Below are 72,089 nucleotides of genomic sequence, written 5' to 3' on the forward strand. Positions count from 1 at the left end.
AGGAAAAAAGAAGAGCAGTTGTTTTTTTGGACAAACGATGAGTGATGCAATGGAGAAAAGACAAAACACAAGAATATATTGGTCTAGAAAACCATCAAAGTCAAGTAGTAATGGTTAGGTTGGCAGGCTCTGAAACTAAAGTACCCGGGTTTAAATGTTCAACACTCATACAAACTGGCTGTGACCTGGTACAAGTCACATAAATTCTATGTGTTGTTTTTCTCATCTGTCAAATAAGAAAAATGATAACACTACCTTCTTCACAGGGTTGTAATAAAGATTAAACGAGTTGATATAAAGTGCCTAGAAACATGCATTACACGTAGTAGATGCTCAATAAATGCTTGCTAATTAATATTATTTTGTTGTGGCAGAAGTGAGGTGACATAATTCCTATTTTGGTGGCCTTAATGTCAATAACAGTGAGTAGAGCCTTTGACCCAGGCAATTAGGGCAGAGGGTCTGGCTTGAAAAAAGTTGAGAAGGCTTGAAGAATCAGGTGCACGCTGGTGATTCACTAGGGCACTTGTCCTTAACCCTAGATATGCCATTACAATTTCTTGAAGACTTTTTCTTAATACTGATATTTAGGATCCAACCCATATCAATTGAATCTGATTGCCTGGTGCTGGGACCTAGATATGAATCTTTTTAAAAAAACTTCTGAGATGATCTTTAAGGACAACCACAGTTGAGAATCAGGAAGTGATACAAAGAGAATAATTAAGAAGTCATAAGAACAGAGAAAAAACATTTATAGTTATCCCACTCTGCTTTGCTTCATTAATTTCTCTATCAACTCAGCAACTTCTCCATGAAAAGTCAGGATAGTGGGAGTAAAAGGAAGAAATCATAACGTCTTTGTTCTTTCGGGCTACTGTAACAAAATACCACAGACCGGATAGCTTATAAACAGAAATTTATTATCTCCCAAAGGTCCCACTTCCTAATAGCATCACATGGGACATTAGGTTTCTACATATGAACCTGGTGGTGAGGAGCACAAGTATTCCGTTCACAGCAAATACATCCTTAGTTGTGGTAAACGTGTTGCTGAGATTGAGGAAAATGCAGAACTTAGTTTCTTGCTGGGTGAGAAAACCAGTCCCAGAGTAAAGTGAAGGACTCTGCAAGCAGGAATAGACAAAGGATGTGGAGTTGGGATAATATAAGATCATAAAGCAGCTCCTTCAGGGGTTAGGACAGTTTAGTGTTGATTCGAGGACAGTAGACAGAGGAAATTTTTAGAGCTTGAGATCTTGTTTCTTGGAAATGGTGTGATTTCAGTGAAAATAGTTTTAATATGAACTCTCAAAAAATGTGGACTAAAACATAATAAAGAAATAATGAAGGTTATTCGATGAGTTAAATAAAGTGAAAGATGACAGTACAGCAGAGAGAAAAACGAAAAAGAATTGAAGTCATTGATGCTAGAAGGAAAAGTTGATGCCTACAATGTTGAGTCAGTAGCATTGAGCAAGAAGTATACCTCCTCTGTACATTGACAAAATAATGAATGTCCAAATACTTTGCAAAATTGTTCATTTTCCAAAAATAAATGATTTACAGATTATTTATTTACTGAAGTATATACTATCCATTTCAGAACGAAAGTTCAATTTTCAATTTGAAAAATATTACTGGTTACTTATCCAATGTATCTTTATTAAAGAAGTAATTTAAAAGTTCAAACACATCATCTCTCATTTTATGCAAGAATTGGAAGTACAGTTTTTAAGATCAGAAAACTTCCGACGGACGCTATTAATATAATCTGAGGATTGGGAAGCGATAATTCCTGAATGATGCCAAGAGCAATTCACGCCTTTATCCTTTTTCCTAAACAACAAACATTATTTTCTTTTTGTTCTTCCCTTTCGATCCTTCCGTTTGCCACAAGAGGCGGGGCAGGATGACCAACCAAAAAATAAAACAAAATAAATAAACCTTTCCCCCTCCCTACCAGCAGAGGGCGCTAGTATCTCTCAGACTTGAACAGCCAGGAGCAAAAAACTGAGATTGTTCCTGCTGGCAATCCGTAGTTGACTTGTTGTTGCTGAGCAACGGGAGAGTGGGTGGGATTTGCCCTGCGCGTTCGTGCGCGTGATCTCCCCGCGGAAGCGGAAGTACCGGTGGCGCGCGGGTAGATAGTGGTGAGTCGAAGCAGAGATGGCTGCGCTTGCCTCGCTGCCTCCGCTCCCCCCACAGTTTAAGGGCATACAGCATCATCTGAGGACGGCTCAGGAGCATGACAAGCGGGACCCTGTGGTGGCCTATTACTGTGAGTCTTACCGAGTCGCCGCGGCCCTCCTTACCTGCCGGGGCCCACCCACCGCTCTCCGGTTCCTGGAGCAGGCCCCGCCCCCTGGCTTTAGATCTGAGCTCCAACCTCTGCCCTGCCCTTCGTAAGGGTCCCGACCTTCTTCTCTCTGCCCCATCGCAGGTCCCGAAACAGCAAAGCTCCAAAAGCACCACGTTGTCCACCATCCCCCTCCGCCTCTCGTGTCTTGGGCGTAAATATTCCTAAGCTGACTATATAGTCTCACGAACACTGGAACACACTGACCTAAGGCGTATTTTGTTTGTTTGCTTGTTTGTTTGTTTTCTGTGTGTACAAGTAAGAGCCTCTTGTTTCCACCAGGGAATCCCGAAAATAACATGGGTAGTTGAGTGAGTTGGACCGTTGAAGGTGAGTGTCCCAAAGACCGCAGTGGCGTGGACAAAAGGACCACAGACGAATGTAAACATAATACGTGCACGTTAAATATGACCAATGCGGGCCAATTCAGAGACTCATCCGTGGTTAAATGGAGAGTATCTGCTGCAAACAAACATTTGGATTTGACCATTCTTACTTCTGCATCCACACAGCTCTCCCACCAGTGAGAATTTTTCGTCTTGATACCTGGGTTGAGACATTTGGCAGCAAAATTGTCACTTTGATTGATTTTGATACTTCTACCGTTGGTGGAAAACACAGATTAAATTTGCTCCTCCTTTTTTCCTTCGCAGGGAAGAGAGGAGTTCTAACAGTATTATGTCAGCTCTATAGTCTGTAATTGACCTTTACTGCAAATAGGTAATCTGGCAACTATCGGTCTTCTGAAAAGGATTTTTTGGGTTACGCTCAGTGTGTCCTCTGTTGTTACAGGGTTAGCTAAAGTGAGTCCGCTGTCATCGCTGCCGCACCCCAGGGGAACCGTTTTCATTTCTCCCGTGCAAAACCCTCTCGAACCTCCGTGTTCTTCACCTTGGAATGTCTACCTTTTTTCCTCCACTTGTCAAATTCCTCACCATCAGAGTTCTAACTCAGATGTCACCTCTTCTGTAGTCAGTAAATTGGATGCTTTCTAAGCTTTACTACATTTTGTTCAACTCTTAACATTATTATTTCTCTGGTACTTGTTATTCAGGTTCCTGAAGCAGGGAGCATTAGTCGTTCAGCGTGTATTTATTGAGCTGCTCCCCACAGCTCCTGCATTCACGGCATTTATATACCGTGGGGTGACGAGATGAAACAATAAGATGAGTGTATTGTGTAGACTATTAGGAGGTTATGGAGAAAAATAAACCAGGGAAAGAGAATAGGGAGTACCAGGAGCAGGGTGGTAGGGAGGGGGAGGGAACTGCACTTTTAAAGTGGTCTGGTAACCACTTCACTGAGTTCATATCTGAGCAAAGAGTTGAAAGGAATGAAAAGTAGGCTTTGCTTCATCTGGGAAAGCGTATTTTCTCCATAGGAAGTAAGTATAACAGCTGTTGAAAGATGATCAAGGAAATCACTGTAACTGGAGTGGTTAGACAAAGGAGAAAAAAGATATGATATGGACCAAGAGATAGTCTCTTAGAACAATGAAACAGGAACTAGGGTTCCTGCCTAAACCTAGTCCCTGTTCATGGGCTCTGTGCTGTGTACCTCCATGACTACCCAGGGACCCTTTATTTCCTGTGTCATCCTCTCCCTCTCGCCATTCCTTTCTCTCTCTCTCTCTCTCTCTCTTTCTTTAAGTATATTTTATTGATTATGCTGTTACAGTTGTCCCAATTTTTCCCCCTGGCCACCCTCTGCCTGGTACCCCCCTTCCCTCCAGCAATCCCCCCAACCTTAGTTCATGTCCATGGGTCATGCTTGTAAGTTCTTTGGTTCCTCTGTTTCCTTACTATTGTTGATATTCCTCTATTTTATTCCTACTGATTATGCTTCTATGCTTCTTTATCCCTGCACCATTCCCTCCTTCTCAGCTTCCCCCTCCTGTTCTTTTCCTGTTCTGGTTGTTTGCTTAATTTGTTTTTGTCTTTTAGGTTTAGTTGTTCATAGTTTTGATCTTTTTTTTCTTAAATAAGTCCCTTGATGGATTCCTTTTGCTTTACCTTGTCTGGGAAGCACTTAATCTACCTTTCCATTCTAAATGATAGCCTTACTGGATAGAGCAATCTTGGTTGTAGGTCCTTGCTTTTCATCACTTTGAATACTTCTTGCCTGCAAAGTTTCTCTTGAGAAATCAGCTGACAGACTTATGGGAACTCCTTTGTAGATAACTCTCTGCTTTTCTCTTGCTGCTTTTAAGATTCTCTCTTCATCTTCAACATGTGGCATTTTAATTGTGATGTGTCTTGGTGTGGTCCTCTTTGGATCCAAATTGTTTGGGACTCTGTGCTTCCTGGACTTCTTTGTCTGTTTCCTTCTCCAAATAAGGAAAACTTTCTTTCATTATTTTTTCAAGTAAGTTTTCAATTTCTTGCTCTTCCTCTTCTCCTTCTGGCACTCCTATGATTCAGATATTGGTATGTTTAAAATTGTCTCAGATGTTCCTAAGCCTGTCCTCGTTTTTTTGCATTCTTGTTTCTTCTTTCTGTTCTGGTTGAATGTTTATTTCTTCCTTTTGTTCCAAATTGTTTACTTGAATCCTGGCCTCCTTCCCTTCACTATTGGTTCCCTGTGGATTTTTCTTTATTTTACTTTGTGCAACCTTCATTTCTTCCTTTATTTTTTAGCTGTACTCTATGAGTTCTCTGAGCATCCTTATCTCCAGTGTTTTGAATGCTGCATCTGATAGGTTGGCTATCTGTTTCGTTTAGTTCTTTTTCTGAGGTTTTGTTCTGTTATTTCATTTGGGCCGTATTTCTTTGCCTCCTCAATTTGGCAGCTTCCCTGTGTTTGTTTCTGTGTATTAGGTAGAGCTGCTTTGACTCTGTTTTAGTAGCATGTCCTAGGTAGAAAAGGCACCTGTAAATTGTGTGGGGCAGAGACTCAGGTAATTGCCAGGGCAGGCCTACCCATTTCACCGCTTTGTGTCTCTGTTTGTGGTCAGGACTCAGAGAGGGGGCAATACTGCTGCCTGGCTTCTGGCGAATTGCCCTGCATTTGCCCTATTTCCAGTCACTTCACCCGCTTCCCATATGCAATTGGCACCTTTCCAGTTGCTGCCTCACTGTTTGCGTAAGTTCTAAGACCATGTGGGCCCTTTAAGCTTTGAAAATCTGACAGTTTCTTCCCGCCCCCACTGGTTTTTACCGGCAGAGGTAATGGGGATTTACCTTCCTGGTACTGAAACTCTGGGCAGTGCGGTCTGGCCTGAGGCTGGGATCATGAGCTCCCAGGACATCCCTCCCATTTTTATTCACCACACGTGAATGTGGGACCCGCCACATCGCCACTACTGTCTCTTGTCCAAACCACACCGCCTCTCCATGATTCCGCCCCTCCTTCCCATCTGGATGAGTGTGGCTTCTTTAAATCCTTGGTCGTCACACTTCCATTTTTGAGATCAGCTTGTAATTCTTTCTGTGGTTGTGCAAGGAGGCAACGCGTGTCTACTTACGCCTCCATCTTGACTGGAAGTCTCCTGCCATTTCCTTCTATACTTGCCCCAGTTTCCTTTCTTTAAAAAGTGAAAGAAACAATGAAGCTCTCGCTATGACATTCCCCTAAACTTGCTGTCCTATCTGTCCAACCTCATAGATTAGCCCGAAATGTCTGTCGTTTTTACATTTTTATCTCATAGAATCTTTTCAGCCCATTAAAGCCTCGTTTTCATACCCATTATTTCAGTGAAACTGCTCTCAGCAGGGTCCTGTAACAAACGTTTTAAATTCAGGTGGCACTTAACAAATACTTCCTTATGAAACGTGCATATTAAAGAATGTATATAATGTGTGTATACAGTCTAAGGAATACTAAAATGACCATTAATGTACCCACCATGTTTGATGTTATTAGACTTTAATTTTTGCCAATCTGGTGGGCATGAAACTGTCTCATTGGAGCGAAATTTGCAATTCATTGAGTCTTAATGAGGCTGAGCATCTTTTCATATGTTAATTAACCATTTGTGATTCCCTATTGAAATACTGTTTATTGCTTTTGACCATTCTTCTATTTCGCCATTTTTCTTAATAATCTAAATACTATTCCTTTGTTGTATGCATGGCGAATATCTTCTCTAAGTTCCTAGGTTGATTTTTCACTCTCTGAAGTCCTTTTGTGTTTAAAATTCTTAGTTTTAAAACATAGCCAGTTTATTGAGCTCTTTGCTATGATTTGTGGTCTCATTTTCTAGTCCTTGATTTCCTTTTGTGTAAGTAATGCCCTGTTTGGGACTTGGGCGTGTTGCTCTTCCTTTGTTATTGCTGTTCTCTGCTGAAATTTTGATTAGACATGTGTTGCACCTTCTCCTTGATTTCTTTGTCTCTTAATGCTCTCATAGTTCGCATCCCTTTGTCCCTCTGAGCTACATTTGGTGTAATTTCTTTAGGTCTTTGTTCATCTCTATGTAGCTGTCCTGTTGTATAACCCACTTAACGAGTGTCTACCTTAATTTTTTACTTCTAGATGCTCAGTTATTTTTGTTTTCAAATTGGCCTAGCTGTTTCTGATAGTCTTTTGTTACTATATTTTTAAACACTCTTATTTCTGCAAATGCTTTAAATATATTTTTATTCGTATGTGCTGTGTGATAATTCCTGTAGCTGCTGTATTTGTAGGTGTGAATCTGCTGCTCACAGCGACTTCTTTGTCACCTGTGCTCTAGAGGAACTAAACCAGTGCTCTCCCACCTTCTGTGTTCAAGTAACTTCACAGGAATCACTTCCCAGTTCTCAGCTTCCACGCTGCTTTCCCGACAGGGTCCTTTGAGTACAGTAGCACCGTTGTATGCTGCTTCCCTTTTCCCGCATCCTGTTCACATTTGCCCATCTCCTAGTTTAAAGAAGAAAGGTATATTCTTACACATCATGAGTATTTTTACAGGTCTGTTGCCTTGGATAAGAAGGTGGAAAACCTGAGTTCAGAAAAACAGGACAATTGAAATTACTAGTATTAGTGAAGCCTCCATGAATTAAGGTGTTCGGTAGAGCTTCCTGACTTTCCCTGCATTGTATGGAAGAAAATCAGTCAGAACAAAGAATAAGCCTTTATTCAAAATGCTGGGCATGAGAAAGGACGTGAAAGGAACATTCAGATTTGGGGGAAAAAGGTGATATGTTTTTATAAGGGGGATGGGGAAGTCACTTGGAGTTTGGCTCCTTTCAGGATTAGTTGGTCAGGAATGAACCTCTGAAGATGGAGGAATTGTTCTTAGAGATTAGCAGCTATTGTTCAGTCATTTTGGATCTTATCTAGAGGGGTGAGGGGTAGTTTGGGACCAAGGTCATATGAAAAGGGGGTGGGGAGGATCAGCTGTGGGGACAAAGACAGGGAAGGACACAAAGGAAATTCTCTGTCCAGTCTCTTACACTCATACACATATCTGTTCAGGGTTAACAAAAGAAAAAAGGAAAAAACCACTCGCCTGTGTTGTAGTGTGCTGAATTCTCAAAATGGTAAGTTTTTAGGAAATGATCTTTTACTTCTCTCTTCATTATTAAAGAATGTCATTTCTGAGCTAAGAGAAGTAAATAGCTAAAGAGAAATGCTGAAGGGGCCAGTGCCTTTTCCCATCCTGGTGACAAGCTTATGTAAGGGTCTGTGGCTTATCGAAATTTTAGAATTAGAATTCAGGTGACAAGAGGCATGTGGGGACACGAGTTAACATATTTATTCCAATTGCAAAATTCAGTCATATTTTTCTCTAGTTTGGTATTAACAATAATTTCTGCCATTTATGTAATAGGGTAGACTTCCTCCTTAAACACAGTTTGCTATATCTTCAACTCTGAGATGTTTTTCTTTTTTTCAGAAATACATTTAAAACAAGTGATTAAATGACTTATTTATTTATTTATTTGCCAGGGGATGTTGAAATGAACTGCATTTCAGTTTTCCTAATCCTGACTTAGTTTCTAGGATAAACAAGAAGCCTTTGGGGGGAAAAAATAAGAAAGACTTCTTGTAGGATCTTTTTTTATATGCTTTACAGGAATTGAGAAAATGAATAACTTTACTGATGGGGTGACAAATTCTTTTCTAGTTTTAAAACAAATTTTGAGGGAGACCTAATTGAATTGTCAGCCTAGAGATTATTAAAAATAATACTTGATGATAGGTGATTATATGGTTTTAAGTCTATAACCCAGAAGGAATTTAGAGAATTCAGTGATTTTGCTATGACAAAACTTTTGCTTTATGGAGAATGAATTTTCTCCCATGTTACATTCATAAAAATAAAAGTGGAAATAGAACCAATACTCTATTATGCTTCATTCTGACAAATCCTACTGATTCTTAGATATACAATTTAACTCATTATAAGATGCTTTACTTTTATAATTAATGATTATTAAAATATATAAAATGTATATTGTTTGATCAATTATGCATTACAATAACTAAAAACTCAATTCTAGAAGAAAAATTTTAACAGCACCTTACCTCACAGTAAATTTTTATTAATGTAAACTTTAACTTTTGTACACTTTTTTTGCAGAGAAGTATGCTAGATTAGGAATTTTGAACATAGAGATATATTCTTTATATTAAAATTTTATAGGGTAAGTAAATGGAAATGTGGGTTAAAGTACAATTATTATTTCTGACTCTTAAAAAAAGGGCTTTCTGTGTTATAATATAGACTGTGATAGATACCAAATATCTATACTTTCAATTGAAAGAATATCATTTTTAGATCTCAATATTTGATGTAATACAGTAACATTTTTTTTTGTACCAGTTTAAATATCTGATGAGTAGTGATAGATGTTAACTTTAAATGTGTGGAGGGATAGTTTTCTGTGATCATTGAGAAAACAAAAATTTTCTAAATTTCTAGAACAAGGAAGTTTTATTATATGAAAAATTTTCAGGATTTTTCTACAGTGCTTACTAATTCATAAAAACTCCACCTTCTCTTTTACCTCTGAGACTGTGTGTGCCGCTCTGCCTGGAATTCCCTGTCTTCCTCTTAGCTATTTACTCTTTTACTGAGTCAGTACAAATTTTACTTTTTGTAGGTTGCTTTTCATGAGCTCATAAGTGTGGTCTAGAAATTGTTCTGTTGTGCTCCTCATCTTGATTGTATTGTGTTTTAAACACCTGTTTACTTTTGAATCTTCTGGATACTCCTGGAGAAGGGATTGACACCTTGTTTTCTTGTACCACCCAGCACATAATTGATATTAATAAATATCTAGTGCATACCATCTCTAAATATTAATATTCCACTAGAATGTAAACTCTTGAGAGCAAGAAGCATGTCTTGTATTGATGATTTTTTAATTTCTAATTCCTAATACATTGTGGATGTTTGTTGATTGAATAAATGAACTGTCCAGTAATTTATTTTTTAACATGCTCTAGCTACAGTAAGGAAATGTAATGGAAACAATTTCAACACTATATTTTATAACTTGTTACCTTGCTATGTTTATAATGGGTTTTACATTAAGTCATGGCATGCTATCATAGGATTTAGCCATTCTGCCTCCTCATTTTCAGTATTATATGGTTTCCAAAAATGATTTATTCTGGCCTTAATGGGAATACTGTAATGTTTTTAAATTTTCATGAATGTTGATTTAATATTTCTTTATTTCTGTGATGTTTGGCCCTTTTTTCTTTTTTTTTTTTTCAGATTTAATGTGTTTTATTGATTAAAATATTACATTTGTGCCAATTTCCCTTCCCTCTGCTCCCCTCCATCCGGTGGCCCCCCTCCCTCCAGTTGTCCCCCCCTTTTAGATTATGTCCATTAGTTGTGCATACAGTTCCTCCCAATCTCTCTCCATCTATTCCATTCCCTCCTACCATGATCCCCAATTCCTATATCATCTCCCTCCCTCTCCCCACTCCCCCTCCCTGTTGACCTCCCCCCAATATGCTTCCCGTACCCACAGTTCCTTTTCCACTCTCGTTGCCTGTTTAGTTTGCCTTTGTTTCATCTCCTTAGCTTCTGTTTTTTAAACCAGTCCCTTTAACATCTCATATAACAGTGGTTTGGATCTAATGAACTCTTTCAGTTTTATTTTGTCCTGGAAACACTTTCTCTGTCCTTCTATTCTGAATGACAATTTCGCTGGATAGAGTATTCGTGGTTGTAGGTTTTGGATTTTCATTACTTTGAATATTTCTTGCCAGTCCCTTCTTGCCTGTAGTGTTTCCCTTGAGAAGTCAGCTGATAGTCTAATTGGGACCCCTTTGTACATAATTCTTTTCTTCTCTCTTGCTGCTTTTAAGATTCTCTCTTTATCCTTAATTTTTGACATTTTGATTATAATGTGTCTTGGAGTGGTTCTCCCTGGGTCCAGTCTCTTGGGAACTCTCCTTGCTTCCTGGACCTGCATGTCTATTCCCTTCCCCAAGTCTGGGAAGTTCTCCTTTATTATATTTTCACTCAATTTTTCAAGTTCTAGTTCATCTTCCTCATTCTCTGGCAAACCAATGATTCTTATGTTGGGCCTTTTATAGCTGTCCCAGAGGTTTCTGATCCTCTCATTGTTGCTTCCTATTTCCTCTCGCTGCATTGGTTGACTGCTTGTTCCTTCTCCATATTCCAGTTTGTTGAAATGAACTCTGGATTCCTCACCATCTGTCTCGTATGTGGTTTTGTTCCTTTCGTTATGAAAGTTTTTCGCTTCTTTCATATCTTTTTCCTGCTCTTTTGTGAATTCTGTAAGCCACCTGATAACAATGGCCCAGAACTGAGCCTCTGACAGGTTTCTTATCTGTTCATCTGTCAGGTTCTCTATCTGCTGTCTGGTGAGCTGTGTCACCAGGATCTCTATATTTGTCTGCCACATTTTGACAGATGCGTTTTGTTTTCCTGGGCTGGCTGTCCGGGGCGGTGCCTGTGTACGCGTCACAAATTAGCGACCAGTGCCTGTCTGCGACCTATTTCGCAGCCCTGTGGTGCTTTCTGTGGGGGCGGGAGTCCAAGATGGATTCACACAGTTATTCAGCTAGGAGACCGGGATCCGTCCTCCCGCCCCCCTGGGCCTCACTGTTCAAGGCGATGCTGCGGCTGCTCCCCAGCGCCGGAGTCGAGCACGCCAGGGGCTTGATTGGAGTCGCGCACGCCAGGGGCTTGATTGCCTCCGGGATTTTTCGCCGCCCCGCCCGCCGCTCCGCAAACAGCTTTGCCTTCTTTAACTCTTACCTGCCCAAATGGCACCGCTGGTTTATAACTTCATATGTTGGGCTTCCGTGTAGTTTTATTTTCTGGAATTTCTAGTTATCCTTTGTTTTGAAGTAGTTGTATTCCTCTATAGTTGTTGAGGGAGACCTAGCGTGTCCGTCTAAGCCTCCATCTTGGCCGGAAGTCCGGCCCTTTTTTCTTTTTAATCAGGAATAAATGTTGAAATAATACTATATAGCAAATTACTTTTTACTATGTATGCAAGTGCTGATATGCCTGTTGCTAATTTTCAACTTATTAAAGTATAATAACAAAATAGTAAGTGTCCTCCTATTTGAAACATCTGTGTAGTCCTTTAAAAAATCTCATTAACTTGTATTTTTTAATTAAGCCTCTTATTTTGAGTTAATTGAGTTGAGATTCACTTGCAGTTGTAAGAATTAATATAGAAAGCCCCTGGGTGCTCTTTAACCAGTGTCTTCCAGAACTACAGTACAATTTCACAACCAGAATATTAACATAGGTACATCACTCTTATTCACACTTCTTCAGTTTTACACGTGTTCGTGTGTATATTTAGTTCTTAATAGTTTTGTCAGGTGTAGGTCCTGTATAACCAAAGTCAAGGCAGAGAAAGTTCCCTAAAAAGAATCCCCCCTGTTACTCTTCCAGCCGGCCTACCTCCCCTTCACCGGCCCTCCCTGTCCCCTAACAGCACGAACCTCTTCTCCACTTCTGATATTTTGTCATTTAAAAAACGTTATATCAATGAAACCATGCATTATGCAGCCTGCTGGAGTTGACTTTTTTCACTCAGCATAATTGCTTAGAAACTCATCTAGGTTGTTGTGTGTATCAAAGTTTGTTTCTTTCTTTGATGCTCTGTAGTATTCCACGGCATGTAAAGACCACAGTTGAACGACTCAGCCATTGAAGGACATTTGGCTGTGCTGTGCAAATGTGTGTCCCCCGACCCCCCAGAATTACTGTTGAAATCCTGACCCCCAAAGGTGATGGTATTAGCAGTGAGGCCTTTGGGCGGTGAGTAGGACCTGAGGGTGGAACTCTCGTGAATGGGATTAGCGTTCTTATGAAAGAGACTCCGCAGAGCTTCCTAGCTCCCACTACCACTTGAGGATACAACCGAGAAGTCTGCAGCCAGGAAGAAAGCCCTCACCCGGCCACATCAGCTCTACCAGGCTCGAGAACAGTGAGCAGTACATTTCTGTTTATCGGTTACCCAGTTTGTGGTAGTTTGTTACAACAGCCCAAACAGGCTAAGACAGTAGTTTCCAGTCTGACTATTATGAATGAAGTTGATGAACATTCATGTATTTTTTGTGTGTGAACATAAGTTCGCATTTCTCTAGAATAGCTATTTTCAACCTTTTTCATCTCGTGACACAAACAAATTACTAAAATTCACACACAAAAAAGTACATTTTTTTTCAAAAAAATAGGTATAATTTTGATTTATTCATGCCAGACTGCTATTATTGTGTTAGCTGTTGTCATTTCTTTATTTGATAATCTAAGGGAAAAGAGGTCAGTGCCTCTGACTAAATAATCAGGTGTTGTGTGTTTTAAACACCCTTGTGACACACTAGTGTGCCACGGCACATCTGTGGAAAATCGTAGCTCCGGGTTAAATGCCCGAGAGAACAATTGCTAGGTCATGAGACAATTACATATTTAGTTTTATAAGAAACTGGCCAACTGTTTTCCAGACTGGCTGTACCATCGTACGTTCCTACCAGCAATGTGTGAGTGATCCCATTTCTCCACCTCCTGCCAGTATTTGGTGTGTCACTCTTCTTTTAGTCGTTAGTATAGGTTTGGTGATATCATGGTTTTAACTTTTATTTTCCTGATGGCTACTGGAGTTAACACCTTTTCTTGTACTTATTAACTCTCTGTATATCACTTTCAGGGAAATGTCTATTCATGTTTTAAACCCCTCCCCCCTTTTTTCTAGACATAGTCCTTGGTCAGGTATGTGTTTTGCAAATATTTTCTCCTGGTCTGTCCTTTGTCTTTTTGGCTTCATTATAGGGTTTCACAGACAAAAAGTTCTGATATTTAGTGGTGTCGGTTTATTAGTTTTCCTTTTTTGTATCGTTGTTTTGGTGCCATCTGTAAATTTTAGTGGGTATTTTTCTTAATGTCCAAGTCTGTTATTTTTCTCTGTGTTTTCACCTCCCCACCCCTCACCCCCGAATGGGCCCAAGTAAAACTGGGTCAGCTTTTTTTTTTTTAAGTATTATCACTGTCACAGTTTCGGTGACCACGTTATGCTGGTTTCCTCAATATTGTTGAGAAGATTGCTTCTTTTATCTCATATCGCAAAAAGCTGATAAAGCAGAACTTTGTGGGGTTTTATTTAGAAGATCTCCTATATTTATCAATTCCTTACATTTAAAAGAAATTTGGACTTGAGCCAATATTGATATATTCAAGTTTTCTAGAGTATCTTCCATATCTTTCAGATTTTCTAATTTAATACTGGCATTTTCTTTTGTATTTGTAATCAAACTGGATTTCTTTCTGTTCCCAGAACGTTGCTCATTTCTCTTGGCTCCCAAGTCTTTCAGCATTCTGTTTGCTTAGCCTGGACGCCTTTTCCCTGCCACCGGGCTCCACTCCGTTTTTATCCTTCAGATACTAGCTTGATTGATCTTTGCTTTTTCAGGGAGGCCTTTTTTTCTCTCCCCCTGATTTTCAAGTGCTTTTTATTGTCCTCGTTGTGCCTTATATGACTCTTCCCGTGGTTGCTTTCATTTGTCCGTCTCGAGGCTTGCATCCTGCTGGGTGCCCGTTATTCATTTGTTGTGCCAGGTAGTGCTACACCACTAGAAGTATTTACCCAGATACAGAACAGGTGCGTAAGAAATGTTTGTTCAGTTGACTTGGATTTTAAGGGAACAGTGATCCCCAGAGGGAACTAATGGCCATATAGTTGTTACGAAATGAAGAAACACAAATACACAATTTACGTAGCTGTTGGCATTTCCAACAGTGCTTTCCTTTAGGATCTGATTTGAACCTCCCAATCCTCCTGGACCTTCTGTTAGTAAGTGAAGGAACTGGGACCTGCATGACAGATGCTAGGTGAGAAATGATTATATGGGACGTTGTTGACAGCAGGTGGTACTTAGAATAACAGATACAGAGTGAGTGAAGGTAAAGGGACCATTAAATTGGTGAAAAATGAAAGGGGGACAAAAATGCAGTGATCTGGGAGGTTCCTAGGAAGTGGAGGGTAGAGGAGAAGGACAGGCTTAAACTAACTCTCTCTCTCTCTCTCTCTCTCTCTCTCTCTTTCTCTCTCTCTCTCTCTCTCTCTCTCTTTTCTTCTTTTTTATTTAATGAAGCCAGAAAAATTTTCAGTTTCTACTAAACACAGCCACTGTATGATAAATATTTTGATTCTGTCAGGTTTGGTGTTGCAGATAAAACTAAACCTATAAAGATTCCTTTCTTTTAAGTTTGCTTAATTAACTAAGCATAAAAAGTTTCAAGTTTGATTTGTTAAATTTCCTCTAGGGGGTGATATTGTATAATAATAGGCTTGTATAAATGTTCTTTGAGAGCTATTTGTTTATAAGATTAGGAAAAGTAAAATAGAGTTTTCAGGAAGTTGTAAATATGTATGCTTATTCCCATTCTGGACAAAAAGTGGAAAACTGTAGTTTAGTTTAAATAAAAGCTAAATAATACAGGATTTCTTTATTGATGGTGGTAAGGCACATGGATATTAGGACTAATAATTATTGCCTATTTTTTGTTGTTAATCACACAGAAATTAGATTTTCTGAATACTGTCAGACAAGCTTGATTAAGCCAATAAAAATGAGCAATTTTTCTTTTTTGCTAATTTATAAATCTGTAAGATTAATTGGAACTCATAGTCCTGGTACTTACCATTTTTCTTAGATAATTAAGGATAAATCACTGTAGTGATGACAGGTTAATAATTAAAAACACAGAAAGTCGAACCACTGATTTATCCATTAGCATTGCGTTCATTTATCTTATATTTGTTTTTACAAACATATGCAAATATGCATTTTGTTTTGTAATATTTCTTATTTTAATAGTAAGTCCTTTTTTGAGTAAAGTAAATCATTCCATTATTAGATTCTTTTCACCTGTTCTTAAGATTGAAGGGGTAGGATCAGTGGAGTCAGGTAACTTGTCCTTAACTCTCATTGCCTCTTCTTTTGGTACACATGCAGGTTTAAACGTTTTTGGTAAGGTTCATATTTTATGACCATTGTGTGTGATTGTTCAGAGTGAAAGCTTAATACTCTTGAGCAGCACAGGATTATAAATAATAAGCTTCAGTGCTTGGTAATTTCCTGCTTTCATTCAATTTGTCATTTTTTTCTGTGGCTTGGCAAGGCTTTTTGGTTTTTAAATGTTTTTTTAACCTCAGTTAATTGTTATTTCTGTTTGGAAGCACTTGGATTCCATTGTATTTCCACTGTGGGACTGTTCAATATTCTTTGTTACTTTTTTTAGTGGTTGCTCTAGTGCTTACAACTAACTTATCACAGTCTACTGTCATAATACACCGCCTCACGTGTAAAGTTAATAACTTCACTTTCTTTTCTCCCCTTTTGTTCTTTGGTTATAATGGTCATACTTTTAGTTATACATATACCAAAAACCCTATAATACTTTTTTTAACTTTTGTTCTAAAGAAACATGTAAAATGAGAGAACAAAATTTTAAAGTATTTCCACAGAATTACCATTTTCAGTACTCTTCGTTCCTTTGCATAGATCCAAGTTTTAAATCTGGTTATCATTTCCTTTTGTTTTGAAGAACTTTATCATTTCTTAAGAGGCTTGCTGACGATGAATTCTTTTTATCTTCTGTTGTGTGAAATAAACTTTTATTTCATTTTTATTTTTGGAAGATTTTTGCTGGGTGAAGATTTTAATTTTGTCAGGGTTTTTTTTTTTCAGCATCTTTTTTGTTGGTGTTGCCACATTTTCTTACCCTTTTCTTTTTGGTGGGGATACAGTTATACATGTGTAAGACTTGATGTTTTTCCACACCTCAATGAAACTAGTTTTCTTTTTGTTTCAGTTCTTCTCCTTTGAGTAGCTATTTCTGTGTTCTGAAGTTCACTAATCTTTTCTTCTGTGGTGTTTAAACTACTATTAATCTCATCCAGTAAATTTTTTTATTTCAGATATATATTTTTCATCTCTAGAAGTTTTATTTACATTCTTTTGTGTATGTTGTATTTATCTCCTCATTTTATTCATGGTTTCCTATAAAATACTTGAAAATGGCCCTGGCCAGGTATCTCAGTTGGTTAATGCGACGTCCCTATCCACTAAGGTTATAGCAAATCCATAATAGCCAGAATTAAAATTTGTGGTCTCATTTTAATAATCAAACTTAGTGTTTGCTCTGTACTAGCACAACATTTTCTTAGGAATTCAGTGGTAGTTTTCTTACAGCTGCTAATTTATATAGATTATGACATGAGCTCCAAAAATGTTTTATTTAGTGAAGAAATGATTGAAGTAAATACAATATTAGTAGACATTCATTTATGCCTTCTTTTTAGTCTTTGATTCAGAGGTCCCTACACAACAGACAGTGCTAACCATATAGCAGATATTTCCAATATACTTCTAAATAGAGTAACATACTCATTTCTATTCACTGGAATAAAATTTGCTTTTAGACATTAGTCTATACCACAAAGATTCCTATTAGAGGTGCCACATTTATTAACCTATTAAATTATCACTCTTCCCGATTGCTTTTAATGTATCTTCTGTGTATTTATATCATGCATTTCATTTTTTTTTTTTAATTTCTCATGTATGAACAAGGATGTTTTACAATGTTAATGTTTAGATTTTATGGAACTTTGAATTACACATACCTTCAGCATTAGTAAGTGTTTGTCTCCAAATGCCTCACATTAAATTAAAATTCAGTCAGAAAGTATTTAATCCTTTTGCAAATATGCCTCATTACTCATCTTCAAATAATATTTATTCATAAAAATAAACACATTTCCTTGATGAAATGAATCAAATATATTTTCTTATAGTTGATTTTAGCTACACATTATGCTGTTTTAGTGGGTAATTTCCATGTTAGACATTAATTTTTCATCGTACTGCTGCTGCTACAATGAGTTACTTGTCTTAAATAGAGTTCTATATGAATGTGATCCTTTTTTTCCATCCCTTATGGCAAAAATATCTTTATTAATTTTCATAAGTAGGCTCAAGTTCTTCTTTATTAATATTACAGAATGCATCTTGTGATACATTTTCTTTACTTAAGAACTGTAAACCACATAAGATATTTAAAAATGTAAAAGCCAGAACAATTTTTATCATAAATCTCTGATTCTGAGATGATCTAGTTCTTTAATTAAAAGTGTTACTATGTGGCTTAGTTGGTTGGAACGTTGTCCTGTACACCAAAAGGTTGGGGGTTCAATTCCACTCAGGGCACACACCTAAGTTTGCTGGTTCCATCTCCGTTTGGGGCGTGTATGGGAGGCAGCCAAGTGACCGTTGTTTCTCTCTCCCTAAAATTAGTTAACATTTTTTTTCTTAATTTGTGTTTCTGTACAACAATGTCCCTGTAATTGCAAAGGCTAAACATGCATGCAATTCAAGAAAAAAATGCATTTGGAAAAACCAATAAACTGTATTCTCATTACACTGTATTTTGCAAATCAGCAACCTCTATTGAGGTTAACTTTTAAAGAACAGTATGCTGATATTTGTTTGTATTTGTGTTGTGAGGGAGGATGATCATGGCTTTGATGATAGCAGAGTTGGAATAATTTGATTTTTGCTTCAACAGAGATGGAGAGACAGACTGACACCATTTTATTGTGAGCAATAATAGAAGTAAAGAGTGACAAATTTGAAACTGAAAATTATACTTTTTACACAGGAATAAATTGCTTTCAAATGATAACAAGAAAAGGCTGGATTAATTTTCTGTATTTCTGCTGAATGGTTAAGTTCTGAGATGGCTGCCACTAAAGCCAAGGTCAATCTAGGAATCAACCTCGTTTCATATTATCTGGGCTCTTACCTGTGCTTGATACCCATTTACCCCCAAACTTGGTCTGCCGAGTAGCTGCCTACACTTTGGATGGTAGGATTCACCTAGTGTTCACTACTATGGTGAGGAAGTAACGAGAAAGGCCTGGGAAATGAAACTGTCAGTACTGTATTTCATGTGAGTGCAGTACTCAGTGTCGGTCGTTATTATATATAGATAACAAGTGATTAATGTCTTAGATTTCCTTTGTGTCTTTTTGGGTGAGGTTAAGATATTTTAATGAGATTCAGGTTGTTTGAAATAGTCATTTGGGAGATTGGGAAGGCAGGTATTAAGCTTATTAGATAATTATGATCTTTATAATAATGCTAATACACCAGCAGTCTCTGCTGCTTGTACGTAGGTGTAGAGAAAGAGCTTACGTGGCTTTATGGGTGAGCATGCTTTTACCAGAAGGCTGTAAAAAAAGACTCGATGGTAGAAGGAAATAGGACAGTACTGTTTTAGAAAAATATAAAATCAAAGCTCATTGCAGAGGAATGCAAACCGAGGTGAGATTGTCATGAAGAAGCTGGGAGACACCAGTGAACTGGAAGGCATAGTTGAATGTTGGAAAAAAAGGATATTCTCTTTAGAGTGACTGCTTGATTTACTGATTTTGGAAGTTTGTGATAGTAAATTAATTATGGAATGATGACATGGAAGGGAGCCTACATACAATTAATAGAAGTCAGGGTCAATAAGAATAGAGAACATGGCACTGTATGCTTTAGAATTAGACTTGCTTTCTAATCACAAAAATCCAAAATAAAAATTACTAAGTAAAATACAGTGTACTTCCTCATTTAAAAGAAGATTTGATATTGGTAGTATCCAGTGTCAGTGTGCAAATTCCATGAAATCATTAGGGATGCACATTCCTTCCAATTTCAAATCTAGAAACAAGCACGTCGTTACCACTTCCAAGGTTGCTTGTGTCTAAGATGTCCACTGGATTTTCAGTGATCCCATTTTTATTCTAGGCAGCCGGGAAGAGAAGGGGAAAGAGTAATAAGTGAGATCTTGCCCCTGCTGTAATTTCCCATTTTTTAAGGTGACTCCAGAAATCTCTCCCAGCAATTTCTGGTTGAATGGTACCAGTCGTATTTACATGGCCATACTTGCTTTGAGGAATACTGAGAAATGTACTCTCTTGGCTGGGCGCATTCCAACTCCCTAGGAATGTCTTAAGAGCAAGGAAGATGGGAAGAATGGATGTGGAAAGGCACCTTGCAGTCTCTTGCCAAAAGTATTGATTATCCATGGGAACAGGGGTTATGTTGGAAGAACAAGGAGGTCCATAGGCGATTATAAGCATAACAAGATCAAGTGGAAGAGGGCCGTGAGCCCGAGACCAGCATGTTTAGAAGACATTGAGAAAATACTGAATGTAGCAGTGGGGTACAAAGAGAAAACCAGTCATACTTGCCTATCCTGAGATAGGAGGAGTGTAAGAGAATTAAAAATGCCTACTCAGAAGGACTGCAGATGATTTCTGTAAGTGACATCCAGTTTTAGTTTAGATAAAGAAAGAGAGGGGTACGGAATCTGAGGAGAGGACTGTGAAGCAGAAGTTGCCGGGGATAAAGCAGGAGCAGTGGGGACGTGAGGGAGGGGCATGAGCTCTGTTGGCAAAGAAAACAGTTTGTACTTAAATGGAGTAAGAATGCAGTGAGCACCGATCCTTCAGCTTTTGGTCACCTATCCACATGAGTTAAAAAAAAAACAAAACATTAAGCACAAATTACTCATAAATTACATTTATGTATTGGTACACTAATAATGGATGTATTATAAAAGATATAAAAAATAGAAAATTTAAAAAGCTAAGATAGAAATATTAGCATTCCTATTGATATTCTTTCCCCACACCCCAGCCAGTTGCTTTGCCAATTACTGGGTTATATAGGTTTCAAAGGCTTCAGCCTCAATATGGCTTAGGGCAGTGGTTCTGTTAGGGAACGTTTTAGCATCCCGGCATGAAATTAAACAAACAGCGAAGGCCATTAGACTGGTGTGGCTCTAATGCTGTGGAGGCCTATATAAGCAAAACGAAATCTAAGCCTGTAAATGCCTGTTACCAAACCAAACTGCTAAGGACAACCAATCACAGGCAGCCAAGGCTTTAGCTGTAGCCAATCAAATGATTTCCTCTCTTTGTTTCTGCACTTTCTCTACATAAGCCTTTCCCCTGGCTTCTGTCAGTGGAGCACCCCTTACCACTGGTAGTTTGGCATAACCCTATTTGAATTGATTTTTGCTCCAATAACGCTAATTTTTTTCAGTATGCTTCAATTTATATTTTAACAATCCATATTCTTAACTAAAAGCCTTCCTCTTAGAAATAAAAGTAATAACACTTAAAATTCCCTAGAAAGTTGGTAATACAATAAGACATAGATTAAATTAGGGGGAAGGAAAAGTATGTTTTTAGTTATAGATGTTACATAAGAAGATGATGTTTGAGATCTCAGCAAAATCAAATAGGAAACATAAAAAAGTTAAATTATGTATAATAAGGAATCACAAATCATTAGGAAGGATTATTAAGTGATTTTTGAGACAGGTGCCAATAACTTGGAGGGAAATTCAAATTACAATAAAGAGTTAAATTTGAAAAATTAAACCATAAGAACAAGCAGAAAAATTGTATAACCAAATATCAAGTCTCTGGAAATAAAAGCTTAGAAGTGATAGGGAGAAGAAATAGCTTCGAGTATGTATTTAAAGCCTCTGTGTTTTAAAACAACATGCAAATTGAAAGATGACGTAGTATTTTAAGCCTATATGTTTATTTATCTAAATAGCTCATGGTGTACTTAAAAAAAACAAATCCAACAAAAATACTGGAAGAAAAGACCTAACAACTCACAAAGAAGAAGAGTTGGGGAATTCAGTCGGTTTTAAGAAAAAAAGCTGACTGAAACAGGCACAGAACTTGAACAACTTAAAAGAAATATGGCTGGTTAAAAAAGGGGAGGGCGTTCAACCATGCTTTAAAGGGCCTGGGGAATGGGGAAATCAATGTTTAAAACCTAACAGGTAAATGGGGAAAAGCCAAGACAGATTGCTAAAGAAATAGGACTAGATAAAGAAAGAGAAAAGACAGAAAATGTGGTCACACTTGTGATCAAAGCAATGGATATTTAAACTAAAATAGGTGCCTTCTTTGCTTTTTAAATTAGCATGGCCTGTTTTTGTGTCAGAGTGAGGGCCCATGCTGGGCATCCTGCAGTCAGAACGGAGGCCCGTGCGTTTTACGCTGGTGGCACTCAGTATGTACAGTGCTCTTAGAACTCCAGTTTTTTTCCTCTCATTAATCCCTACGTGGATCAACCTCTTAAATTAGATTTGTGGAAATAAATACAATAGTAAATTAAACTTCAAACTCTAAAACATGAGATAGGCCTAAAAGCCTAATCATTAAAAAGTAGTTCCTTCCGATAAAATTATTAAAATTAAACACACACAGATATACACAGTATTATGTATATATTAATCCATTTTTAAAGAAGATATGATTGGGCAGACATAATCGAATTGGAATCCTGAGAGTACAAGCTCTGTTATAAACTAGTGAATAAAACAGCAATAGACCCAAAAGACCAGGTAGACTAAGGAAGCTGGATGCACATTATATAGAATTGGGCCATTTCATCTCATGGAAATTTAATACATGATAATGAATTATAAAGGTGGTATTTAAATCAGTGGGACAGAATGAGCTATTATCTGTTCGGAAAATATTTATAGAAAGCCAAGTACTAGCCTAGATGCCAAGATACATCAGCAAACCAAATATATTAAAATTGCAGTCATCATGGAGTTTAAATTCTAGTTGAAGTAGAGACAGGGTAAATAAATAGAAGATAATTACATGATGAGGAGAAAAGTAAAACAAGGAATGAGGATAGTGTTCACATGATTACTTTTTGATGAAAAAAACATTATGTTCCTCCTCCTCCATGCTGTATAAAGTACAGCCACAAGCCAATTTGTTAAAAAACAAATAACTCAATAGAAAACTTGATGGAAGTTTTTTCTTTTGTTTTCATAGATATTCCTAATTCACAAAGGAGGATATAGGACTATCCGGTAAATACATATTTAGTAGGCAGGAAAATGCAAAACCAAATAGTGAGATACCACTTTCCACCCTGAAATTGGCAGGAAGTTTAATAATACCAGTTTTTAATGAGTTTGGGGGAAATGGGTGCTTTTATATATTGCAGATATAACTATGTTAGTACAGTAACCTGTTTAGGAGGACAGTTTAATAAGAGTACCTCTCAAAATGAAAAAGGTACACATTCTGTGAACCAGGAATTCCACTTCTTGATATTTACCCCAGGAAACTCACGAATGTATGCACAAGAAGGTATGGTAGCGTAACATGATTTGTAATTAAAACCTGAGAACTACCTAGATGTGCTTTAGTTAGAATGCGGTGCCCCTACTGTGGAGCACTGTAGCACAAGCACAGACCTCCAAAACATAGTGTTCAATGTAAAAGATACATTACAGATGATAACATGTATACTCCAGTGATAACCACAATTATCACCAAACTGTTCACAGCTCTTATCATTGGAAAAGCTATTATAAGTCAGAGAGGTCTGACTTTAACCTTATATCTAATGTTTTCATTAATTTTTTAAAAGTTTATTTTTATTTATATACATAAAAATGATTCAAACAATTCTTTTTATTAGCCTCAGCTCAAATCACAGTTCCCATTATTCCAGCCCATATTGTATTTTTATCAGCATCACTTATCTGACACAGAGAAGGAAAACTCTGACTCCAAAAAAACCTCCGCTGCCTTGCGGCATACCTCTTCAGGGGAAAGGCTAGGGGAGTAAACCGCGACAGAAAATCCGGAGCCGGAGTCCCTAAGGCGGTTTGACGTTGTAGTCAACACCGGCAACTCCTGCGGCGCACCTGAAGCCAAGCTGTATTGACTCCGTCTTTCCCTTGGACCCTTCAGCTGCGAAGAGAGGGGGGGTCTGCTGCATGGGCAACAGCAGACCCTCCATATCATCCTGCCCAGGCTCTGTAGCTTCAGCTTCAGCTTTACTAGAGAGGACACTCCAGTGTCATCGCAAGATGTCGATTCAACACGGGAGGAGACAGATACCGTGTCACTCCCGAGTCGGACTGCACAGCCATTCTCGGCGGTGCAGATAGACTCTTAAGAAGCTACACCATCGTCTCTCGAGACGGACGGCTGCTGACGACTTATCTGACACTCGGCACATGGTCTTCTACATGTGGGTTATTTTTCTGAGTATCCCAACTTACCAATTAATTACAGGTCCCCTTGAAAGCTTAGGACCTAGTCTTTTTTTTTTTTTTTTCTTTAATCTTGCCAAAAGAGAATGCCTTACATGGTAAAATGTGTTATCGTCAACATGGATTTTTTACATTCTTAGAATAATATTGTTGTTCTTTATATTTGTAAATAAGATTCATTTCTCTCTTTTTTTTGTAGGCCGGTTATATGCGATGCAAACTGGAATGAAGATTGATAGTAAAACTCCTGAATGTCGTAAATTTTTATCAAAGTTAATGGATCAGTTAGAAGCTGTAAGTTAAACAGTGATAATTTATTTTCTGGTTAGTGTTTAAAATGCTATTTTATTTCATTTGCGTATTTATGTGTTGTCATTTTAGTTCTTTCCCTTGGCAGCAGTCAGCAGTGTCATTATAGCTGCTGAAAAAATAGACAGTTTTTAAAATTTATATCATACTGCTATGGGAGTTGTAAGCGAAATTCAAAATAGGTTCCATTATCTTAGCTTGTACTATTATATCCTGTCCCATATTGTTATAGATGGCCTTTGAGTCATCCTTTCATAAGTGACGAACCCTTTCTAACCTTCCCTCATGCCATCCATACATGATTGAAATGGGATATTTATTTAGTGAAAGGAACAATGAAGGAAATTATATCAATTGCCTCTCTTCTCTTCCTCCAGCTCTTAGTCACCTTCAATTTCACAGGGTATGGAGAAATACCAATGTATAATTTCACAGGTTACTTCATAAATGTTGAAAGTTTTTCAAATCAAAGCCTAGTTGTATTAAGCAACCATGGGCAATAGTGTTCTCTATAACTTGATATATGTGTCTGGTCTTCTGACCCAGAGCCCCTGTCATCTGCTACTATTAGCCACCTCAGTGTTCCCCTTGTCACCACTGATGGGAATTAAGCTGTCCCTGGAGCCCGTCTGGCCTTAGACTTCTAACACTGCTTCTGTGCATGCAGTAAAAGTTTGAGAGCTCTTTTTGGTGGTGGTGTTATTTGAGGGTGGGGTTAGATGGTGGGAAGAAGAATACATTTTACACAGAGCAATATAATTGTAAAACCATCTCTAACAGATCTTTTTCTATATATTACATCTATTAATTTCACATATAACAATAATAGGTAAAATAATAGCTTTTGGTAAGGCAAAACTCAGTTCTTTATAATAAGTAAAGTGTACCCTGGCTGAGTGACTGAGTTGCTTGGAGTTTGTCCCATATACCAAAAGGTTGCAGGTTCAATTCCTGGTCAAGGTTGCAGGTTCAATGACAGGAGGCAATTGATCGATGTTTCTTTCTCTCCCTCTGTTTCTCTTTCTACTCCCATCCTTCCTCTCTTTCTAAAAATTGATAAACATATCAGGTGAGGATTAAAAAAATAAGCAAAGTATAAAATCACATAAAGGGATTCATCAGGAGTTTTTTCTGTTTTTGTTCAGGATAAGCATAGTTAAAAATGTCCCTAAATTCCAACACTAAATCCCTTTGGACATTAATTTATTCTGTTGTAATTATGAGAGTATTTACTTTGTTCATTTATGAAAAATCCTACCCTGGCTGGTGTGGCTCAGTTGGAGCATCATCTCGGACAGAAAGGTCATGGGTTTGATTCCTGGTCAGGATACCTGCCTGAGTTGTGAGTTTCTTTGCAAGGTTTCATTGATGTCTCTTTTACTGAAATAAATATAAAATAATTTACTAAAATGAATATTAGGATAATTTGTGCTTAAGTGTACATTTCTGTAAGTCCAAAATCATAAGCTTTGTTTTTTATTTTCTTTTAGCTTAAGAAACAGTTGGGTGATAATGAAGCGGTTAGTCAAGAAATAGTTGGTTGTGCCCATTTGGAGAATTATGCTTTGAAAATGTTTTTGTATGCAGATAATGAAGACCGGGCTGCACGATTTCACAAGTAAGTAAAGCAGAAGGAAAATAAAAGTAATGCGTTTAGTTACTCTTGACCAGAATTATCCAGTTTTGATTCAACACTTTCTGACTTCCTAATTAATGATTCAGATTTTTAAAAATTACTTTTAGATCTCAGGATTATTTTGATCCAGGGCAGATTTATTTTTTTAGTAAATATACTCTGAACTAGCCATTCTTTCACATTTCTCAAAATCCAAGAGTTGATTTTAGCCAAAAACAGCCTGATTCCATGATGGTGATTTTAAGAACTCCAACTCCACTAATTCAAATGATTTGCACTTAGCTAATACAGTACTATAATTATATAATCTAATTATATAATCTATTGAACTTTACTGTGCCATATTTATCTGTGTATGAGTGTTGTTACTTTCTCCTAACGACAGATTATAGGAGCTTTATTGTAATCTTAAAATCTGATTTTATTTAAAATATTAATTTCAGAATGCTTTTGTAAACATTGGAATTTTTTTCTTATAGCTACATGACTAATTCTACATCTTAATGTTTTTGCTTAAAACTAGACTACCTCTCTTTTCTCTTCCAGAAACATGATCAAGTCCTTCTATACTGCAAGTCTTTTAATAGATGTCTTAACAGTGTTTGGAGAACTCACTGATGAAGTGAGTGTATATTCTTTATTGTCTTAATAGCTAAAGATCAGTATTGTTGCTATTTTTCAGTTTTATTATGACTTTATTTAGAGAAGCATGTCTATCTGAAACGTAAACAAAAAATTTAATTTTAAATTTGCTACACATTTTAAAAATTATAAGCAAAAGATGACATTATTTTTAATAATATATATATTGTAGTATGTTCTTTAAATTCAAGTATGTATTTTGCCCTTTAGCAATACATGACTACTGTATTCAGCAGCTCAGGTTTTGAGTTTGATATTATTAAATGTTTATATATTACTAATTCTATATGCTGTTACGTTTCTTCACTGTTATTTGGTATACAGTGCAGGCAGAGACTTTTTTAGAACATTTTCTATTTTATTTCTACTGAGAAATATTTATGATTTGTTTCTGTTATAAAATACATATAGAACATGATATTTTACAAATATTTCATTTATTAATTTGTTTCCATAATCATTCTAAGATATAAGTAGAATGCATATTCATTTTATACATGAGCAAATTGAGGCTAAGTGATGAACATTGCTGTGAGTGCTGTGTTTTTTTTTTTCACTGTCGCAAGAAAATTTGTTTTCTGAGAGGGGAGATAACTAATCTAGAAAGAGACAGGGAGGAAAGAAAAGAACCATAATGAGACTGATAAAGGCATGTTATATTTGTGATTTGAAATCTATGAAGAACATTGCTTTCTGTGATACGATTTTTTTTTTTCAAAATGAACAGCTCATAGTAAAGTTCCAAACAAAATGAAGTATAATCTATGAGATATTTGCATTTTTCTAAAACAATTGATCAGAACTGTATGTTTGTATGTAAAATGAAGGCTTGATGGTTAAAAGCTGGGTTTTTGCATTGGCAAGAGTTGTGCTGGACTATTCAAAATTGTGCTGAATAAGAGATAGCGTTGCTGTGTGATTGTTCCTTTTGTTTCAAAACACCAGGCACCCTTGGCCCTTACCTACCCAGCATTCCCCAGCTTCAGACAACCAGAAACCATCCCCAGATAGTTCCAGAACACCCTCTAGTTCGTGGTCCATGCCCATTGAGAGACCCCACTGTCCAGTCTATTTGAGACAGAGTAGTGTAAGAGGAAACTGAGACCTGGAGTGTGGAAACCTGAAATGCTTCTGACCAGGTGGCATATTTTCTATTCTGAAGGCCCGATGGAGCCACACTATTTAGCGCCCTTTCTGCTCCCGTCTCCTGTTACTGATCTGGATGTTTTTTCCCTCTGTTGTACTAGTACGGGGCACTATACTAGATACTTGAGGATGTTGAGGTGATTTAAACATGGCGTTATGGAAAGCTTTAGATAGTTCAGTACAGTTTGGAGAGTATCAGGCAGGCAAAACAGAATAACGGATGTCCGATTAGAAAAGTAAGTCAGGTCAGAAAAAATCCTGGTAGGAAGAAGGGAGAAGAAAGGTAGCCTAGCAATACGGGGTGGTCAGTGTTGGAGGGAGCACACCGAACGCCTAAGGCCTTCCCTTTGACTTTTGTACATAAAGATTTTTCAGTCTTATAATTAAATTTGGTTTACCTTTCTTTTTAAGAAATAGTTGTCTTTTTTTTTTTTAAAGCCACTGGTTCACCATCTAAATTACTGCAATTTACCTAATTATTTTCATATTATTTTCCAGTTGTTTTTCTATGCAACCTGTTCTCCGTTGTCATTGTTTTACTGAAGAACCTATAGGGACTTTTCATTTCCAGGCATTGCAAGTTCATCCTTCCTGTGGTGCTTCTTACCAATCCTATTTCATGTTTGTCAGGCCAGTCTGCTTACCACTCTCCCTGCTTTCAGCACTGGGAACTTTGTAATTTTAGCCGCTTTAAGTCTTACCTTCTCTTTGAGTCTTAGCTACATTGTCCTAGCCCTTGAAATGAATTCCTCGGTTCCCTCAACTCGTCCACCTTTAGAGCCTCAACTGTGTGAATATTACACAATAAATGTATTGACTTAAGTGCAGTTTGCACGTTGAGTAAATACAGTGGCTAATTAGTATTTCAAAAGGTAATAGTTTAGCTTTTTATTTCTCTATTTGTAGATGGAAATCATATTCAGACCTGTGTTTACACAGAACATTCATAACTCTTCTGGAATGTAATAGATCTCAGTTACACACAGTATTTTGGTCTGTTTCCCGATACTTTTTCCCTTTCAGTTTCATGTCATTCATAGTTGTACAAAACTAAGTAAAGTCTATATTTCCTTTAGTCTTTAACTGCTTATATATGTCTATTTTATCCTCCACTGTTGTTTTTCCACTCCTATTCTGTTTGAGGTATACGCATTAAACTCTTTTAACTGTGCCTTACATAATTCAGTTTCAGTATTTAGTTATATTTGTTGTTATGCAAAGTCCCAACATTTCTGTAGCTTCTTGGATTCAGTGTCCCATTTGCAGCTGTAGAGTCACCAGAATAAACTTTAACTTTGTATTGTAAAGAAAGAAATGTTCAAAACACCTTTTATTTTCCTACCATATCCTCTTGATTACTCTATTATCAATATAATTGATAGCTATTTTTTGTGTTTTCAAATTATTTTACTTCTAACAATGTCTTAACGAGCACATATCATTTTACCTTTTTTCTTTTATAGTTTTTGGTTTAGGTTCAAATCTGCTAATGTAGGAAGAATATGAAAATCACTTATAAAAGATAACACTCTCTTATCTGTTGGGTTTCTGCTAATCTGAAAGAATTAAATGAATATGGTATGTTTTTCTGCCCTCACAGACCTTGTGTTTTAACTTGGAGAGAGAAGCAGAATAAAGAACTATAATGATAGGTGGCCTAGTAGTGATAAAATACAGGAAGGGGACCACTTCTACCACCTGTCAGGCACTGTACTTAGGCGCTTTAGATATATTCTGTTCAATCTTTTGCAACTGCGAATTATAGTGAGAGAACTGAGAGGGTCAGAAAAATAAGAGTACCTCGTCTCCAGATGCTGTAGCCCAGAACAGTGTTCTCTGATGCAGTCATAAAGAGCCAGATTTTTTTATCTTAATTTGCAATCTGTTGGAGACTGATTGTTTTGTAAAATATAAGTAATTATTGACATTAGAAAAGTGAAACTTAAAAAAGACATGCAAAATACAAGCCTAGTTTGCTGTAAATTTCCTAAATACTCTAAATTTCTCTCCTATCCCTAACTGGTGAGCAGTGGGCTGACTAGCACTGGTTCTGGGACCGCATGTTGTTTAGCAGGTCCCTCTGTGGAAGACCCTAGTGAGGCCCATTTGTATCCCAATCTGGGACTCACTTCTGGGAAAATAAGGCTGCAACATGGCTGGAGCAATATGTGCATGTGTAGCCCTCTGGAAGGAGGTAGCCTGTTTAAGGTGCCACTTACACTGGAAGTTTCTGAATTAAGCAACCTCTTACTGCTAGCCTAGAAAACCATTTAGAGTGGGAGAGATTTATCTAATTTCAAAAGCATGTGTTCTGTACATACACCTGCACTTAATATTTAATTAATTTTGAACGGAGTGTTTTTGCATGCCGTATTAGTACACAGGCATTGGCTTCAAATTCCACGTGCCACTTCATAACTGACTTTGAGTAAGTTATTTGACTTATATAAGCCTGTTCCCGCATCTGTAAAATGAAGAAAATTATAATACCTATTTCATCAAGTAGTCCTGGATAAAAAATGAGAAAAGGCACATAAAGACTTTAACAAAGTACCTAGCAATATGAATGCTTAAAAAATATTAGTTCTTGGTTCTATTAGTTGATGAATAAAGTTCTAGTGTAATACATTTAGAGAGGACATCAGCAAATACATGAATATTTTAATGGAAACTATTCAAAACTCAACTTTATAGTTACTTAGATGAATTTATTTAGCAATAGATATGCATTATGTGTTGCTACTAACTAGATTTGGAGGTCCAAAATATAGAGTCCCCCAAAGAGAAAGCAGAAATAAAATATAAAATGAAAGATTTTGAAGAAATAGTGACCATAGATTTTTCTAAATTGGTTGAAAAAAGTTATGGATCCAGGAAGCTCAGTGAACCTCAAATAAAATAAATACAAAGAAAACCATATCTGAGGACATCATAGCCAGACCAGTGATGTTCAGCAATAGAAGAGAAAATCTTGAAAGAGCAGTCTTGGGAAACAGCACATTATAAACAAGGTAATAATGCTTTGAAGGATGGTTGACTTCTCTCTTTTTAAAAAAGTATTAACAGGAAGATAATGAACTTGACATATTTAAAGTACTAAAAGAAAAAAAAACAAAATAGGCAAAGCCAATCAACTCAGAATTCTATAAAGAACAAAAGTTCCCTTCAAAAAAATGAAAGTAAATTAAAAGACATTTTCAGGCAAATTAATTCATTGCTAGCAAATCTGCACCAAAGATCTAAAGAACTAAAGAGCAGAAATTCTGGAAGTTTTTCAGTCTGAAGGAAAATAATACCAAATGGCAACTTGGATTTATAGGATGGAATGAAGTATATTGGACATAGTATGTAGGTAAATATATACATTTTCTAAAAACCTATAAATTTGTTTATTTTTTAAAAGATATAAACTTTAAATAAAATTGTTATAACTATACATATATATTTGCTTTTTAAAATCTGTATTGTACTTTTTCCCATTACCAGCTACTCCCCCCCCCCCCCCCCCCCCCCCCCGCAGCAGCCGCCACACTGTTGTCGGTGTCCGTGAGTCTTTCGTTTTCCTTTTGCTCAACCCAGAAGAAGGCAGGGAAAGGGAGGAGAGAGAAACAAAAACTGATGGGACTAATGTAAAGCAAATAGCAAATTTTAGGCCCAGATACAGTTGTATCAGTAAGTACCATAAATGTAAATGGACTAATACCGCAATTTAAAAGTAGAGGTTTTCAGACTAGATAAAAAATAAGCTCTAACTTTATATTATTTACAAGAGGCACCCTATATGTATTTAGATACAAATGTTTTATAAATGAAAGCATGAGAGAAATAGTCAATACAGTATAAATACTAAGTAAGCAAAATCCCAAGTGGCCATATTAATATTAGACAAAGTAAACTTTAAGAAGATATGTTACTAGAGGTAAAATGGGACATTTTGTAATGATAGAGTTTAGTTCATCAAGAAGATATTATAGTTAAAAATGTCTATGCATTGAGTAGCAGAATTATAAACTATACAGAACAAAAATTGATAGAAATAAAAGAAAAATATACATAAATTCACAATCGTACTTGGAGATTTAACACACACCCCTTAGTCATCAGTAGAATAAGTAGTTTAAAAACAGCAAAATTAACTAAAATGAATAGACTGGCCACATCAAATATTAGCTAGAATGTGGGAAAACAAGAGCTTTCATACATTGCTTGGCAAATATGTTAGACGTTATAACCACTTTGGGAAAAGATTTGGCAGATTTTTATAAAGTTAAACATACACCTACCCTTTTACCCAGTAATTCCTGCTTGGTGTTTATCCAAGAGAAATGAACACATATGTCCAGAGAAAGACTTGTTCAAGAGTACTCATAGGGACTTTATTCATAATGGCCCACAGCTGGGAACAATCCAGATATCCACCAACAGAGGAATTGATAAATAAATTGTGCTGTTATTTAAATGTAAAAAGGGACTACTGATATATACCCTAAAACAGGAATGAATCTTACAGTGATTTAGCTGAGGGAAAGAAGACGCAAAAGAATACAAATTGTGTGATTTCTTTCACCTAAAGACAAATTTATTCTAGTGAAAAAAATTAGGTTTTTGAGGGCAGGGGGAAGGGAGAAATTTATCCAAAAAGGAATATAAAGGAACTTTCTTGGGAACTAGAAATATTATATTTTGATAGAAGTATGTTTTACAGAGGCATATCTATTTTTCAGAGCTCATCAAATTATACATTTAAGATTTATGCATGTCAAGGTATGTCAGTTTTACCACAAAAAAGGTTAAATATTGAACTGTTGTTTATAGGTTTGCTTTTTCTTGATGGTATTAGGTCGTCGATTCTAAAACTGCTTTCTCTGTATACTAGGATTGAGCAAATGAGTAAATATATTGAGGGAATCAGGTTTCTCACTTCTGGGAAAAGAACATAAAATATGGGATGGGAAAATACTACATTGTGTTGCGTTGGATCAGAATTGGATTGGAGATGTCCATAATAACTCCTGCTTTTAAATATGTTAGATCAATAGAGAAAATTCAGTATATGTATGTAGATGGTATATATGTATACTACAAATGTGTGTATATACAATATATGCATCCATTTATGTGTATACAGCATATATCATAGCTGTGTGTATACATGCACATGAAACATAGTTCCTATATCTGTACTGAAAGTACCTGGAAGCAGTGATGCATCGATAGGAATGAGCACCCATAGTGCCTGATTTTGGGTTGTAAATACCATCACCTATAGAAGGAGCCAGGATTCTTGTAGAAGAGGCTGAATTTAAGGCAGCATCAGGAAAAGTACTAAATGCAGTTGGACCTTCTTGTACCAGAAAATAAAGAAGTTTTCATGTAATCACAGAAACATGTCAGAAGAATCCAGAAACCAGTTTGAAAGGGTTTCCACTATCCAGGTCAGGACAATTTGAGCATCAAAATAAGAATGATATTAATAAGTGATAACCATTGATTAAAATAAGAATCTATGAATCTGTACGGATACAGACAATGCAATGCAATGAAGTGAAATGAATGAATGAATGAATGAGCGAGTGATGGAATAACAGAGAAGGTTCTTTACAGTAGAATTCTAAGTAATGAGTATAGAAGTAAAGATGAAGTTAGAAATAATTAATGGAGTTTAAAACTAGTGGGTTAAAAGTTTGATGAAGAGAATATTTACAGTAGTCTCTAAATATCTTTCCTCAAATTGCTTATTAATTTTAAAAGGGAAAATAGAGGAGAATGGAGAAATCTGTCTAACACCACTTTAACGAGTCAGGCAACCTAGCACCAATATTGGGACCAACTGATATCATGTGTCTCCTAATAAGATGAAGTGAGAAAGACATACATCACTTCAGTGCCAGTCCTGCTAAAAATGCATGAGGAAACATCAGACAAGTTCAAATAGATAGACATTTTCCAAGTAGGCTGCTTTCTTTTTTTTTTTTTTTTTTAATGTCAAGTCAGGTAACACTAACAAAGACTTCTGGATTAAAGACTAAAAAGATATGTCAACTAAATAATGCATGCTTCTTAAATTAGACCCAGGGGAGGGGTAACTTCCAAGGACATTATTTGGACAGTTGACAGAATTTATTGGGATGGTAGATCAGATAGCATTCTTGCATAAGTGTGACATTTCCTGATTTTAATAACCGTTGTGTATGGGGTTGTCCTTGATCTTAGAAAATGCTTAATGAAAGCATTAGGGTCACAGTGACTTCCCACTTACAGAAAAAAAATGCATATATATAACTAAACAGATTGCTTATTATTCTATCATAAGTAGTATGTTTATATGTACAGGGTGAGGCAAAAGTAGGCTTCCAGTTGTTTGTATGGAAAATAATAGAATAGTTAATAGAGTATACAAGAATAAACTTTTTGCATACTCTCAACTGTAAACCTACTTTTGCCCTATCCTATATATATAAATTGATAGATTGATTAAACATAGAAAAGTGTAAATAGTTGGGGAACTTGAGTGAAAAGTGTATGTTAGTATCTTTTACTGTATTTAAACTTTTCTCTGAATGTTATTTCATAAAACTCTGGGCAGTTTTTGTTGGTTTTTTGTTTGTTTGTTCAAAAGGTAACATTTGTTCCTTTTCTTACCCCAGTAGATTTTATATTAAACAGTTAATTTCTACCATCTTGGGAAATACTTTGGTTAATTGGAATGTATGTTCCAAATATTATTATAAAAGTAGAGTCGTTAACTTTAAGTATTTGTGTATTGTAGCTATGTATTTTTATGTATTTATGGTTATGTAAATTTAGATATTTGTGTATTATGTTTAGGATATTTTGATACAGTTTTACTCTAGTTTTTAGAACTTGCTTTATCAGATTTTAGTTGCTTTGAAAAATATAGAAGTCTAAAAATACTTAGTATATCTCCATTAGGAAATACATGTAATTTGTGATTATGAATACTTGAATATTTGAGTCATTGTGATAATAAACTTGCTGGAAATGTGTCTTTCCAAGCATTTCTCATTATATTATGTCCAGTGTTCCTATGAGTTATATAGAGCCCCTGTTTTTGCTTAATATACTTGGTAGAATAGAAGGACTAAGAGGGACTAAGAGTATAAATGTGTTGTTACCACCAAGTTAGAGATTATTAATTTCTATTGTATTACTAACTACTTTGAATTATTATGAAAGCTATGAATTCTCTCCATGTATATGTATATTACATTTTCTGCATGTAATTCAGGGAGTTTCACAGATACCCTCAACCCTGTCCACTGACCATTTCCTGAAAGCATAGGTCAAACTGTGTGCTCAAGATTATTAGTCACATTTCTATATGCAAAAAAACGTTTTACTCCAGTTCAGTGTTTTTCGTAGAATGGTTTCAGGACAGCCATCTTCACAGTCATTCAGGGCACTGGAATTTTTTTTGTTGTTTCTTAAGAAAACCATGAAATCCATCCTATCACCAAATATTTTACTATAAATCAAGCATGGTTCCAGGTACCAGTATTACCACAGTGCATAGAATCCTTGCCTTCGTGGGAATCCTATTCCTGTGGTGGAGAAAGACAATAAACAAGTTAATAAATAAAATGTAGTTTGTCAAGTGATGTGTCATGCAGAAACTCAAGGTGGAGATAGAAGAGTCAGTTTAAAGAGAAGGCAATATTTTTTAGCAAATCCTTGAAGAAGGTAAGGGAATGAATTATACAGATGCTGGGAAGTGGCAAGAGAAAACGCAGAGGTTTGAGACAGGAAAGGTTACCTACTCAAGAAAGAGCAAATGCTGTAGGAATCTGGTAGATAGTACACTTAATAAATAGCCCACTGGGAGATTAAAAAAAAAAAAAGAATGGCAACTGATATGGTTTGTGAACTGGAGAGAGAGAGAATGAATGTGAATGGACGGGCCTCTGCTGAAGAGACTGCCTCTTTAGTTCAGGTAATGATTACCAAATAAATGTGGGCCCTTTGTTTCTACAGCTTCCATTTTTGACCAGAAGTTAGGAATGTGGATTTTCTCTGACTTATCTAGTATTTAATTATGTGGAAAACAATTCCTATGTAAACATCTATGAGAGTCAGCATTGATTGAGTCGGCCAGTTTAAAATCTTTGTTAGGACAGGGTATGTAAGATTATTTGGAGTCAGAGGACTAGTAAACAAAGGACATAGGATGGAAACCAGGAGACAAGAGTGTCATAAAAACCAGGAATAGACAGTGTTTCACAAATGTTGGGATGGTTCAGTGTTTATCATGCTACTGAGAAGTTTGGGAAGATGATGCCTGAGAGGTGGCCATTGGATTTACCAGTGGGAGTGGGTGTTTGGTGAAATTAGCAAGAGGAGTTTTTCAAGTGAACCAGTAGCTTAAATGAGGAGGCTGGCACGTGTGGCCCCTTGCCATTGGCAGGCGTGGGTACATTGAGATTCTCTGAATTTTTTTTTTTTTTTACAAAAATAAGAACCAAACAAAAAAGAATAAAGAGAAAGTTTCTCCCTAGAATGAACTGAATGAAGACTTTAAATGTGGATACTTCTTTTGAAAAGCTTCTTTGTGAAGTGGAAAAAATTATAACCATACCTGGAAGTTGGAAATCAAAATATAGAACCTTTTTTAAAATGGAATATCTAAGAGAGTTGTTTGATAAGGAAAAGGAAATTAAATATGGCACAAATTCAGTAATTTGGGTTTCAGTACCTTTTAGGTTTCTGTATACTATCTGTAGTATCTAGAGAATCTCAAAATACTCAACTAAGTATCTGGACTGTACGCAAAAGCAAATTAAAGTTGTTTTCAACATAATAAAACTATTTGTTCTCTCAAACTCTTATGTGCATACAAATCCTCTGGGGATCTTTTTACAGTACAGATTCTTATGCAGGCTTGAAGATTCTGCATTTCTAATAAGCTCTCAGTTGATAGCAGTACTACTGATCCAAGGGTATCATTAAGGTCCAGTAACTGTATGAACTAAAACTCACTATTTCACCCAAAATTCTGACAGATGTTATTCTCGTATATTTTTGTTTTTTTTTAAGCAAAGTTTTGTCTTATTTTATAACATATAGCAGCTAGTGGATTCTTCACTGATATTTTCTTTTACAACAACCTCATAAGGTATTGCTTTCCCCTTTTTGGAACTAAAATAATTGAGACTCAGAGCTGGTAAGTGGTACGCTACAGGTTAAAGGGTACAGATTGCCCAGCCCTCTGTGTCGTGTTCATTTGCTTGCTGTAGCCACTGCATCATCCTAGTTTTCCTAGGTTTGTACAGATCGGTTTTTTCCTCCAGTGAAAATAGTTCAATTTATTGTTATGTTTCATAGTTAGTTTTTGGATTTCATCTAGTCTAGTTTTCTCTCTCCGTGTGCATAAAAGTTGCAAGTTTTGCTTGCAGCACACTCCCATACTTCCATTGTAGACTTTTCCTGAAGTTTGAAACCATAGAAGAGCTAGATGTGAGTTTTGAGGAAGATGGCTTTTCATGAAGCCTGTCGCGCTCTAGACAGTTGGTAGAATCCAGATGGGGTGGGTGCCAGACTTTCAGAGCCATTCAGTGCAAAGATAGGTTTTATTTAAAACGGTGATATAGGTTATCATGAATGTATATTTTACTTGACTTTTTTACTGCAGTCGAACACTGACGTAAAAATATTTCTTTTAGAATGTGAAACACAGGAAGTATGCACGGTGGAAGGCGACATATATCCATAATTGTTTAAAGAATGGAGAGACTCCTCAAGCAGGGCCTGTTGGAATTGAAGAAGATAACGGTATGTATTTATTTATCTAAGTAAAATGATTTAGTAGAATCATAATTGGTCATTATATTCTTATTTAAAGTTTTCTGAAGGAATTGTACAATTTTGTTTCCCCCATCAGGTCCAAGATTCATGAAAGTTGGATATAAAATCATAAATTTAGGGACAGTAAGGGATTAAGACCAAACTCCTCAAATGTCAGACTTCGTCAACAAAATGGCTTGGAGATATCCTGCCTCTAATGAGATTTCATTCCTACATGGAACAGACAATTCATTTGTAATTTAAAAAATATTTCCAAACCAAAGGACACTCATTATTTTTTCTCGATCTGAGCTTTTGGGGGGAATGGGGGATTGACCATACATTCATATAGCTCAAATTTATACAGTATATAAAAAATAAGTGAATTTCCCATTTCCATCACGTTCCTCATATTCCTTGATCCTACTGTAACCCCAATCAATAAAATTTTTAAAGTTTTTTGTGTATCTTTACAGAGATATTTTTTATGAATTTGCAAGTAAGTACGAATAAATATACTCCTTTTTTCACACAATTGGTAATATATACACACTGTTCTGCACCTAGTTCTTTTGTTGTTGTTCAGTATTACTTTTTTACTTAATATATACAGGAAAATTTCACTGTCTCATAATAAGTGGTTTTATAAAATTAAATAATGAAAAATGAAGTTCTCATTACTTCATTGGTATTTCAGTTAATGAATAATGGAAAATGAAAAACATTTTTTACTTACTCATTTTTACTTATTAAATATATAGGAAATTGAGTGTTACAACGGGAACAAGCACTGTTCTCTGAATTAAGATAGTCATGATTTTTGCATTTGTTATAGAACTTTTAGGCATCTGTGAGGACAAGTATCGAATTCGTGGATTAATGAACTTTCTTTTAAAGGGTTAGTAAATTTTTTAAAAGATTTTATTTATATTTGGAGAGAGGGAAGGGAGGAAGAAAGAGAGGGAGAGACACATAGATGTGTGAGAGAAAACATGCATCGGTTGCCGCTCACATGTACCCCAACCGGGGACAGAACCCACAACCCAGGCATGTGCCCTGACTGAATGAACTGGAGACCTGTCAGTCTGCAAGAGGACGCTCAACCAACTGAGCCATGCTGGTTAGGGCAGACAGTAAATATTTTAGACTTGTAGGAGATACAGTTTTTGTTGCAACTGCTTGACTCTGCTCTTGTAGTGGAAAAGTAGCCACAGACAAAATGTAATCTAATGAACGTGTCTATATTTTAATAAAACTTTATTTACAAAAATAGGCAGCCAACCTACTGGTTATACTTGGCTAACTCCAGCTTAATCCATCTCCTTAGATCTGTTATTATAGTGAATTCTATCAAATGATTGCCTTACTTTGAACCAACTTACATTGTGTAAAAATCCCCATTTGGCCATAATTAATTCTTTGATTATACTGATGGATTTAATTTGCTACTACTGTATTGTTTAGTATTTTTGTATTGACATAAGTAAAATTGGCTGCAGGTTTACTTCTTGGTATCCGTTTTACACTTCATAGGTATAATCGAATGTGTGTGTGTATGTGTGTGTGTGTGAGAGAGAGAGAGAGAGAGAGAGCGAGAAACAGAACCCAGCTGGCCCTGATATTGAAAATGGTTTGCTGTCACTATTTTCTATGGATATTTACACTGGTGGTTTTTTGTTTTTTTAATTTTCTCAATCAGTGCCCAGTGAATTAATGTGTACTAATGAAATGAGTGATATTTTTGTTCTTTTAGGCCATTTTAATAATTTCTGCATATGTGAGTTGCCCTCATAATTTTTCAGATTACAGTTGTGTTGCAGTTCTGCATGAAGATATATGTTCTTTGTTGTATAAGTATTCACTTTCAAAACATAACAGCTCTGCTGAGTATTTCCACATATTATTAAAAAAGGAATAGATAGCAGATATGCACAGGAAAAGATGCTGAAATCTTTAGTCTTTAGGGAAAAGCACATTAAGAATGTAATAAGATACTTTACACACCTACTGGAATCTAAAATTTAATCAGCTGATGGTACCAAGTTCTGACAAAATTGCCAGCTAGCTGGAACATTGCTCTTGGGAAAATAAAAGGAAAACAGGTTAACAGTTTTGTATAAAATTAAAAGTACACTTAGCATGTGATCTAGCAATCCCACGCCTAGGTATTTATTTCCTCAGGAGAAATGCAAACATGACCATGCAAAGGCCTGTACATAAATGTTTATTTTTAGCAGCTTTATTTGTAATTGCCGAAAACATAAAATGATTCAGATGCCATCCTTGTGTGAACGGAACGACAAATTGTGGAATATCTTTGTAGTGGAATACTACTCAGCAGTCAAAGGTAATGAACTGTTGATTTATGCAACAGTGTGGTCTGATTTTAAAAGCATCTTGCTGAGTTAATGACGCCAACTACAAAAGGCTGAATACTGTATGCCTGCATTTATGTAACATTCTGGAAAAGGCAGTGGTCTAGGGACTTTAATCAGATCAGTCAGTGTCTAGGCGAGAAGATGGGATTTACTAGAAAGGAACATAGGAAAAGGTTTGGGGGGTGACAGGAATATCCTGTTTGTGGCTGTGGTGGTGATTACCCATGGGATAAGTTTGTCAGTGCTGTATCCCCAGATGTGTACATTTTACTGTATGTCAATTATACCTCAATAAATTCTCCTTTAAAAGACAAAAGAAGAAAGTTGGAAAGACACGAAAATCTTTGTTTTATTTATTTATTCAGGGGACTGTTGAGAATTTTAAATGCCACTCAGTGAAAAAGGCACACTATAGTTTTACGTATGACTATGTAAATTATTTTGTAGTCCATTCTCTAGAGAAATAAACATTCATGCAACATTTCACGTTAACTTTTTGCTCTCTGTTCTGAGCATACTTTATAATGTGTTCCCATCTAATCTTTAAGCGGTCTTTTTCACATAGAATGCTTCCTATAGTCATCTTATATAATAAAAGTCTTGCATTCATATAGTACCTTTAAGTTTATAAATCATTTTCATATATCCCAGGCCTTCAAAGATTCCTAAGAGATAGTTTAGGTTATACATGTTTTACAGTGAGGTTCCCCATGGGTTTTGAGTCATAGAACTACAAAGAGGAAGAACTGCAACTTGAGATTTGGCCTTTTTATTCCAAGTTCTTTGTTGTTGTTTTTTTACATTAACACTACAACATTAATAATATAATATATTAACTTGTTATAGTTATTAAGTGTTTAAAATGGAATCTTATAAAGCCTGTTACCTTTCTGGGTTAACAGTAAATTGCCACAACACAATTTCTCACTTATTCATTTAATATTTGAGAATGTTTTACATACTTCTTTTCCTACTTTAATACTGACTATAATCAGGAATGTTTTCTGTCAGTCCTGCTGTTTATAAGTGTCCATAAGAAAAGATCCAGGATTCTTAACTTGCTAAGCATGACTCCACAATCTGGCACTGACTCCTTTACCAGTTTTATTTCCTATTCTGCTACTGTCTTAGTTGGAGTGGCTTCCATAACCAAATACCATAAGCAGGGTGGTTTAAGGAACAGGTATATATTTCCATACAGGTCCAGAGTCTGGAAAGGCTAAGGTCAAGGTTTGTCAGGGACTGGTTGTAGGTGAGAGTCTGCTTTCTGGCTTCCAGACAACCACCTTCTCTTTGTGTTCTCATATGGTGGAGAGACACACAGAGAAATCTTTTTTCTTATAAGGCTGCAGTCCTATCAAATCGGGGCTCTACCATTACGATGTCATTTAACCATAGTCAAATTTTAAAGATTCTGTATCCATATAGGGATTCATCCTATGAATTTTGGGGCAGAGGACACTGTTCAGTTCCACAGTAGCTATTTAACCTTTTATTACAACCATTGAAGTTAAGAGCCAGAAAGTACCTTATTCCTCCTCATCAACTGCTCGTCTTTTTTTGCCTATCTGAATCTTTCCTATCTAATGATCTGTCTTCTGAATTTTACCAAGCTACTTTATGTATGTGTATAATGTATGTCTATAAAGTCTTATAAAATATATAGTATTTAATATAGTGAGGGTTTACTAGTTCGGTTTTATTTAAAACTTTATTAGACACATACACTATTATAATTATTATTTTTTTGTTAATTTCCTAACCTTATTATGAAACATCCTCTTGTGTCTTATAATATTTTTTGACAGGATTACCTGGCTGGTGTGGCTTACTCGCGCTGCAGAGCAAAAGGTCACCAGTTCAATTCCTGGTGAGGGCACATGCCTAGGTTGTGGGTTTGGTCCCCAGTTGGGGCATGCGAGAGGCAACCAATCAGTGTTTCTCTCCCTCCCTTTCTCCCTCCCTTCCTCTCTCTCTGAAAACTAATAAATTTTTTAAAAAATCTCTTTTGTCTGTTACTGAAATTAGCACTTCAGCTTTTGCCTGCTTGGTATTTACATGGTATACCTGTGTTCATCCTTTTCTTTTAAACATGTATGAATCTCAAAGCATATAGTTGTTGTTGTTTTTAGTCTGTCAACATCAGTCTTTGAAATAGTGTTTAATCTATTTACATTTAATGTAGTTATTGCTGTAGCTAGATTAAGCCTAGTATTTTTGCCATTGTTTTTTGTTAGTTTCATCTGTTTCATTCCCTTTTGCAGTTTTCTCTGGTGAGTTTTTTCTTTTTCATTCATTATGACTATTTTTTTCTCTATTATATAGTTCCTGTTTTTTAAGTTATTTCCTGTTGATTTCAATATCTGGGTCATTTGAGGAATCTTTTTGTATAAATTCTCTTTTCCCCGTGACTCTGGTCACATTTTCTTCTCCCCTCCCCATGAAATTTCTATTAATTTTTATTGTTGATAAATAAACAATCCTGTAGCACCTTTGCCTTCTTATATTTTTCTCTGTGAAGTCTTGATTCTTGTTATAGCAGACAGTTCACTTGCCTGAACTCAAACACTGCCCCTCTTTCTTTCATCTTCAAGGCTGTTGCTTTTTTAGGCCCCCTGGGACCTTCCCCAAGTGCACATACACATTTGAGGGCCATACAGGTATTTAGCTGGGATTCACATACACATTTTAAGACCCACTTTTCTGCAACACTTCTTTTTCTGCAAACCATTGAGTGCCCTCAGGGGAAAAGCCACAAAAAAGCATTTCTTACTTGGTGAGATTTCCTCTCTCGTGGGCCATCTTCACTCTAGTTTCTACCAGCTTTCAGTTACTCTCCACGCATTTGAACAGTGTTTTTTTCCTTCCTGGAATGTGTCAATGTTGGAGTTCTCTAACACAGGAGAAAATTACTGTGTTGTCTATAAGGTATGAATACATCTACAGGGTTACTCAGTAAAATAAGTATCTCAGAGTAGTAGATAGTTTATTTAAAATTATACTGAACATGTACTGTGTTGATGATCAGCCAAGCAATTATTTAAAAATGCAATAGGAAACCTGTTTCAGACATCTGTGATTCTAGCTTGCATTTATTTTATTTTTAAGTGCTAAAATTCCCAAAAGTGACTAGTTGTCATTTTAAATAGACTGTCAAAATTCTCGAAGTAGTTTTCAAATTCAGCTACTGATATGTAATATATTTTAAAAGTCTACATTTTAAAACTTATCAATGCGAAGTCTCTTGTTACTTATTTCTCTATAGACAGCTGAATGAAATTTTATTTCTTTTTTGTTGTTGATTAACTTAATTTGGACAACAAACCACAGATAGTCATTTAATAGCTAATAAATAACAGGTAGTGAATAAAAAGGCAGCTTCAGAAAATAGAGTTCTTATAGGGTAGCATAAATGTGACATGTTCTGCCAAAAATGAAAAATTTTTATAAGTTTAAAGAATGGGTTTAAAAGAAGTTTACTCTTAGGAAAACTATACTACATGCAAAGATTTTATAGAATTGGAATTAGAATTAAAAGAAATGGTAATCATATTGTCAGGCATAACTAAATGTTTAGAAAATATTTAAAACTATTATTTTAACAGATATAGTCTGCTCATCAACAACGATAAATAGATTTGCATCTGAAGGTCTGTCATGCCTATATAGCAAAATAAGAATATTCAGCATTTTTATTTCAAAATACCTAGTTTAACTTTGCGTGTGTACTCTTGAATAGATGTTGAAGAAAATGAAGATGTTGGAGCAGCCTCTCTGCCCACGCAGCCACCTCAGCCTTCGTCTTCAGCTTACGACCCCAGCAGCATGCCATCAAGTAGCTACACTGGAGTACAGATCCCTCCCGGTGCCCACGCTCCCGCGAACACGCCCGCAGAAGTGCCTCACAGCACAGGTAGGAGATCAAAGCTCACCAGGTTTGGGACTCTTCTTTCCTAAGTAAGAACTGCACTGCTTATGGTGTCTGTGCCTCGTAGCGAAGGTCATGAAGCATGATAGGGCCTTTAAGTTCCATTTGGACCCACACAAAACAAACAACATTAAATTCTTTTCATAGAAGTTTTAGTATCAGTTGCACAGTGGATCTTTGGTTCTCAAACTAAAATTTGTTCTAGACGGCTGTTTGAGAAGCAATCTCTTCAAAAACTGAATCATTTTTGCCATTTCGAAATCCTGTATCAGCATGAAAGGCAGAGGCAGATTTAAGGCAGGCGCACTGGGCGCGCGTCCTGGGCCCCGACTTCTGAAGGGCCCCGCAAGTTTACAACTTGTACGTAATTAAAATTGCACATATGAAACCAAACTTGGAGTCATTGGAAAACAGTGTAAAAGTGGGGTTTTGCGGGGCTCTTCAGAAGTTGGGGCCCAGGGCGTGCACCATTAAATCTGCCTCTGAAGGGTTTTCCGGTCAAGAACCAAAGTTTTGTTCCACAACCGAGACATTTTTTCCATGAACACCTTGGTCGAGAAGCAAATTGTTTGAGATGGGAGATGTTTGAGATCCAAGGTTTGATTGTATTTTAATTTTATGAGAAATGACAGAACATTTACATATATTTATTACTATTAATCTTATATTTTATTAATAAGAATAGCTTCTAATTCTTTTTATATGTGTTGATTTCTTTTTCTTCCCCTCCCATTCTGCCCCCTTCACTGTTGTTCAAGAGCAGCTCTGAGATGAGGGAGCTTTAGCGTAGGGTGTGTCAGTCACCGCCTTGCTGCAACAGCAGGGTTTGACTGCTCTGCCTTGTTAACCGAGGACCCTGCTCTGCCGTCATGTGATTGATGGAGGGAGTACAGAATCTCAGGAGCAGTGGGATATCTCAGGCTAGTGAAAGGAGAAGGTTTGGGGGGTTTGCTTGTTTTTCTAAGATTACAAATATGTGGCTAAAACAGGGAAGTGATATCTACCATCTTGGAATAATTCAGGACTGTATGTCTTTTCATAGTAAAAAGATCTAACAAAATTAGTCATCAATAAATTATTAGCAATAAAGATATTTTTCTAAATTGAAAAGAGATGCTTTTCCATGTACAGTATTCCCTCACTTATCGCCGGTATTATGTTCTAGAACACACACACACACACACACACACGCGCGACAGGTGAAAACCCGCGAGGTAGGAACCTTACATTTATTTTAGTATTTATATATATTTAAGGCTTTATAAACCCTTCCCACACACTTATAAACCATTCTCAGTCCCTTATTAACCTTTCCCACTCCCTTATTAACCTTTTCCACACTTTCATAAACACTACTTATGTTCCTAAACATATTCTACACTCCTAAACCTACGTAACTTTAACAACATACATATACAGTACCACAAAATCCCACGATATAGCGAAAAATCCACCATAATTAAATACAATATTTTTTAAAATACCGTGATATAGAGAGGGACTCCTGTACTTGTATTGTTAACATAGCGTCACCACTGCTTCCAAAGAGAGGGGTATTTAAAACCATAATTTAAATCTTTTAACTTCTAACTTTTTAAAATATTTTAATAAAAATTGTTAAAATTTTAACTTTCAGCATAAGGGTAATTTGCAGTAGTAGTAAACTATACAAACATTTCAAAACAATTAATAAACTGAGTCATCCTTTGAGTCCTGATTTCTACCGTCTCTGTTACGTAACACCCCATGACTTCACTGACTTACAGCTTCAGTTTACCCCAACCGTTTCTTTTTACGTGAGTAATAGTTTTAACACTGATCTCTTTTGTGTCTTCTTTCATTCTGTATATTTTACTCTGCTTTTCTTATCGCTTTATTGTCTATGTGATAACATTAATAGACAAACCAATTTGAATGTTTGTAAGTAAAATTTTATAGCACACTTGTAAATATTTTATCTTTTAGAAATATTAAAAATTTCTGTGGGATGGTATAAGCAAAACCTGCTACTTGGGTGTATTAATCTTAAATGAATACTGTTTGAATTACACTACTAAATGTAAACACTAATCAAGAGCTTCAGACACAAGTGTCCCTGTAGAAGAGTGAAGTGAGAATAAAATGCATTTTAGAATCCAGTAATGTTGGTCATTAGTTTCTGCCCCTTGCTAAACCACAAACTGAACTGTTATTCACCTTCCTTTGACCTAGGTTTTTCCTCTTTCTAAAATGAAATCAATCATGCTTAACTTCTCATGGTTTTTTAAATTATTAAAAGGGCAAAAGAATAAAAATTGACTAAGTACTATGCCTGACACAAATTAGCAAATCAGAAAATTAGCTTTCTTTTCTTTTTTTTCTTCCTTCCTATTTCTTTGGCAAAGAAAGACAGGGTATTTATTAGTAGGTTAATGAACACTTACAGTCATTTTGTGAATCAAAGGAAGTGTCATATTTTGGGATAGGATATGACCTTGAAAAACTGCCTAAGGGATATTACTTTAGACAGTATATCTTATGGCACACTAGTGGTATAGCCATATATACATATTTTATAGGAAGATATCCTATATGTACATATGTTGAGGGAATGTATACTTCCGGTAGAAGGGACATATCAGGTTGAACTATATGAAATTGCTATTTTTGTCCAATAAAAGTGATAGAATATTGGTAGTTTTATACATTCAAACTAACAGGCAATATCTCCTGCTTAGAAAATTTATCACATTAAAATAGACGTTAGGAGGTGGTCTTCTAGTAGGAGATTTTCTGGCATGAACAGGCCATTTCGATCTAGTCAAGTTCTGACCTTTTTTTTCTCTTTCTCTCTCTTTTGTTCCTCAGAGCGGAGGCAATAAAACTAAAAACCTATGACTTTTCTTAGGATAAGATCCTATCTTGTTACTTTATACACTCTTATAGACTTAGCATTTAAATAACTATAGCTATTTTATAAATATTCTTACAGAAACTGTATCAGATATTTGTTGTCCTTAATTTACAAACAGTAAAGAAATTAGGCAATTATCCCAAGAAAATTAAAATACAAACTTACCTAGTAAGTAACAGAACTGGAGTTTGAACCCAGGTCATTCTGATTTCATGTTTTGGGCACCTTCGTTTTTTTTCCCCTTTCTTTAAGGAGCTTATATTCTATCAGATCAAAACCTACTTTTCTGATATATATTCCCACGTAAGATGGATTTGAGATGTTGGAATCTTCTCTTTGCTGGCAGAATTTTTTTCTATTATGTTTAAAACACTTAAATCAGTTTATAGTTGCCTAATAGAAAATGAAATAAGATTTTTAGTTTATAAATATAGCAGATGTTTCCCCTCTTAACTCACTTTAAGAATGATTTACTTTCTCTCATATAAAGGTCCAGGATGCACTTTTATCAAAGGGAAATCCTTAAGATAGGTGAAAAGAATAGTGTGTACTAATACACAGTTTTCAGTTCTTCCACAAGAAACTAATAGGGGTACAGCAAGAGCAGGGGCAGTGATTATTTAAGGAGGCCATGCGTTTGCTCTTGTGTGTTAACCGCTCTAATATCAGATGTGAGCAACATGTACTGATTTCTCTCTTGAAACACTCACTTTTGCAGCTGGTAAATGTAGAGGAAGATTTCAGTGAATAATCTAAATACATTAAAGAATAATTTTTCAGCTAATGCTAGGCTTTTAATCGTAAATGCAGCTCACCTCATTTATATTAAAAGCTTCTGTTGTTGCTTTTCTAAGTGTTCAGCAGCGCTGCATTTGAGTTCCTCTGTACAGCTGTCAAAGCTGTGTGTGTTCCGGCCCCGTCACTTGTGTCGCTGTTTTCTGTGCTTACACTGAAGGGTCACTCGTCCCAACCCTCCTGTTTTCTTGCCGCTACTTACAGTGTTCCTAATGGAGAGCCTGCCCTCCTGCCTTTTTCTCTGCCTCTCCAAATGCTGCTGCCTTCCAGGGTTCTGTTTAATTATACTTCTGGGGAGAGTCTCCTCTAGTTTTCTAACCAACACCGATTCTTCTCACACCATTTAGTCAATAGAACAATTTAACACTTAATTAGAAATCTTTGAAAGTGTATTAATCCCATCTAGTAGAATATGTAACCATCTACTTAAAACTTAACCAAAAATTACTTTTTAATACTTCTCTTTTTGTTAAATAATAGGAAGAAAGACATCTCCAACATTCCCCTGGAATGTTCGCTTCAACATATTGCCATATAGGGGCTGAAGCCCATTTGCAAACTGACAAATGAATCCTTTCCAAATCAGAAGAGAAGGGAAGAAAACTGGATTTGGGCATCTCAAAAAATAATGAAAATATGTTGAAAATGATTTTTACAGATTTGACTGGTGTTCATACACTTGTGTTAAGCTAGTGTGCTAGGCCCCGTGGCAACCTGTTACGATGGCTGCCAAGAAGACAGGCCTTGGCTCGTGTGTGTCAGGACAGATGAGAATCAGCATCTTCTGACTGCTGTATGAGGCATGTCGAGCCGCCTGTGTTGCTAGTTCACGTATTAGTTGAATGACCGTGACCAGAATTTCTTAATTAAATACAGACTACCTATTTTTTAAATATTGCTCAAATAAGATTTTGCTACGGACCTACATTCTCTCCCTGTAAATTGTTTGTTCTTGTTAATATTGCCTGCCTGATCATACGGAGATATACAAATATATATTTAAAAATTAGTGCAGAAATCTGCCCATAAAAAGTATGTAATAAAAAACACATAGGCCTTCTCCATAGAGAAAGGGGTTTGTTTGGAGGATTTTAATTTGGGCAGAAACACAAGTTACTTAGCAAGGAATGGCGTTGATATCAAGATGGATCTATGAGAGTGTTATAGAACATTCATTTTTATACAAGTACATTGGTCTGGACACACACATGCTTGTATGTGCATGGAAGGGTGCCCTAGAAACTTAATAGCCCTAAAGTGGCCTTGAGTAGGGATAAGAAGTAGGCTTTTCATGTACATTGTTGTTGTTGTTTTTTACTATTTAAAATCTATACTTGACTCTTTATCAGTATCCCGTTGTACTTTTACATTTTTTATTAGTTCAGATTTTAATTAGAAAGTAATATTTTCATGACTTAATAGCTCCAAAGGTGTAAACTGAAGCTTATTTGCCCTAAATCAGAATTAAGTGAGAAAAAATAGTATACATTTAAGCCATTATTTCCTTTGGGCTGGTAATAAGAAAGCCCTTGAACATCAGAGCTTCCAACCGCAGACTTGTGTTTTTGAATTTAACCGGCCTTTTTGAAACTGTCATGCTGAACTCTCATTGGTTGTTTCCGTTTTCCTAGCAACTTGCCCATTTGATTTCTTCCTTTCCTCTGCTTCCTTCTTTTTATTTCCTTGCTTTCCCACTTCACCTTACTACACATTGCCGATTCAAATCTAACCTGTTAGCACAGAGCAAATGAGTCCTGTTTTCTACTTGAGTGCATCGATTTAGAGTAATCAACTGTTTTGTTCATTCGCTTTCTTGCTGATTGAATCAATCATTTAAGTCTCTTTCGGAAGTTTCAATGATTTATGTTAATTTTTTAAATGATTACTAATCTTCAACCCTATTATATTACTTAGCATTAGTCAGGAATGCCAGTTACTGACTAAATATGACAGTCATAACAAGATCTAATAGTAAGGCAAAACTAATTGCTTATTGTATATATAAATATATCATTTTAAAAACATGGTAAATTATAATTGAGAAGCAAGTTGAGGCATTAGACTTGACAAACAAAATACATAATATGAAATGTAAACACTCAAAATGTATCTTCCTGCATATTTTCTATACCAGTGTCCAACATCGAATATGATAACTATATCAAATTAGAATTCATTAAGGGTTCAAGGAAGTGAAGTGCTGCAGTTCCTCTGTGATCCTTTAAGTGCTTTCCTATTATTTAATCAAAGAGGTGTGAAATTTTAATACCCATTTCTGGTTCTCTGATTTGTAGGTGTAACAACTAATACCATCCAACCTACTCCACAAACTATTCCAGCCATTGATCCTGCACTTTTCAGTACACTTTCCCAGGGTAAGTCAGCTAAGTGTTTTATGCCAAGTAGTGTGTCTTTTGTTTTGGGGTGTGGTTTTGTAATTTTACCTGTGGAGTGTCTAAATAACTTGAAACACATTTCTTTGAATGTCCACGTTCACTATATTCTCCAGTAAGCTAAGATTATTTCATATTATCAAAATACCTAAAACTAAAGGCATTCTTTTTAATACTGTGTGTTATGTAGTAGCACAGACATGTAGCCAAAGATATCAAAGGAACTTAGATTAGTTTAGTTCAGGATTACCATGTGTTGTGATTATATTTCTCATCTGCACTGAGTGATTATATTATCTAAGAAAAGAAGAACTGACTATAATTGAAAATAAAAATCTCTTGAAGATAATGATTTTGATTGGTTGGGTCACAGGTTAGGTGACTGGCGTGTTGATTTTAATCTTTCCCACTTTTCCAGCTTTTGTATTATTTTTCTCCCAGTCCATTGTTGTGTTTATTTTGGTCTTTCACATTCAGTTTTCTTCAATGTCTAAGGGGATTGAGTTCTTTTTCTTTAGAATGAAACCTTGCTCTGTAATTTTCAGTTGCTTTACTGGGTTTGCCGTGATACCACGTCTGCAGGCTGTTTTCCTACATGAGTTTTCGGTTCTCCCCGAGTGAATGGGAACTGGACATTAAGCTACCGGCCTCTCAGTCATGGGATGAGGAGAACTTTTTTCGGAAGGGGAATGGGATGAGGTGGCACATCTGCCTTGCTGGTATCATTATGAACATAACATGAATTGCTTAAATTGTGTTTTTCTAATTTTGCACTCAATTGGCTTACTAGGATGACAGCAAAAAGGTTTATCTGTAGTTGGTTCAGAATTTAATGAAAGTTAGGGAAAATGGGAGGTTGGAAATGCGTGCTTGTCTGCTGAAGGTAACAGTGTCTCCACGCACCAAGGACTATGTTGGTGACTATACATTTAAATAGATGCAAAAATATTTTTACAGATTTGTAAGCTACAATGTTAAGGAAAACAGGGAATGACTCTTGTATGCTGTTGGTGGGACAGTTAATTGGTAAAGCTTTTCTCAAGCATTATGTCACTATCAGAATTGCAAATATAATTTTTTTGGCTCAGCTATTATACTTTTAAGAATCTGTTTTTAAAACCTACTTAGATATGGGCATAAAATGTATTTACAGAGATATTTATGTCAATATCATTTGTAGTAATAGAGAACAATCTTAAGTGTGTATTAGTGGAAAAGTGGTTAATTATGATGTCTATACTAAGAACTATTGTGCACATATTTAAACAAATTGATAACTCCATGTGAAAAGATCTAGACATAGTAAAAAAGCAATTTGCAGAACATTCTGTAGTATGGCCCTGTTTAGGGGAAAGAAAAAAAAACATTTAAAAGAAAACCATATTCTCCTATGTGTACATACGTGTGTAAATGCATAACAAAAGTCTAGAGAGTCCGCAAAAATAAATAGTGGTTTCATAACCACCATCTCTGCCATCACTACCACCTCTAGTACTTCTGATACCCCATCCTGTTACATTTTTCCACTTAGTCTTTAGTGCTTATTGCCTTTTAATAATACACACATAGTGTGTGTATTAGTATTAATGTATTTTAAATATTTCCATAATAAAATTTTGGCTGTCCCTGCAGAGGAGAATGAAATTGGAAAGGTAGGTATTTGACGCGCCCTATTTGTATTTTTACCTTGTGTACCTCTGTATAGTATTAGAGTATGAACAACTTACCTCAGAAAGTTTTTTGAGAAGTAAATGGAATATTTAAAAAGTATTTAGCATAGTGCCTGATGTAGTGAAATTCTACCTCAAATCATTGCTACTGTTGTTGCCATTATTAAGTGGCATGTTTTGGCAGTGTCTGGATATAAGGTAAGATTACAGTACTGTGCTGTGCATTTACATCCGAGATTTACTCTACGTCAGATGTTTCCCCTGCGATTCTGCCTGTGTATCCATTAAGTCACAGAATAGTAGAATACATTAGGATCAGATTATACAAGTCCTTGACATGAATTTCTAGAACTACCTAGTTAAATAGGAAAGAATCTCTAAAGACCCATTTTGGAAATATTTACAATTAAGTGTTATTCCTTGGAAACTTGGTAAGTCAACCTTGGAAAAGAACGCTTATGCCAACTGAACATGCAGGGATTTCTCTTCACACCAAATAATGTTACCTTTGATCCAGTGCTGACCAGGGCTCTCTTTCCACTGTCATAGAGAACTTGATGGATAGCTCTGGCACCTCTGTCCCCCGTTCTTGTCCTGCCCTGAGAAGGGAGAATTAGGTCTGTGATGCAGGCAGCCTTGTCTGGAGCCATCTGGAACTTAAAAGCAAAGATTTCATAAAAGAGATACTGTGTTAAACAATCTGTCTAATCCTATACACACCTTTCAGGGACGCAATATTATCTACCTCTGGTTCTGATTATGGGTTCTGGTAAATTTTAATGATAGAAAAAAGTCAACTTTTATTTTTGTGCATTAAGCAATATTTACTATTTTGAATATAAAATCAGATAAAATGAAATTGAACTTTTTCCCTTTGTATATCTTTTCCACTTTCTTTATTTGGTTTTTAAATACTAATTTAAAAGAAAAATAATTGAGACATGTTTTATTTTTATTTAAAAGTTTTAATTAAAATATTTATTTTAATGACTTATACATTATATTTTTTAAATGAAGGAATGCCTGAACTGTTACAAAATACTAGAAATAACTATTTGACATCGTTTAAGTTCTCTATATTTCTCATTGTTGAAAACAAATTACATCTCTTAAGTCTATAACTTACATTTTTATTTAAATTATAAGTTGGTTATTATCTACTTATTTTTTGAGTGATGTAATTTGTCATGTCATATTTATTACATATCTGTAATTATATTTTTTGTTATACTTTCACATAAATACTGAAATATTATAAGAAAGATCAATATTTCTGTTTTAAAATTGCATTATCATTAGTGGATAAGTTTAGTTTATTAAACTAAAATAGTAACTGAGTTCTTGCCACTGCACACATTTATCTGATTAATATACGTGATATGTCAGGAAAACAGTGCTAAAGCTAATGCTGTTAAAATAAGATTAGTCCTGAGCATTAGGGCTTTCTTCCTGCAAGTCTGGTAAATTCTGGATGCATGCCTTATATATTTAAAGATTGCCCTGAGATAGGATAGAATATTAAAACGCCAAATGAGCAGTGTTAGGGTAAACTAAATTTTTAAAGGTGTCTCTTTTACCTAGAGAGTATGTAAATCTTGGTGACTAGAGCCTCTTAATATATGTTGACAACCTATTGAAGAATCTTATAGGTATTCTGAAGCAAAAAATAAAACCTGAAGTAAGCCTGACTAAATTCTCTGCAGAACTGCAGGATAATTATTTTTTAGGTTTAATGGGTAACAAAATACATTATTAGTTCTTTATAGTCCATGCCCCTAGCCTTCTGATCAGTTCTTTTAGAATCCTCATAAAATTTTTAGGGAACATGGTATTTCAGAAGACAAAACACAAAGTATTTGATTTCATCTTTAGAAATAATATATTCAAGTATATTCAAATCTTAGATTGAGTGAAATGTTTTTAGTGTAATTTGTTTACCAAAATTATTTAGTGGGGCTCTACACATACCAGTCACATGTGTAAGTAAAACAACTTGCAGAGAAAATACATTTTGGAGAAATAATTCATAAGGGTGGTTTACTTGCTTAATTGTGTAATTTAATGATATAAAACCTCTGTTAAACCTTAGAGCTTTTTAGATGGGTGGCACAAAAATGTAAAATCTTTTTGTGCTTAAAAAACGTTAAACAACTTCTATAATATTTTCACATAAACGTTTGTTATTCCTTTTTTTTAAAAAAATTGAACATTATATTTCCAGTTCAAATGAGGATTGAGTGATTTAGTCTGTGTGTATTGTTCCATGAAAACAGAGGTGGAGCGATGTTAGCGTAAACACCAAAGCTGCTATCCTTGTCCTACAGAGTATAATTTCTTGTCATTAATTTGCCAAAATATAAAGGTTTCTAGTCTATTACTTCTGAAAAAAAAAACCCTTGCTCATATAAATTATTATATATTGGTATATGTGTGGTTTATATTAGTAAAACAATTTGATATCTTGAGAAAATTAACTTAAATACAACTGGAATTGAAAAAAAATCCTTTATGTTGTTACATAACTTCTAATATTTTCTATAATCCTGAATCTAAGCATTCACCTAACCTAAACAGAACACTTTATATTTTTGTTAATATCTTAATTACCCTTTCTCTTCTAGGGGATATCCGTCTTACACCAGAGGACTTCGCTAGAGCTCAAAAATACTGCAAATACGCTGGCAGTGCTTTGCAGTATGAAGATGTCAGCACTGCTGTGCAGAATTTACAGAAAGCCCTCAAGTTACTGACTACAGGCAGAGAGTAAAGCCTTTGTACGGCAGCGGATCCATGCGTTTTTGGTGAAAAGAACTAACAGTCCATTACTCTATATCTTCAGCCTTTCAGGAGCACAGTTTTAAGGAAGACTTCAGTTCTGTTGACGATGACAATTAAATCTGTGTCTGTGTATCAGATTCCTGTTGGAGCATTCTGCAGCAGCCTCCACCAGTTGCCGTTGCCCGTGTAGTCGATCCAGTGGTCTCGAGGTGTACAGCACTGATGCTAGCAAGACCCTGAAAATGCCCGTTGAACGCTGTTTGAAAAAATGAAAATACAGCTCTATAAAACGTGTTGGGGATAAACTTTGTATTTTAATTTACATACATTAAGGAATATTTTAATCTATAATTTGGACAGACATATTTCTTTGCTATAAAGTTCTAAATTTAACTTCTAATAAAGATTACCAGAATATTCTAGATTAGCCATGGTTTTTTTTTGTTTTGTTTTCCTCAGAATTTATAAACAAATATGAATGTCCTAAACTATTAGATGAATCTGAAAGAGATTGTGTTCAAAATTTAATTTATATTCATGTTAAATATGACCACATTGAAAATTAACATTTTTATGGAAAGCGGTAAGGTAAAGAGGTAGAACCACTTTTAGACCTAAGAATAATGTTGGTTTCCCAACTGCTTCCCCTTATCCTTTGAAGCTTAAGATGGATTGGTATTTACTTCATAGGCAGTTTGACTGCATGTATTAGAGAATAAAAAAACACTTTTAGTAACGCCTGGAGACTTGGTGCTTTAAGTTAAGATCCTCCTCTGCTGCTATGGAATGGATTCTCTAGTAGAGTGTATAGCTGTGAATGATGCAGAAGATTATAAGAAATTAGGTTTTTAGTTGTTATATTGATAAGTTTTGTTACCTGCATTTGTGCTGTGGAAAGAGAATAGATACAAGGTTTCTTTTTACTACTTCAACTTACTACAGACCCAAATGTCTGTTTTAATTTGCATGCTAGAATTGTCATTTTTTTAAGTTGTTACTTTTAGTTACAGGAATATGATATTTCTGTAGTAAGGCATAATTTTCTTTATAAGAGAGAGAGAAAGTCAAATTTATCTGTAATTTATCTGGTTCATTTCATTTATTCCACAAAGATTGAAGTACTTTAACATATGGGTCAGCAAATTATGGTCCATTGACTGACCACCTGTTGTGTAAATAAAGTTTTATTGACTCAAAGCCATACCCATTCATTTGTTCTTATCTGTCATTGCTTTCCACAACTGCAGAATTATATTTCCTGTGAGCCTAAAACATTTACTGTTTGGCCATCTATCTGAAAGAAAATGAATTATTAACTCATAATCATTTGTATCTGTTTTCCTTTGCGTAAGTGTAATACTTTTGTATAGGTTTGATAGAATGAGTATTCAGACCGCATAAACTGTTCTAAATGATTGCAAAAACAAGCCCCAAATAGCATGTCTCCTGAAAATGTTCATGTATTTCACACCTAATTCCTGCAGCATTTGCAGAAATCCAGTGCTCTGATACACTTCTTTAGAACTTTGTTGCAATAGAAATATCATTAGTGTTGTAAGAGGTAAAAATTTTAATACAAATCTTAATGTGCCTGCACACTAGAAAGAAAACTGTCGCCTCTTATTTCACACCTTATTTGTTGCTCCCAGTTGGGAGAGCACATAGAAAGAAGATAATGTGGGAACCCTGGAGTCTACTGATAGAGTAGACCATTGTGTGACAGTCCTTATCTGTGACCTGGAAGCAATACCACTAGCCACCTTGCAGTTTGTTACTAAACGAGATAATAGTCATAAAGTGCTCAGCACTAGCATTCCATGAATGTTTATTGTTAACAGTAATGCTATATTAATAATTAAATTGTTAATTTATTTCCTGATTATTAGGAAATCCCAGTTTTCTCTGTGGCCTTTTGCTTAAAAATGCTTTCTTGCCCTGGCTGGTGTGGTTCAGTGTATTGAGCGCCAGCCTGCAAACCAAAAGGTCACTGGTTCAGTACCCAGTCAGGGCACATGTCTGGGTTGTGGGCCAGGTTCCAGTGGGGACATGCAAGAGGCAAGAGCCGATCAATGCTTCTCTCCTCTTTCTCCCTCCCTTCCCCTCTCCCTAAAAACAAATAAATAAATGCTTTCTTGAATGAAGAATTAATTATAAAGATGATAATTTCATATTTCTTCATATAAAATCCGACAAGATGGAAGTTATAAATGTACTGATTCAACACTACAAGAGCAGTTTTCATTGAGTCATTCCACCTGCATTTACTAAGCATCTACTTTGTTTCTGATACTGTCTTGTGCATGAAGAAAATGGGGGGAGGAAAATCTGACTCAGACTTTATATTCAAATGAGAGGAAACAGACATTTAGTAACTATCATATTTTCAAAGTGTAATTATTAGAAATGAACATTTCAGGCCTTACTCCACCCCAGTCCTACCCAATCAGAAACTTAAGGGTGGAGCCTAGCTTTTCTAAGTCTTAAGAGATACTTTAGGTAGTCTGATGGTAGACTTCTGGTCCCTGAAGTTGAGTTGTTTAGCACTACCCAGATCAGAATCATGGAGAGGCAGGAAGAAGACAGATTTCCCTGAAGCAGTGGTCCTCAAAAGGGTGGTCCCTGGACCCCCAGCATCGGCATCACCTGAGAATTTGTTAGAAAGTTCTGGGGATCACACTTCAGGAACTTCTGTATTAGTGGTAAATGTTATGGAGAAAGCTAGAATATAGCATAGGGAATGCTTATGTGTAGATATGTGCATATTTCCCTAGGATAGGATAGGCCTCACTGAAGGGTATTTAAGCAAAGAAGGAAAGGGGGTTAGAGAAGAGGTCAGAGGAAATAAGTGAAGAAGGCTTGTGAAGTTGCCAGAAGGTTTAGATAGATAGGCTTTTGTAAAAGAACTACTTTATGTGAGATGGGGAGCTACTAAAAGGTTTTGAACAGAAAAGTAACTGATGTGACTTAACTTTTACAGGGATCATATTAGCTACTGGGGGAGACCAGTAATTAGTGAGATATTCTGAGGGCTTAGATACGAGGGAGCAATGGAGGTTAATAAGATGTAACTGGTTTGGGGGTGTTTTTGTTGTTTTTGTTTGTTTTTTTATAGTAGATCCACAGTATTTCTGATCAACAATCTGAGGCGGGAGCCTAGGAGGAGTGAAGGTTAACTCCCAGGTTTTAACCTGAATGCCTGGAAGGAAAGAGTAGTCATTAGTTGCATTGGGAAAAGTTGCTGAATTCTGCTCACATTGAGGCTGAAGTACAACGTTCCCAAGTTCTCGCGACCATCCCAAGTATAACTATTTGATAACATTGTTTTGTCAATGCACACCGAGGGGGAAGAAAAAATAAGATAAGTTCTATTGACAATGATTGTCACAGACTTCTCACCAAATCACTGATGAACTGGAGCTAGAAGCCGACAGTTCCCATGGTGAGCATGGCCAAGGAAGTTTGCAGGCTTCGAGATTACCCCAAGAACAAGACCCCAGCTACAGGTCTTGAAATGAACATTCTCGGGTGTTCATAGAATTCATCGATACATGACTTCTATTTCTAGAAATCTGAGGTTACTGTGTTAGCTGTTAAGGTTGTATGCTGTTCTTTCTAAAGAAATTTACACTAATATCGTTGTCACAAGTATCTTCAACTCTGAACAATAACTGAGGGTTTTGCTTATCTGAACAGCTTCCTGTTTCTACCCACCCCTCACCCTCTTTTTAACGACTCATATACCAAAGCAACTGGATCAGATCATCTAGTTTGGACCATAAATGAACCACCAGTAGAAACGTTCTGTTCTTAAAAGAGGTCACAAAATATTAAGACACCCCCATGGAGGTATGGTTACCTGGTTGGTTGTGATCTTTGATGTCTACATGGAATTTTGAGACTGAAAGCTCATTCGCTGGCATATACGTAAGGAGTAATTTCAAGTAAGCAATGCTTTATGCAATAGTAAAATATAATAGCTAACATTTGAGTGCTTACTAAATAAATACCAGTCACTCATAGGTATTTTACATGCATTCGTATAATCCTGCCAATATTCCTGAGAGGTGGGTCTCATCGGTCCCGTTTTATAGATGAGGGAACAGCCACAGGGTAATAAATTTGCCTGAGACTGCACAGGTAATACTGAAAGTTTCTAAGCTCAGACTACCTATTTCTGATACTAAGTATCATCCATGTGGTAAGTTAGCAGTTAGCAGGAGGTGTAACCGCTGGATTTTTCTATTATCTAGGTACTGTGTTCCAATAACTGGGTGCTGGGCAGTGAATACGGGACATGAATACACATACTGGAGCCCATGACCTGACAGTGAATGGACTGCAAGTCCAGGGAGAAAACAGGATTTGACTGGCTGGGACAATGGACTAATACGTTGGCTTGGAGAGGGTGTACCACAATGCGAGGGAGTCCTGGTTTCCCCGACAAGCGTGTTTTTATCCTTTTTATTTTAAGGAACATTTCTACTTTTATTTTAAACATATATTTTAAAAATACATTAGACAGTCTTTACCTTCAAGAAAATAGATTAGGATTTGGACTTCAATATAAGTAAAATAATGTTTATAATTAGTTATTTCCTCAAAATGTGACTAGTATACTGGAGCCTTAACAATGGTCCTTATGACCCCTGAATAAAACCAATCTTTTTTTCCCTTTTTTTGCAGTGGGTTCCTTTTTCCTTCTCTCTCTGTCTCTCTCATTGAAACCGGAAAAATGGGTGTTCATGCTCCCTGTCACTACTGGAACCAATAAGGAGCGACTGGATTGAATCTTTATGGGCACTTTATTCAGATGCCAGCGATCAGAGAAGACCACAGGTTATGCACCCTCAAAACCATCTTAACGTCTCATCTCAGGCTGACCTTCATTATAGGGAGAAGGAAAGGGTAGGTAAAGGATTTGGAAAAAGGTTAATCAGATAAGAGTTGCAGTTCTGTGACAATTTTCCTAGTATTTCTTTATCTGCTCATCAATGATTCTTTACCAGAGTCATGACTTCCCTCCCTGGAACACAAATGTTCAGATACCGTCTCATCCCTTGCAGACCCCATGGGGCGCAAAAGATGAATTGCTAGTCTCACCTTCTGGAGTCATGGTGAGTCATGAATTCCAGTTCCTGGAATAACAGCTTTCCAAATGCATTAATCACTTAAGTCTATCAGCTATGGCTGAAGCTAAAATCTTTAACTCTTGAGTTCCCCTATCAGAGTGGCTCCTATTTATGGGATGATTTGAAAATAATCTGTGGACTCCATTTTTTTCATGAATGGAGATTGCATTTCTACATGTGTGAGGAGTACAAACAACATGTCTGCCTTTTGTGATGCTGAATTTAACGGGAAATGCATGTGTTTAGTTATTTACAAATGAGTAGGCTAAGGGAGTAAACCCCGACAGAAAATCCGGAGCCGGAGTCCCTAAGGCGGTTTGACGTTGTAGTCAACACCGGCAACTCCTGCGGCGCACCTGAAGCCAAGCTGTATTGACTCCGTCTTTCCCTTGGACCCTTCAGCTGCGAAGAGAGGGGGGGTCTGCTGCATGGGCAACAGCAGACCCTCCATATCACCCTGCCCAGGCTCTGTAGCTTCAGCTTCACTGGAGAGGACACTCCAGCGTCATCGCAAGATGTCGATTCAACACGGGAGGAGACAGATACCGTGTCACTCCCGAGTCGGACTGCACAACCATTCTCGGCGGTGCAGATAGACTCTTAAGAAGCTACACCATCGTCTCTCGAGACGGACGGCTGCCGACGAGGTATATTTATTGAGTGCATACTTATTGATTCTCTTTTCAATACACTTGAGATACTGTTTATAAACATTTCCTGATACTCTAAATATTTCCAAAATGTTTTTAGCCTGGCAGGTTTTGCTATAGTGACTTGGAATAACTTTTTTCCAAGCTGCTTGATTGGCAGATTAATTCATTATTTATTGGTACGATTTATTTCAACAATCCCACGATTGCAGTAGAATAACATAGAGAATCATGTTAACATATTTGCGTGTGTGTGTGTACGTGTGTGTGTTTTGGATATAAAGTGGTGGGCCAAAGTAGGTTTACAGTTGTTTATATTGAAAAAGACATGCAGGTTATGATTATTACAATAGCTTTATCAACTTAAAAGAATGTCGTAATGCAACAGTAAACCTATTTTTGCCCATTCCTGTACTGTAATCCATTTTAAAATAACCTTTTATTATTGCAGAAACAACTATCTGTGCATTGTGGAAAATGAGAAAATTTAAACAGATAAAAATAAAGTAAAAAATTATATTACAACCATAGCAAAGTCAGCAGTAACACTGTAATATGTGCATTTTAACTTGAATGAGATTATACTGTATATACTGTTTTGTAACCTGTTTTTTGTTTGTTTGTTTGTTTGTTTGAGGTAGTAAATATCCAGTTTCCTTTTCAGTACATCTTCATCTCATCTAATACCCAGACCATATTCACATTTCCTGAATTGATGCCCAGATCATCCTCACATTTCATCTGGTTGTGTCTGATAAGTCTCTTTTATAATTAAGCCTAGTCTTTTGTTTTTAAATGACACTGACCTGTTAAGAAACTAGACCAGTTTTGCATATCTAAATATGCAAACTAGATATCTCTGGTTGTTTCTTTGGATTTGGGGCTTTTTTTCCCCCCCCGTATTTATGGTAAAGGAGAAGTTATTTGGCAAGGCTTGATTGATATCTAACATTTTGGTTTATCATACAGCCGAGGTCACGTTAATTGCTTTCACTAGATGTATGTTGTGTCACATTAGTAGATTAAAAACCTGGTGACACACCATTAATGATGCTAATGGTGACCTCTGAAACAGGACAATAACTTTCTACTTCCTCCTTTGTTCACTTACGCTTTTCTCCTTGTTGCTAGAACTTTCCTGTGGCATTATTAACAATCCACCTTCCTGTCAACCACTAAGCTAGTTTGGTTGTTGTTGCTATTTTTTTAACATAAATTGATATGTACTGTTGTTATCAAACAGCAAGTGGGATCCTGCTACCCACCACCACCCTCTTGACAAAATTCCAGAGGCAAAGGTTTGGTGATAAAGGAAAGGATTGTCTTTACTCAAAAGCTACACAGTTTTGGAATAACAGCTATCCACATGCATTAGTCATTTAAGTCTATCAGTTAAGACTAAAATCTTTAACTCTGTAGTAACAGCTTTAATCATGTAAGCTTATCAATTAAGGCTAAACTCTTAACTCCTGAGTTCCCCTATCATTCCCCCTGTTAGTTTTTAATTATCTTACTTCTATAGGATGACTTTACAAACTAAAACAACATAAGATATAAAAGCTACACAATTTTGGAAGAATGTCAGGCTTCTGCCTCAGAGCCTCTCCCTTCTAGAACACCCGGAGAACAATAACCCTGCCACCCTCTGCCAGGCTAGCCCAATCCTAGGCTGTGCCCAAAGTTTCTTCTCCCACCCAAAATCCACCCAAAATAGCACAGGTGGCTGCAATGCAGTCATCCAGGCATATCTGAGGAAGGGAGCCCCAGAGCCAGTCTCTGCCCCCCTTTTATTTTAAACCTTCTGGCCCATAATTCCATATGCTCCAGATACATTCAGCTTCTCAGCCAATCCTGTCCTAGGCTGTTTACCATTTTCTCAGGCAACCTTATCCTACGGCCCCTTCTTTCTGCTCCCAGGTGCTGATCAGACTTCTCTGTATCCCTGTCTGAGATAATAATGAGGGTTTATAAAATCATATTTTCAGTTTTGTCTTCTGTATTTACTAGCTAGTGTTATTCTGTAAAGGAGAGTTTTTTGTTTTGGTTTGTTTACTATGTATGAAGTATGGTTCCAGTTTGCAAGACAGAATAAATGCTTACTACCACCTCAAATGGTGACAGGTTTTTTCTTCTCATCTTTGAATATCATTAAGTAGTTGCCCATTTTCATCAATTCAGCCCATCACAGTTAGTATCTTTTTTGTCCTCAAATTTTTATACTTTGGCTGGTGACATAATAGAACCTTTCCCATCTGACTCCTCTGTTTCCTCCCACCTTTTCTTTTTTAAGTCAACATATTTTCAACTTCAACGAAGTATAATTGACATACAGAAATTTTATGCATTTAGAGTGTACGATTTGATTATTTTTGACATACAGGGATGGGCAAAACACATAAGTAAGGATACAAAATAATAACAACAATAACATTAAGAAGAAGACAAATAATACAATAAATAAACAAAACAAAAATAAACTATTTCACATACAACTGTAAACCTACTTTTGCCCACCTCATATATGTATCAAATAGTAATCCTCTTGAAAATCAATTTAGAATAATATGGAACAAAAAGCAAAGAAAATCAGAAAATAATTTTCTAGTTACCTGAGGGCACAAAGTTTCAGTAGAAGTCTCTGCTGCTCAGGAGCTTAAAATCTATTTAGGGATGCTGATTTGCACAAATAAACATAACTGGAAGCATAGTTTTAAGTCCAAAAGGAAGACACTCGTGAATTACTATTGGAACTCACTAATTTATTTTCTGCAAACTGGGGATGCTGGAGCAGGACAGTTCACAAGATGGTGGCATTTGAATTGCACTTTATTCCAATAGAATGAGGTCAGTAACTAAGATAAAGAGGAAACATGGAAAGAAAATGTAGAATGTGTCTTTTGACAAGAAGGAATGAATCTTTGAGGAGTGGGCTTGATTTGGTCACTATCTACCTTCTCAGGAATGTCTCAGTCTTTGAGCATTTAAATGTTTAAACTACTTGGTGAAGCTGAATAATACTTGAAACTTGATTTAGTCCTAATGAAGTGTTAAAAGTTTTATTACTGCTGATGAAAGTGACATAAACTCTTTGCTTCACAGACTCTTAAAGATGGAAGGACCCTTGGAGATGATCTAACCCAATCCTTCCATTCTACAACAGATAAAAGTGAGGCCCAGGAGAGAGGCAGTTACTTGCTGAGAATCTCAAAGGTGGTTTTAGAAGAGAAAAAGAGGAAACACTCCAACTTTCAGACCAAGAATCTTTTCTTAGAATATATCTTGTTGTCAGACCTAGTTCAAAAAGGCACTCAGCTAAACAAGCACATTCCTGAAATTTATGATTTTACCAAAAAAAAAGGATATATATAGATAGATAGATAGATAGATAGATAGATAGATAGATATTCAATGGGAATCATTAATTGGTTAACTGGTCAATCACATCATAAATATTCACGCATTATTACCCTAAGGACCCCCTAATCACCACTAAAAAACAAAGATGTGTATCATTTCTACTTACAGAGATTTCAAGCTTTTCAAGGTGGTAAGAAAAATTCACATGAAAAAAATCGCAAGACCATGTATAATGAAATTTCAAATAATTGAGAGAGAAAATAACAAGCATTTAGGCTGTTGCTGAGTATGGAAAGAATGAAAACGTGCCATGGAAAATCCAAGCTGGGAAAGAGAGCAAGAGGAGCTAGAAAAATGCAAGGAGACTGCGAGAAAAGCAGAGCCTGAAGATAATAGCATTTTTCTGGTATTGTTGAAACTCCCCCTTAACCTGCTCTCTTCCTGCAGGCTTGCTGCCCAAGATAATTTGCCTCACTGGTGTGAAAGGGCCTGTCCTCTTCTTCCCACTGCTGGAGTTTTTCCTTTTGTGATATCTCCTTAACAGAGAGGTTCTTAAGCCAGAAAAGGGTCTGTGATTATTGAATGAGAAAAAAACACATATTTACTTTTTTAATCCCCCGCTAAAATTTAGCATGCCCTACAATTGTGAATGTAATCAGCAAAGCAGAGTAGTGTTAGCAATCCCCATCACCGGTGAAAATAACAAATATTTTCTTATCTCATGACAGTTGTAGTCATTACTGATATACTGAAAAATCAGTTACGCTCAGCACTATTTTGAATGTATGGGCATTATTAGATCTGCTTTAGCTATTATTAATGTGTTAACAAAGACAGACTTATTATATCACAAATTTGGATTTTAAGGGCTTTTTGTACTGATTTCCACATAATTATTTTTTATCAATTATGCTAATTAGGTAGAATAATGGCCCCAAAGATGCCCATACCCTGACCCCCAGAACCTGAGAATACGTTACCTTACCTGGCAGAAGGAGCTTTGTGGAGGTAGAAAGTCATCCTGGATTATCCGAGTGGGCTCAGTGTAATCACAGGCATTCTTAAACACAGAGACCCTCTCCCAGTGTCATTAAGCAGGGGACGTGAAAAGGATTTAATCGGCCTCTGCACACTTTGACGTTGGGAAAAGGGCGTCATGAGCCGAGGACTGTAGAAACTGAAGACGAGGAAACAGTTTCCATTACATCCTCCGAAAAGGAGCGCAGCCCTGTCAACAACTTCAATTTAGCCCAGTAAAACCATCTATCAGACTTGGAGCTTCAAAAGCATAAGGTAGTAATTTGTGCTGTTTAAGCCACTGGGTGTGTGGGTACTTATTATGCAGCAATAGAAAACCAGTACACTGTTTATTTTACGCCTTTAAAAATATTATTTTGAGAAACTTCGCCAAAGGTGTTCATGCACATGAGGTTGAAAACTCCTGCCTAGACGCGTCTGTTGCTGTAGTGAAAAAGGAAAACCTCCCATAGGTTGACACTGACAACAGGTGATGTCTACTGGTGCCCCAAAGGTTCATCTGACATATTGTTTTGACACCAAATGTTCCAGTAAAAATTTTTGTAGCGACATCACAACCATAGTTCCCATCCAGGCTTGGCTTTTCCTTCTCACTTTCTTTCTCAGTGATTTGTATTTCTTTCTGGCTTCCACCTCTTCTGAATCTGGATTCCATTCACACATAGAACTCATTCATGCAGGAATGGGAGCCCGGGGGAGAGAGATTTTAATCCTTTTAATTGATATTATTACTTTATTAGCTCCCAGGTGAACCCATCAGCTACTACAATATGCTAGGGAATCGTAGGAAAATGAAAATCCATTATTGAAGACCTATGCCAGCAGAGACGTGTTTCCCGTTACCAGGGGTGATAGTCTTTGGTGATTCCTTTCCTGAAATTCTTGGGATCAGTTCCTAGCTTGTCAAAACATGTTAATACACAAAAGATTTTAAGAAGAGTTTCCATTTTCCTACCTAGGAAATGTTAAGTAACATGTTTTGAAATATGTGATTAATTAAAATTGTTAATATCTGTAAAGCTCTAGGGATATGCCTAAATGCCTTATATGACTTTAACAATGCATTCTTATCATTTAATTTGGAAGCTGGCAGACAAAAAAATTCCTTGTAATCCAAAAGAGATGTTTCTTCACTTATGGAAACTACAGTCCTGAAGGAACCAGCGTGCGTCTGCCTTTATCCAAAGCAGTGTTACCTGTTGGCTATTATGCACAGCTTACGATACACTTATCAACACGTCCACGTCCTCTTGTAACAAGCAGTCTTGTTAAATACAGTCTGTGCAAATAAAGATGTTAAAACTACCAAGGAAAACATCATAAAATTATATATTATCGATCACTGTGCATTTAAAAATGTGATAAAACAATCTAATAGCTCTTTCCCAAGACTCACTCCTTTAAGGCCATGAAAGACAGATATGCTAGTTTTGTAGAGGTCAAGGACATACAGTGTATAAAAAAGTATAATATCCGGACATTGGACAAAATGGAATGCCGAAACTAGAATGCTGCCAGATTTCCATTATACAAGGTCTAATTTTATCACTACATCTGTTTTCCATACCTCATGAGACTCAATGCATTTTCAGAAATTCTAAGCTAATATTTCTTGTTACTAAAGATTCATAGGTATGAGGCATTTTTCAGGTGTGAGAGCATGCAATTAAAAACTATAAAGCACATCTTAATTTTTATGGATTTTTCAGCTAAATTTTTGCATCACTTTGCTTTTGTATATTTTAGAAAACTGTCTGCAAGGCATTCTAAAGATAGGCTGTGTTAAAACGGATGTCATTTAACATGATTTTATGTACTCGATGCCACATTTTTAAATGTATTGTCTATCTGCTCCCCACTCCACATACCCACTATGTAGTCCCACCAAGGGCGTGTGCTGGAGCTCACGGCCCAATGCCCTCTACACTGTAGCCCTTGATATTATTTATATGTTACATTTGCAATATGACAAGTGTTTCACTTTTAATTGACCTTTCTTTTTATTATTAGTGAAACTATTTTCAGTTCTTAAGAGCCATTTGTCTTTCATATCTTATGAATTCCATGTTACTGTTCATTGCCAATCATTCTATGGAAATTAGTTCCATTCCATTATATTACATTAATTCACCCATGCTCTTTGCGTAGGATATCAATTCTTTGTTTTTCATATATATTTCAAATATGTTTCCAGTTTGTATTTCATCCTTATCTATGTTTTTCTATGTACACATTAGAAAAAAAGAAATTTAGATGAGTCAAATATAATGGCTTTTTTCAATCCCAATAATATTTAAATAAGTTTAGTGTCCGCCCTTCTCAGACCTAGGTGAGGAAGGACAGATTGATGTGCTCAGCTGACAGGCTGACCAAGGCCAGCTGGCCAACGGTTCTCCAAGGGACAATAGGAGGACCACCCTGGGGACGTAGCTCACAGCTCCAGTGGGGCCTATATAGTTTGAAACAAAAAGCCCAGCTCCCCAAGAAGTTCTGAGAGCACTCCTCTCACTCCACTAGTGTACCTCATTTAGCACCCCTGTATGTAAAGAGGAATGCTAATGTCCGTTGTATTGCTAAAAGCTGTATCTGAGAGAAACAAGGTGTCAGTATTTCCGGGACTAGCCTTCTTTTCCTCGTGAAAGTGCTTTCCTCCGCGCTGGCCCCTCCACTCTGGCCCCTGACCCTGCATCGATGAGAATCGTAGCGTAAGTATGCAATACGTACTGAGTACATTGTTTACATTTTTCGGAAGGAAAAACAGATACCCTTGATGATGTCCTCCTCTATGGCCATTAAAATAGGGTCTCTCACTACACAGCACTGGGTTCTTCTAACTCTCTCCGTAGGCCATGTTATCTGGCAGCCTAGCTTTACTTAACCATTTCCTTACTGATGACTTCTCATTTCATTACTTCAGCTCAGTTCTTCCCTCTGTACCCCAGACTTTAGTTGCTAATTCTATTGGGATGACCCTAAAGGTACATAAATTAAACGTGTCCAAAACTAAACGTCCTCTCACACCCTCCACCAGTGTCTCAGGAAATGCCCACACCACCTACGCAGTTTATTCGATTGTGTAATCTAGGAGTCATATCTGACTCTTACTTCCCCTTACTGACTAAATCCAATCCTTTAAGCCCTGTAACTTTTAACTCCAAGTATCTAATTTATGTGTGGTATGTTCTTCGATACCCACTGCCAGGACTAATCCAAACTCCCAGTCTCTCTCACCTGGATTATTCAATAGCATCGGTGCTTCTCCCTGCATCCTCTCTTTCCCTCTCAGTCTATCTTTTGCCACAATTAGAGTCACTTTTTAAAACATTAAATCTGATTCTTCTGTACCACTGTTTACATTTCCTCAGTATGATCCCATTGCCCTCTGGATAAAGACCAAAATCCTTCATATTTCCTCCAAGGTGTTCCATCATCTGACGCACGCCCTTCTCTGGATGTGCTTACATCACTCTCTTCCTGGCTCTATGTGCCTAAGCCACTCTCAGCTTCTTACAGATCCCTAAAGTCATTGCTTGTTCCTGCCCCAGGACTTTTGCACACACTGAAGCTTTGCCTAGAAATACTCTCCTTCTCAACTTTATTTTATACTTTACCCAGTTCAATCTTAATCACTTTTTTAAAAAAATCTCAAATCTATTGTACATTGAAACATATTTTTAATACACTTTGCAAGAAGAGATTCCCAAGTTTTAGATTTTATCATTATTTGTAAACTTTTTACAGAGCATTATATAATTTATTTGTAGTCTAAGTGTTTTTCATACGTTTTTATGTATACAAATAAAGTTGATATTTCATTATGAGAATTTAAAACATTGAGAGTATATTTTAAGGAAAATACATCTCTTCACAGGTGCAAACTAGCACTTATTTATCAGGATCCTAGACAATGCTACCCTTAGGAAGAGGCCTCAGGATTTTGTATCATAGAACAGAGGTCAGCAAACTGTCTCACAGTCCAAATCTGGCCCACCACCAGTTTTTTATCAATTAAGGAACACAGCCATCCTCATTCATTTATGTATTATCTGTGGCTGCTTTCATGATGAAATGTGAGTATCTGAATAGTTGTGACCGAAATCATATCATTAGAAAGCCTGAAATATTTTCTTTCTGGCCTTTTACAAAAAAAGTTCCTTGACCCCTGTCATAAAATATAATGACAAGGATTTTAACTTAGAGAGTTCAGTGCCAGGTAATACCAGTAATTCTGCAAAATGTTCAATATGCATTCCTTAAAACATCTGGTTTAAATTGCATTCTATTCTGATGGACGTGCCCGGAAGAGTTATCTGCGGATTGTACTAAAGTAACAGAATCAATTGATTTGTCTGAGGAGTGACTTGGAATTGTACATTAATTGAATATTAGAAAATATCTGCCAAATTTATCTGTGTGTGTGTGTGTTTGTAGAAGTTAATGTTATGATGTTGAATTGTTTTATCAAGGTGTAATTTATCATCAGGCCCAACTCTTAAGAACACCTTGGATTATTACAGGAAAAAGGCATCATCATCAAAGAAGAGAATGTTTTTTTATTGTATTGACAAGTTGCCAGTGTCCAACTTACATAAAAATAAAATCACCTAGACATTATCAGAAGTCAGGCTTGTGCCTCCTTCTTTTCCAACACTTAGTATTAAATTCCAATCCGCCAGAGACTATTTATCACCAACTATAGCTGTAGCATTTCAATACTTCCTGTGAAACATAGTTGATATAAGAATGCCTTTTTCCATTCTTTCAAGCTAAGTAGAATCAGTAAGTGCATACTTATGTACACAAACTAACCTCTAATTCTGTGTTTTTGGATGTGTGATAAATGTTGATAATAATATCCCCTTGTTGAGAAAAGTAAACAAATAATAAAAATGCAGGCCCTGAGTTCCAATCACTAGAATAAAATCAGGCTCAGCAACTTACTGGCTGTGTTCTCAGGGACAGGTTTCTTAAAACAACAGAACTTGTACTTCCTTATTCATAAAATGAGGGAAATAATAGTACAGAAACAGTACAAAAGCTTTGCTTAAATAAAAAAAAAAGGATACTTGTAAAGCCCTTACGTGATGTCTAGTGCAGAGTACAGTGGAAATGGAAGTGTTTCGGTCTGTGCTTATGATGAATCATGCAGGTAGGCCTATATGTCTTTCCATCTCTGGACGTGAAAATTGATGACAGGTTAACAAACAGTACAAAAAGTCCTAATCAATGAGTGGTGAAAAGAGTCCTACAACTTCTGAATCTGTTTTTCAGTGAGAAGAAAAACACAGCAATGATCAGGAGTGGAAGAGCTACACCTAAAATCTGCTTCCTCTTTATTAAAGACAGTGAATTGACATCCAAAACTACAGCATCTTAAGAAAAAGATGTTAAAATATGAAGGAATTTAAAATAAAGTGCGAGGTACAGTTTGTAAAAGACAGAAACTTATGCTTTTTTTATTTTTTTATTGTTGTTAATTACAGTTGTCCCAATTTTTCCCCCATTGCTCTCCCTTGCCCTACCCACCGACCCCCACCTCCCACAGTCAGTCCCCACCCTGTTGTTCATGTCCATGGTTCCTTTATACTTGTTCCTTGACCAAACCCTTCCTCATCTTTCCCCAATTATGCTTTTGAAAATAGAGTAGATTAATGCTTCTCAAATGCTCCTCTCCAGAAGGCAAAGGAGAAGGAGTGGAGCAGAAACACATGGTGATCTCTGAAATCATGCGATGTAACTTATGCTTCTTTGAAATGTTATTTCTATATCTAATTTTTTATATCTGTTATTTAAATTTTTCCTTAAAATCTTAGTAAAGAGATGAACCTTGTACAACAAATTTGAGAGCTTCCTGCTGCCCTGGTACTTCCCAGTAAAGAAGCACAAATAACAGGGGTTTGTCTGTGGTTTGTTGTGAGTGTTGGGAGAATTATCTCTAAGGAATAGATTAATTTATGAGGGAAGAGAACCTATCATCTCGAACAGCATCCAAACAGTTATAATGATATTTTTTCCCTCAACCCTATGAAGGTTAAAGTTATATTGCAGAAACATTATTTCAATCAGCTTTTGAATGGTAACCATTTTGCAATATCCAATGTGTAGCAAATCAATACTGGGTCCACCTCAAACTTATACAATGTTACATGTCAGCTATATCTCAGTAAAACTGGGAAAAAAGAAAATAATACTCCTTTCAGAATATTGTTAGATTTTTCTTTGAGTCAACCAGAAGCCATTTTGATCTTAGGAAACTGTTTGTATGATGGAAAAAATGAAGATTTTGCAGTCAGTGAATTAGAAACCCGAGTCTGCTTTTTACTGTCTGGAGTCTGAGTCTTGATTTCATCATCTGCAAAAGAGAATAACAATGAACCTTTGTTTTAATGAGCAGAAAATAGGTGTGTAAAATGCCTACTAGCTTGGTTACTACATGAAGTAGATCTCAGTGTAATAGAAATGGTAGTGGTTTATAAGACTTTGTCTTATACTTTATAAGGTTGTATTCATTCATTTATATACTCAGTTACTCTTTTCGGTGGACTGGTGTGTTGCTGAGACAAGGAGAAGAAGAATAAACTGAATGCTATTTTTGACACACATTTTATGGATCTCTACTGAGGAGGTTTCTCCACATGTAAGTACAGAACGCAGTGTGCACTGCCCACTGAATAGGCCAGAGCAGTCTGAACAACTTGTTTATCTACGAAGCAATGAGGCTTCAGTCTTATTAGGGTCAGTGTGCACATAGGTCCATCTAAAAACAGTTAGCTATTGAGCCTTTGCTATACAAAAAAAAAGCATTGAACTAGCTAGAAAATGCAAAGGGCTGGCATAAAATCGAACTATAAATTATAAAGAGAGCAAAAATTGCTGTTCCTAACTTCTAAAGAGCTCACCTTAACATAAATGGAATACTTGCTAAATTATTCTACATGAGATTTTAGCACCCAAATAAAACTCAGCAGCGTCACCTCCAAAATCACTACGTAGTTGGGGCCCTGAGACCACCCGGTGGGAAGGAAGGCTAGACAAACTTGCTTTGAAGCTTGGTTTATCAGTTCTCTGATCTTATTTGGCAAACCTTTGGTGGTGGTCAAGGAGATTATAGATAGATTCAAGCTCAGTCCCTCCCGACCACTTCCACCCAGTGACCACTTAACACCACCTCTGACATCTGGGGTTTAGGGCTGGTTTTATCCTTAAGTTTGGAATCTAGATATAACTTCTGTTCTTTAAATCTATAGTGAGTGACTTATAAGTACTATACTAAGTGCCAGGCAAAGACACAATATCTGTTTTTCAAGGGGCTTAGGGACTGGTTAGGGGACAGATACCGGAAAACAAATAAGTAGAGCAGTATGATAAACATCCCCCCTGGACTTAGTACTTACAAAGGTGCTACAAATGGGGTGGAATCAGGCCTCCACCCAGTGTAGGCAGTGTAATCATCACAGAACTGGGCTGGTAGGACATAAACTCTGAAGGAAATCTTTCTCCCCAGCACTATTTTTGTTAAATAAAGTGTTTATTTTTAAAACACATTTCTCTTATAAATATTATCTTCATTAGTACAGTTTTTAAATGGCTCAAAATACAAAGATTTACACAGAACTCTTCTGGGGACCTCACGAATTGGAAAAACAAATTCATTA

The 72,089-nt window shown here is 36.3% G+C and overlaps 1 protein-coding gene across 1 annotated transcript; it reads left to right on the forward strand.

Moving 5' to 3' along the window:
* Positions 1 to 2,114: 2,114 nt before the first annotated feature.
* VTA1 (vesicle trafficking 1) lies at positions 2,115 to 54,361 on the forward strand. Its single transcript, XM_090280680.1, has 8 exons — positions 2,115 to 2,281; positions 24,094 to 24,188; positions 25,694 to 25,821; positions 26,386 to 26,461; positions 37,305 to 37,413; positions 43,543 to 43,716; positions 49,714 to 49,794; positions 54,104 to 54,361. The coding sequence occupies exons 1-8, from the start codon at positions 2,170 to 2,172 to the stop codon at positions 54,247 to 54,249; spliced, it is 921 nt and encodes a 306-aa protein (XP_090136806.1). The 5' UTR covers positions 2,115 to 2,169; the 3' UTR covers positions 54,250 to 54,361.
* The last annotated feature ends 17,728 nt before the right edge of the window (positions 54,362 to 72,089 follow it).

Source organism: Furipterus horrens, unplaced genomic scaffold, assembly GCF_987537825.1.
Source record: "Furipterus horrens unplaced genomic scaffold, mFurHor1.1.pri manual_scaffold_6, whole genome shotgun sequence".
NCBI classification, from domain to species: Eukaryota; Metazoa; Chordata; class Mammalia; order Chiroptera; family Furipteridae; genus Furipterus; species Furipterus horrens.

Coding starts and splice junctions, on each gene's coding strand:
- VTA1 (XM_090280680.1), top strand. CDS start 2,170: ATGGCTGCGCTTGCCTCGCTGCCTCCGCTCCCCCCACAGTTTAAGGGC. Junction 25,822..26,385: donor CGGGCTGCACGATTTCACAA/GTAAGTAAAGCA, acceptor TTTCTCTTCCAG/AAACATGATCAAGTCCTTCT. Junction 49,795..54,103: donor TTTCAGTACACTTTCCCAGG/GTAAGTCAGCTA, acceptor TTTCTCTTCTAG/GGGATATCCGTCTTACACCA.